The sequence below is a fragment of the Clarias gariepinus genome, chromosome 17 (assembly GCF_024256425.1).
Source record: "Clarias gariepinus isolate MV-2021 ecotype Netherlands chromosome 17, CGAR_prim_01v2, whole genome shotgun sequence".
NCBI classification, from domain to species: domain Eukaryota; kingdom Metazoa; phylum Chordata; class Actinopteri; order Siluriformes; family Clariidae; genus Clarias; species Clarias gariepinus.
This window is the reverse complement of record NC_071116.1, coordinates 24,418,013-24,490,101: the sequence shown is the minus strand read 5'-3', so window position 1 is coordinate 24,490,101 and position 72,089 is coordinate 24,418,013. Positions and strand designations below refer to the sequence as shown.

Here is a 72,089-nt window from a genome sequence, read left to right as displayed (position 1 = left end):
TATGATTGATTGCTGTTTTTTTTATGTATTTAAAAGTTTTATTGTGCCATTGTGATGTCTAAAATGTTTTTCAGAGCACTTGGAAAACTGGTGGAGGAAAGATAAAACACATGGGATGAGTACTTGGATGCCGTGATGTTCGGCATAGGTAACCCAGGCCACCTCCCCTTATTTTTTAATGTTTGGGAGAGAGGCTCAGTACCCCTCTGAAGTGCCACAGGATTATTTGGTTAGTAAAGGGATGTGTGCATGTGTGTGTGCAGGTATTATTGACGTTTGACGTATAAAGACTTTTACTCTATTATTTACAAATTGAAAGTAGCATGGAAGCAGTCATTGCTGACGAAGCTGTCTGTGAGGACATAAAAAGACTCGACTCGGTTAAACAAATTGTACAGGCAAATGTAAAAAAACAACAGGAGCATGTACAGCGGAGAGTCAGATCTGGTGCACCCATTGTAGACTTTAAGGTTGGGGACCAGGGACCTCATGTACAAAGACTTGCGTTGAATTCATACCAAAACATTGCGTACGGACAAAGCTGTAAATGTGCTGTAACACTGCGCACGCGGAATCCCACGCATATTCCCTTTGTACATCCGAATTAACATGAAATTGAGCGCACGTGCATGAGCGCAAAACCCCTCCCTGCCTCCTCCCCCGTATAAATATGGTAATGACTCCACTTTGGCAGAACCAATCCAAAAAAGAAATGGCAAAAGATAGCAAAAAAAATTTTAAAATATCTTTAAATACCTCACTTACCAAGAAGCCACCCATCTCACACCCTGCTACCTTGGAGCCTCATCCCAACCATGCTGTTTGTGAGGATGAATGAATCATAGGTTGACCCAGGCCACCTTATTTGTTAGGCGCATTTGAGCATAACATATTATTTAAACATTTATTTTTTACGTGAGTTCCCGATTCACGTATGCAAATTTCGTCTTCAGATGGCGTGCAGTCGATCGCTCCGATTACATTAGGAAAACCGGCGATCGCTGCAAATTATGCTTTAATGTTTGGCTGGTCAACTGCATGGTATGGAAACCTTATTTACCTGCTAGACATGCGGATGATCCCGTCTAATACAGCTGGCATTGCATGGCCTAAAGACGACTGGCTTAACCCCGAGCGGTCTGCCAGTTCCTTTTGGAAAGAACCAGTTGCCAGGAAACCAAGCGTTGTCAGCACCTGTAAGGGAACGGGTAATGCGTGGCTCCTCACTGTCTCTCTTTCCAAATTTGGACCCAACTCAGCACAGAGCTCCAAGAGGATAGCTCTTGGAAATCTGAAAAAGGCTAATAAGCCAGTCATCATCGTGGGCTTGAAAATCACTGTGATCCCTAAAAACGCGTTTCCTTCAGATTCAGCCATTGACAATGTCCTCTAATAAGGCCAACACTGCCATTGCCATAGACTAAGGGTTGTATACAGATGGAGCCACGCCAAATAGCCGCGGAAGTGTGAATTGCGTACGAATGGCGTACGGCTGCCCTATGCACGCCGTAATCCCCCCTCCTTTTTCTTCGAGAAAGGCGTGTCAAGATTCTCAATTAAACAATTTGTACAAGCAAATGTAAAAAAACAACAGGAGCACGTACAGCGGAGAGTCAGGTCTGGTGCACCCATTGTAGACTTTATTGTTGGGGACCAGGTGTGGAGGCAGAACAAGCGTAGTGAGCAAAGGAAGGGGGGCAAATTGGAGCCAAATTTTCTTGGTCCTTTGACAATTTTGTCCCTGGATGGAAAATGCGCAGAAATTCTTGGACAAAATGGCACTGTGCACAAAAAGGTTAACACAGATCATTTAAAACCTTTGATTAAAGGTGATTGCCGTGTTCCTTTGCAAATAAAAGTTAAGACATTGGCTAAAACAGCTGCTCCAATAACTACATGTGTAGGTGAACTCCCCTCTGTGCAATATCTAAGTAGAGTGTAACTGGAGCAGCCCCATACTCGTACAAGTGCCCCCATTTTCATACATCAACTCCCAAGCCATCTATTTTTTTTATGCACCTCCTGCCAAAACAGCATCACCACCACTAAAACATCCATCACCACCACTCGACCCTCAGGCACAATCATCACCACCACTAGACCCTCAGGGACAGTCATCACCACCACTGAACCATCCATCACCACCACTGAACCATCCATCACCACCACTGAACCATCAATCACCACCACTGGACCCTCAGGGACAGTCATCACCACCACTCGACCCTCAGGTACAGTCATCACCACCACTGAAACATCCATCACCACCACTCGACCCTCAGGCACAATCATCACCACCACTCGACCCTCAGGGACAGTTATCACCACCACTGAACCATCCATCACCACCACTGGACCCTCAGACACAGTCATCACCACCACTCAACCCTTAGGCACAGTCATCACCACCACTCGACCCTCAGGCACAATCATCACCACCACTGAAACATCCATCACCACCACTGGACCCTCAGGCACAGTCATCACCACCACTGGACCCTCAGGCACAGTCATCACCACCACTGGACCCTCAGGCACAGTCATCACCACCACTGGACCCTCAGGCACAGTCATCACCACCACTGGACCCTCCATCACCACCACTGGCCCCTTAGGCACAGTCATCACCACAACTCAACCCCCTGGCACAATCATCACCACCACTGGACCCTCAGGCACAGTCATCACCACAACTGGACCTCCAGACACGATCAGCGAGATACAATGCTTGTAATGCAACCACGGAAAAAGGTGACCAGGGTTAACTATTTTTCCTTTCAACTGCTGGTAACTGTTACAAGTAAATAGGGGACAATTTTAAGAGGATAAAATGTTAACATTGATCATGTTTAAACTTAAAACTAACATTACACAGTAAACTGTGACATTAACATTGTTTAATACTGTCACAGATCTGCAAGAATACCCATATTATCCTTTCAAAAGTGGGACCGTACAAGCTATATTATTGGGACATTGGACGAATAGGTCCTAAGATGCAATGGTATTATTGAACTTAAAATGTTTTAGTTCTCTGTAATATGTGAATTGTTAGGAGTAATTGTTAATGAATCACATTTAGCATTCCAAATGTTGTCCAACAATGCCACATTTGAAATATTGCACCCATGTTTCCTCTTATTTTTATTTACAGGTAATCAATGCATACTTTACAGTACTTGTGCAGGAGCACAATAAGGACAGCACAGTGCAGCATTATTGACTCCTTTGCCATGAAAGCAATATGGGATAGCAAAAATACCCCAAATCCGGGTACTTCATGCTACATGATTGAACATGAATGCTACATGATTAAAAGCATACCAATTTTTTTCTTAATGAGGGCAAAACTAATTATTTTTACTTATTTATTTTTTTAGCTGGACCCAATGTCATATGGTGTTGTTGTGGGTATTATAAATAAGAGCGGTCATTGGATTCTGAGTGTAAGTCTGTATGTATTGTTTTGTAAAAAGCTTGTAAATCATGCCCATAAAGACACACAAGCTGATCATTTAAAAGACATGCAGACTAGATTTCTTCTATATATTTGTTAGTAATTATTTACATTGAACAAAACCTTGGATAGCCTCCACGGTGTGTGTTTTGCTAAATCATTTACTATTTTTTAAGATAAACACTGCACTGAAATGATGGCAGTCTTTAACCCATTGTATTGTAGGAAGATAGCTTTATCCCAAACTCCTAAAAAACAGCTGATCAATGTTAATCGTTTAACATTCTTTGGTATTGGTGTTAAAAATACGTTTTAATATTTAAAGAGCTGTTTGTTAGTTAAATTGTAAATAAACATAAAGAGCTGCCTAAAGAATTTAAATCCATTTAGAGAGGTGTTTGTTAACTTTTAAGGTGTGTTTTTTGGTGTGTATTTAAGGGTATTTAAAGAGATGTTTGTAAATAAATTCAGCCATGTAAACACAGGGCATATACCAGTAAGTGCTGCGGGTTTGGTGTCTGTGAGCTTTTCCTAATCAGAGTTAGACAGGGGGGCATTTCGTGGCACAGCTGTTTACCATGAAATGCCCCTCTTCCTGGATGTTATACACTGTGTCCCAGCTCCATACAAATTCAGCCACATAAACACAGGGCCTACACCAGTAAGTGCTGCGGGTTTGGTGTTTGTGACCTTTTCCTTATCAGTTAGACGGGGGGGCACTTTGTGGCTGCTCCAGTTACACTCTACTTAGATTTTGCACAGAGGGGAGTTCATTTCTGTTCTCTTCATTCTAGCTTAATTTCATTTGAGGAAATAATAGTAAGCTTTTAAAGCAATTCCGTAATTGGGGGGGCGTTTTAGGGCATAACACCTGTTTGAAAACACGCAGATTTAGTAAGTTTTCTGCACGTTTGGAAGATGGCACGCGCTACACAGCCGATGAATTTCTTTAGAATATTTATCCTCGGAAAAAGACTGTGTGACTCTGATGAAAAACTGGAGCATTTTGAAGTTGCTATAACAATGGGTAAGTTATTAAGTTTTATATAACTCTTATTCTGGTATTTTAATATTCTGGTAAAATATTTTTCTTCAGCTAGATTTTGCAAGCTTATGTGACACATTGGCTTTCAGTGCCATTTACATAGTTTGGTGTAGCATGTAGATAACACTGCTAACATGCTGCCTTATGTAGCAAACGTTATTTTCCGATGGCTAAGCTAATGTCTAATGTTCTAATGTATTTCACCTCGTTTTGGATAGCTTTAGATTATGGTTGCTAATATATATATATATATTTGGCTCTGTTTTGGTTAGCTTATAACACTGCTATCAGTTATGTTAATTAGAACAAACATGTTAGCTCCAGTTGGCTAAAATACTGCCTTATGTAGCTAGGGGATGTTTATGGATTTATGTGGTGTAAATGTTCATAATGCCTTTTGTTTAGCTTGTATTCACAATGTCCAGTGCATGGTGTTTGTAAATGTCTCGGGTGTAAATGTTTGAGATGCACTACATGGTCTATGGCCCATCAACAAATATTTGTCCAGTCTATTGCCCATCAACAGACACAGAGGGGCACAAACATGTATACACACTTTCACAATTGTTATCTATGGCCTTTTTTAAAACTCAAATTGAATTATGGCAGCAGTGAGTAGCATTATCTTTCCTCTAAAAATGTCAGTTGTATCACCATCATTGATGCTGTAATGTGACCTACAGAAGAGAGGTGTATATTTACCATGTCGAAGTGTGGATGAATTTTTGGGCCTCTGTATATATTGTGCGTCCATATCTATTAATTGCACATTCATTTACGCTGAACAGTATAGGCTAACATTTTTTTTATTTGTTTGTGTTTTTAGGATTTAGGGTCTTTGTCTTCTCTGGTGTGAATTACAGCATTATTCATGATCATTCACACCTTCTCGCATATGGCCTTTCTAAACAAAAAGTGTCTGCATTCCTTATGCCTTCACCAGCACTTCACATCAGGACATGCAAGCGCTGTTCAGTTTTGAGCATAATTAAGAATCATACTGGGTAAGTGCACATATATGTGTATATATCTATATGATGATAATGTACATCAGTTTATTTTATTGTGTTATTAGCATGTTCATGACTTTTTTTTGTTCAGCCACCTGTCCCCCCAAAAAAGCAAAGGCAAACAAGATTGCAGACAATGTCATGGAAAACGCAGACTGATGATGACATGATTCCACGGACTCTGCAACGCCTGCTCACACTGGAACCTGGACCACAACTGCCGTCTGTGGTAAAGTTTTAGGCTCGAGGTACCATGTGTACATGAACAATTTCTACACAAGTTTGGTTCATGTGGGACTTACAGAGACAACAGGAAGGACTGCCCTCGGAATGCAGATAATTCACTCTCTATAAACTCTGCCAGGGGATGCGTCAGGTTGATTCGGGATGGACATCTTGTATTAAAAGTGGGTAAACACACGAGAAGTATCTGTCTGTTCTACCATCCATTCTGCTTATACAGGAGACACGGTAAAGATTAGGGTGAAATTACAAGGTACATGGACTACAAAGACATTTCCATGTCCTGCACCTGTGACTGCGTACAACCAGCACATGGGGCCGTTGATCTCTCTGATCAGCTGTTACAGTACTACACTGCACAGCACAAAACAATGAAGTGGTACAGAAAGATTTTTCTAAACTTCTTGGACATTGCTGCAACCAATGCTTTCATTGTGCATAAAGACCAGTTTTGGTCTTTCATTGACCATAAAAGATTGTGCATTTATGGTAACCTGTCCTAAAAAGAGTTAATGGTACAACTCATCAAAGAGCTTTGTAGTATCTCACAGGAAGTAGCACCAAAACGTACCAGTTCCAGGAGCTAAATTGACCTTGGATGCCAGAAAGTGGCACAGGGATGTGTGACTATACAAACCATACACCCATTTTATCCTGTACTGTTCCTGTTTGCACCATTTGCCTTTAAATGTCTGTCTTTTTTCAGTTTTTATTTTGCACTGTTCCTGTTGGGAGTTTTACTCTGCATGTATGTTTTTGCACAGTTTATATCCTACACTGTTTTTGGTTTGCACCATTTTACCATGAATGTTGTTTGCACTTTTTATTTATTTTGAACTGTTCCTGGAATTTTTGCAAGTAATTCTTAAGTTATTTTAAGTAGACCACAAAAAAAAAATTGTTTCTGTCCTCAAATTATTTTCCTGTAGCACTTTCCTCTGTCCCATACCTGACTGAGAGGGGTAATTATACTGCTCATTATGCGGGTCTTTGTCTTCTCTGGTCTGAATTACAGCATTATTCATGATCATTCACACCTCCTTGCATATGGCCTTTTTAAACAAAAAGTGTCTTAGAAAATTTAAATGAATGTATTGTTTTCTGTAAATGAGTGAGGGAGATGATTGTCACATCATTTTGAAATAAAACCTCTACACTACAAGATCCAGGTCACAAAAGTCTTGTACACAAATGAATGTGTTTTTCGGTCTTATTTTAGTGACTTATTTTTCTGTTGTTTTCAATAAACATGCATAACTGTTTTTTCTCCAATATACAAACTTGTACAAACATGCTGCTTATATACAATACTATTGTAGCCCAGTTTGTGTTGAATACATTAGACATTTATATGTTTATAAGTAACTGAAAAATACACAAATGTCAGGACATCGCAGAATCTCTTTAGAGCTCCAAAACACCCTCAGACTCCTAAGGGTTAAGCATATACGCAAAATGTATTCTACTTAAACTTTACAGATTAAAACAAGGAGACGTAGTAGACGTGTAGACGTGCTGAGCCCAAATTTTACGAATTCCCCCATTAGCGAAACCGGTTTGATAACTGTAAGGATTTCTTGAATTTTGGTAGACCTCCTTTTGTCTACTCAGTGCTCAGCCTGTATTCTGCTTGTCCCGCCTGGTACCAGGGAACCCCTCAATGATACACACAAGTCAGTGCTCAGTGAGACGTTCAAAGTTTATTGTGGGAGACAGGAGTATATATACGCACACACACAAAGAACCAAAGAAAAGGTGGATGCAGAAGTGTTTACATCCAGTCTGGAATGCTTTTAACAGATAAGGTAGGGAAGAACATAAATTTAGGAGTAGCTCTCAATTTACGAGCGTTTAACAGTTTTACGACCTTTGACATAAACTTCCATAGGATGTGTTTTTTGAAAGCACAGCTTATGTCGTGAGAACAGGACGAAAATCACTCTGTTCTCATGCACACAGAATACAATGAAACATACTAAAAATCAAATATTCCCTACAATAACTTTACACCTATCATAAATAAATGGTAAGAAGAGGGATTACATTAACTGGGGTTCTGTGGGTGTTTACCTTGGAGCGCTCTGTCGCGTTGTATTCAGCGAATAGACTAAAACAAAATCATCTTTGCTTCAGCAATGGAAACAATATTGTATTAGGCTAACTTTATTGAAGATTATTCACTTTTGCATTCTTTGTTGTACTTTTTGTACGGCATCTTTAAATTTGAACAGAAAATAATAGTAGGCTGGTAGGCATGTTATTTTTCATATAACTTAAACGGCTGAATGAAGTTAAATATACACAATAATATTTTAATAATTGCGTTTGCTTTACATTTGAGCACTTATATGTAAATAGCTTTTTCATTTTATATACTACACTCTTATATAGTATATATACACTATACTCTTGAGCAGTAGACGACTGGCCATCTGGAGCACCATGAAACATTAATTGAAATATAATTCTTATACACAAAAAAAAAATAACTACACAGCAAAAATATGTTGTTATATTATGACTTGAACAAATCAGCTTGCATCGGAGCGCGATTCTATATCTTTATCTAGCGGGTCTATATCTTTTGTGTTTGTTGTTGCAAGAAAAATTTAAAAGTTGTTGCTACTAATATCTGTAGGAACTGCAAATGTCTCAGTTGTTTTGTTCAATTTCTTTTATAGCTTTAAAAATAGTGTAAATGTCTGCGCCAATCACTATATATATATATATATATATATATATACACACAAACTACCGTTCAAAAGTTTGGGGTTACTTTCTAACTCCATGATCGTTCCTGATTTTTATTTCTTTCTACATTGTAAAAGAATGCTAAAGGCGTCCAAAAAAATGCATTAATCTCCTTTGAACAGTTAATGGTGAGATGTGTCTGCTACTTATGCTCTGGAAACGCCTATAATCTGAGGTGCTATAAAGCCTTTAATCAGAGGTGCTGTTAATTGGTCATTTTTCAGGCTGATAACTCTAAATGAACTTCTCGTCAGCGGAAAAGGTAGGTTTTGGTCTTGCCCTAATGGGATGGCCTTCATGAGAGCAAGTTTCATTATGGTGCTTGACGGATTTTGCAAATGCACTTGACAATACTGTTCCTTTTCAAAAGCTACACTCGATGCTGCGTGAAAATGTATATCTCCTTGGGTACTAAGCACTGTAGAGAGAGGCTACAGGAACCAGTTCTCACATCGCCCTCTGCGTTTTAACAGCGTGGTCTCCACTTTCGTGAAACCAGAAAGGTGCATCTGTTGACTTTGGAGTTACAGATGTTGCTGGAAAAAGAGACCATAAAACATGTTTCTTTACCAGACAAAGGGTGGATGACTTGGAACAGTATTCCAGAGTTGATGACCTTGTAGTCACAGGCCTAGACACTAGGCATCCAAGTTATGCCAGGGCTATAGGCCCATCTGGTGACCAACAAGGTGAGGATGCACCATCTGAGGAGCTTGAAACACTGGAGCAACAAGTGGTGCGCTTCATAAAGAGTAAAAACATTCCTCTGGACAGTCAGTTAGCATGTCACATTCTTCTAAGTAAGGATAAAAAAACTAAACCTAATCTCAAATCATTGTTAAGTTTGCGAGTAGAACTGAAACATGGATAAAAAAAAAGGCAAGGAGGTTAACCTAAAATTAAAGGGCTATGATTTATATGTCACTAACAGAGTCAATAGGATTGGAGGGGGAGTGGCCCTCTATATCAATAATGAATTGAAATGTAGACCAGTTAAAGGCATGACAACAGCTATTGATGATTTAATGGAAAGTGTAGCTGTAGAAATAGAATTAGAACGAAATAGGAATGTTGTTGTTGCATGTGTATATAGAAAACCAGGAAATATTTATGGATAAATTAGAAGAAATGATTCATGGTCTAAATAACAAAAGAAAATTGGTAATTTGTGGAGATTATAATATTGACCTTTTAAAGGTAGATTTACATATTCAAAACTCAGATTTTTTAGAGATATTATATAAAAATGGGTTGTATCCATTAATAACGAAGCCTAGTAGAATAACTACAACTAGTGCAACTTTAATAGATAATATATTTACAAATGTTTTAGAGAATCACATTACTAGTGGGTTGGTAATAAATGATATAAGTGATCATCTGCCTATATTTGCAATATTTGACTATACTATAAGTTGTCTAAAAAAAACTGTATACCATCAAATATATAAAAGGAAAAAGGAGTGCTGATCATATTAATAAGTTAAGGAATGATTTATTAAAACAAGAGTGGAAAGTGGTGTATATATATGATTTAAACAATGCTTATAATTCTTTTCTTGAATGTTATCCATGTACAACCAAACAAAGGCAAAATAGTAAACCTTGGATAACAAAAGGATTAAAAATGCCTCTAAAAAGAAAAACAGACTTCATAAGGAGTTTTTTAAATCAAGAACAGAAAATGCAGAAAAATGCTATAAGAAATATAAAAATAAGTTGACTGATATATTGAGACAAGCAAAAGAGGATTACAATAATGAAATGTTGTATGAAAATAAAAATAATATAAAGGCTACATGGATTATTCTAAACAATGTAATTGGAAATAAGACTGGACGAATGGAACTACCTAAATATTTTGAAAAGGACAATAGGGTGATTGAAAATAAGGATGAAATGGTCCATGAATTAAATCAATTCTTTGTAAATGTAGGACCTAGTTTAGCAAACCAAATACCAATACCTAGTGATCAGCTAGGGGGAGTCTGGAAAAGGAAAAATAGGATTATGCAGTCGATGTATCTAGGTGAGGTGACTAAAAATAAAATATTATTAGTAGTTTATAAGTTGAAAAACAAGACCTCAATGGATAGTGATGGTATTGATATGAAAATAATAAAAAACACAATTGATTGCATTATTAAACCATTACATTATATAATTAATTATTCTTTTACCGAAGGAGTTTTCCCAGATAGTATGAAAATTGCTAAGGTAATACCGTTTTTTAAAACTGGAGACAAACATATTTTTAACAATTATAGACCAGTATCTCTCCTATCTTAATTTTCTAAAGTGTTCGAAAAACTTTTTGTTATTAAGTTAGATAACTATATTGAAAAACATGAATTATTAAATGAAAACCAGTATGGATTTAGGTCAAATAGGTGTACAAGTTTGGCTATCATGAAAATTATTGAAGACATTACAAATGCAATAGATAGCAATAAATACACAATAGGAGTGTTTATTGATTTAAAGAAGTTATTTGACACTATAGATTATCAAATTCTTATTTCTAAATTATATGCTTATGGAATTAGAGGAGTTGTACTGAAATGGTTAACTAGCTATTTACAACAACGACAACAATATGTTGAGTTTGATGGTTATAAGTCAGAATGTATGAATATTGAATGTGGACTTCCACAAGGCTCAATTTTAGGCCCTAAACTTTTTATTTTATATATAGTGGTGTGAAAAACTATTTGCCCCCTTCCTGATTTCTTATTCATTTGCATGTTTGTCACACAAAATGTTTCTGATCATCAAACACATTTAACTATTAGTCAAAGATAACACAAGTAAACACAAAATGCAGTTTCTAAATGATGTTTTTTATTATTTAGGGAGAAAAAAAAATCCAAACCTACATGGCCCTGTGTGAAAAAGTAATTGCCCCCTGAACCTAATAACTGGTTGGGCCACCCTTAGCAGCAATAACTGCAATCAAGCGTTTGCGATAACTTGCAATGAGTCTTTTACAGCGCTCTGGAGGAATTTTGGCCCACTCATCTTTGCAGAATTGTTGTAATTCAGCTTTATTTGAGGGTTTTCTAGCATGAACCGCCTTTTTAAGGTCATGCCACAACATCTCAATAGGATTCAGGTCAGGACTTTGACTAGGCCACTCCAAAGTCTTCATTTTGTTTTTCTTCAGCCATTCAGAGGTGGATTTGCTGGTGTGTTTTGGGTCACTGCTGCAGCACCCAAGATTACTTCAGCTTGAGTTGACGAACAGATGGCCGGACATTTTCCTTCAGGATTTTTTGGTAGACAGTAGAATTCATGGTTCCATCTATCACAGCAAGCCTTCCAGGTCCTAAAGCAGCAAAACAACCCCAGACCATCACACTACCACCATATTTTACTGTTGGTATGATGTTCTTTTTTTGAAATGCTGTGCCAGAAACTTTTATGCCAGATGTAACGGGACACGCACCTTCCAAAAAGTTCAACTTTTGTCTTGTCTGTCCACAAGGTATTTTCCCAAAAGTCTTGGCAATCATTGAGATGTTTTTTAGTAAAATTGAGACGAACCTTAATGTTCTTTTTGCTTAAAAGTGGTTTGCGCCTTTAAAATCTGCCATGCAGGCCGTTTTCGCCCAGTCTTTTTCTTATGGTGGAGTAGTGAACACTGACCTTAATTGAGGCAAGTGAGGCCTGCAGTTCTTTAGATGTTGTCCTGGGGTCTTTTGTGGCCTCTCGGATGAGTTGTCTCTGCGCTCTTGGGGTAATTTTGGTCGGCCAGCCACTTCTGGGAAGGTTCACCACTGTTCCCTGTTTTTGCCATTTGTGGATAATGGCTCTTACTGTGGTTCGCTGGAGTCCCAAAGCTTTAGAAATGGCTTTATAACCTTTACCAGACTAATAGATCTCAATTACTTTTGTTCTCATTTGTTCCTGAATTACTTTGGATCTTGGCATGATGTCTAGCTTTTGAGGTGCTTTTGGTCTACTTCTCTGTGTCAGGTAGCTCCTATTTAAGTGATTTCTTGATTAAAACAGGTGTGGCAGTAATCAGGCCTGGGGTGACTACAGAAATTTAACTCAGGTGTGATAAACCACAGTTAAGTTATTTTTTAACAAGGGGGGCAATCACTTTTTCACACAGGGCCATGTAGATTTGGAGTTTTTTTTTCTCCCTTAATATCATAAACCTTCATTTAAAAACTGCATTTGTGATCAATTATGTTATTGTTGACTAATAGTTAACGGTTTTTGATGAGCAGAAACATTTAAGTGTGACAAACATGCAAAAGAATAAAAAATCAGGAAGGGGGCAAATAGTTTTTCACACCACTGTATAAATGATATTTGTGAGGTTTCAAAAACGCTACACTATGTATTATTTGCGGATGATACAAATTTGTATAGTTCAGGAAATGATTTAAAAACTTTAGCTAATAATATTAAAGTTAACACGTTTAAACTAAAATTGTGGTTTGATGTAAATAAATTATCTTTCAATTTGAATAAGACAAAGTTTATGATATTTAGTAATAAAAGAAAAGAGGAAGTCAGCTTATCTATAAACAATGTAAACATTGACAAGGTGGCTGAAATTAGATTTCTAGGAGTCACCTAATGTTAAAATGCTCTTCATCGACTACAGCTCTGCATTTAATACCATAATTCCCTCCACACTCACCACCAAGCTGGAGCACCTGGGACTTAGCTCATCAATGTGTCAGTGGATCTCCAATTTTCTGACTGGCGGACCACAGGCAGTATGGATGGGTGGACATGTCTCAGCCTTATTCACTCTCAGCACTAAAGCCCCCCAGGGTTGTGTTCTGAGCCCCCTGCTGTACTCTTTGTACACCCACGACTGCGTGGCCACTACCAACTCCACCGCCATCATCAAGTTTGCTGACGACACTGCCGTGGTGGGCCTGATCACCAACAATGATGAGTCGGCCTACCTAGAGGGGATTGTAAATCTGAAGAACTGTTGCCAGAGGAACAATCTCCTCCTGAACGTCAGCAAGACAAAGGAGCTGATAGTGGACTTCAGTACAAAGCAGGAGAGGAACTACCAGACCCCATCATCAATAGGAGCCCAGTGGAGAAAGTGGACAGCTTCCGATAACTCGGTATTCACATCACGCAGGACCTGTCATGGTCCTGTCACATCAACACCGTGATTGAAAAAGGCCCGGCAGCATCTCTACCACCTCAGACGCTTGAGAGACTTAAGACTGTCCTCTAAGGGGCTCAGGAATTTTTACTCCTGTACCATAGAGAGCATCCTGACAAGAAACATTACGACCTGGTTTGGAAACAGCACCATGCAGGACAGACGAGCTCTACAGAGGGTGGTGCGATCAGCTGAGCGCATCATCCACACTGAGCTCCCTGACCTGCACTTGATCTACAGCAAGTGGTGCTGGACCAAGGCCAGGAAGATCGTAAAGGACCTCAGCCATCCAAACAATGGACTGTTTTCTCTGTTGCGGTCTGGGAAGCGATTCCGCTCCCTGAAGGCCAACACAGAGAGACTGAGGAGGAGCTTCTTCCCGCAGGCAATAAGGTCTCTCAATCACATCACACCACACAGGAGTAATATCTTTTAAACATTGACACTGACTGGACAATCAAGGACACATTCATGCAATACATATTTACATATCTGAAGCCATTGCACATGTCACTTTCATAAGTCACTTTATACAATACATGTTTATCTGCTATTGCACATGACACTTTGACACTTTGCCACTTTAAAACATTTTAATGCCAATTTAAAACATTTAAATTTATATATATATTTATATATATATATATATAGATGTCCTTTTTCCACGGCAGTGAGCGCAACGGTAATAGCCATTCTGGTTGTCTACACACTGTATTAACTAAAATAAATGACCATAAAATTAAAACATTGTCAGGACGTTCTACTGCGTCAGCAGATGTCATTCTTGTGTTTTAGCGTTACTATAAAAATTAAATGCAATAGGCTGTTATAATCATCATAATTTTCTTTAATAGTAAATAATGACCCCTGTTGCTCTGCACCACTGCTGGCAAAACCTTATGAAATACAAGTTAAATATTAAATGAATTTACAATTACAGTACTAAAATTACAGTACAGATTTAAAATTTAAATATAGGCATTTCTTATTTGCATTAAATTTAAGCAAAGTAAATGTATACCTTTATATCTAGCCTTTAGATTATATCATGTGCATCAGAAAAAGTTTGCCAGATTAATGTTCCCAAAACGGTATAATAAAATGATTTAAGCTCTTTAAGCCTTTATAAGACTCCACTTTTATTTAGGCGCTCTTACAATTGCGTAAAAATGTTATGATTTTGTAAAATAATGAAAGCAAACCAGTATTAATCTGTATTGTTTTCAGTGAACTTGAACGTTTTAGAAAATGAACCGAAACTCTGTGTATACTTGCCTCACAGATGTGAAAAATATATACTTGTAGAAAGTGAAATGTCTGCTTTTATATAAACTAATGGAAAACAATTTTAGATGTCTAAATTTAGGTGCGTCCACTGCTGCGGAGACAATAAGATGACATGATCATCTTCACAGTCGAAACCAAAGAAATCACTAATTTATCAATGAATTATTGAAATAGTCAGATTCAGTCTCAGCTGTTTTCCAGATGCATTTATAATTATTAGTCTACTTCTCCCTGTGTGCTCTGGAAAAGTTTATGCGTGTGCTTTAAAAAGAGGCCAGAATCACTGCAGGTCCTCAGAAGAGCCTCAGATCCAAGAGGCTCTTAAAGTGGGGAGGGGTGAATTTCAGTTTCTCTGAATGTATAGGTTAGAACAGCTAATTTACACCTGGGGAGGGGAGAATTATTTGAATTTGAATGTTTTCAGACATTGTAAAGCACACACAGTACAACTAAAATAACCAACAACCCAGGATTAATAGGAATAAGAGGCCCTGATTATACTTTACAATTATTATTCAGTACAACAAAATTTCTCGCGCTCTGGAAAACTTTGTGTGCGATTGAGCACTGATTAGACTTTGTAGGAAATTAAAGAGAAGCAAGTAATAGTCAACGTTTAGAAAATGCCAGCTGCCACTTTTTAGTTAGAAGTTTTCAGTATAAATATTATAATGCCCACATGACATCAAACATTCTCCTTGTTAATATTTTAACTATTTAAACCATTGAACTATTTATTTGAATATTTTAGTTATTACTGTTTCATTTACTTCAAAATAACATTTAAAACAAGAACAATAAAACTTTTTTAAATATTGCTGATTACATTTGGGCTGAAAAAACTGTTGTCCTAAAAATGTAACAGTTGAGGACTCATGTCCATCAATCTGAAAAAAACTGGTGGGAAGACACTGCTTTGTGTAGTTTAGAAACAAGAAAACCTTTAAAACAAACATCAACAGTCCCCATCAAAGAGTCTGGAACGCAGAGTACAGGATGCGTCACACAGCCGCAATATATTATACTATAACGTATTATACCAAAGTACACCAGTTAGAAATACCCCAAATAAAATACCTCCACTGTTTTAAGCATTACAGAGGCATCACAGAGAGTGGTATTTTTCAGGTGAGGCTACATTGGGCCGATGTTATGCATAGAGTGTCTGAGAATTTTCTTAAGCTCAAATTATAAAAAATATATAAGAATTTAATGCAGTTGGCTTTTATGATCATTATGATTTTCCTTAATAAATAACAAAAACATTTTAACAAATTACATTTTTACATCCCATTAGCACCCCTGTTGAGCTGTACCACTGCCGCAAAACCTTATAAAATACAAGTGAAACATCAAACGAATTTACAATCATAGTACTAAAATTACAGTACAGATTTAAAATAAAAATTAAATATGACTTTCTTATTTGCATCGAATTTAGGCAAAGTAAATGTATACCTTTATATCTAGCCTTTCAGAAAACTCTGGGTGTGCATTAAAAAAAGTTTTACAGATTAATGTGCAAAAACTATATAATAAAACTTAAGACTACAGAGAAATAAGACTACATAGCCTTTATAACACTTATTTAAGCGCACCCTACTGTATCTGCACACGCGTTTATCAGCCTTTTGATCTAAAAGTGCGACTGCGCAACTTACTTTCACTTTGCAAAAGGCAAAAGTGTTTATTGTTTGATGTATATTCAAAGAGCATATGACAATAAAACAATTGGCTAACTTTAGGCTAACTTATCTGTTTTAGGCTAACTTATCATACATTTTGGAATTCTTTGTTGTACTTTGTCTTTTTGCACACGTGCGGGTGTGTTACAATAAGAATAATAACAATAATAATAAATTCGGAGCGCTACTAGTACTAATAGTAATAATACTAAATGGAAAAAGTGCAGTCAAGGAAGTATCATCATTAAAGGAGTCACTAAAGAATGAATAAATATCAGTATTTACAGTTTGAGCTTGACACGTTTATGAGCTTTGCTGTCGATGGGCGCCTAAGAGAGATAACACATTTTTAGCTTCAGCAGACACACAATAATTCAGATTAAAAAATGACTGCCCCCTACAGGTAGTGAACGGCGTTTTGACGCAGCAAGTCGCAAGATCCTTTTTCTCGAAACGTGCGTTCTTAATGGCCAGATCTGTACTATTGTCTTACAGTTAAGGGACATAATATTGTTTCATGCTTTAACATGAGGATTTCAATTTACATGAGCGTCTGGATTATGCTCATATAATTTTATCTGTCTGTTTGCATTAATAGAAAAACTTGCACTTTCAGAGTACTGTTTAAATGGACCTATTATCCCGACAGAATTTGGCAAAAACAAAATAAACAGAAGAAAGGCAGAGGCAGACAGCTCTATACTCTTACTATTCAAGTTGCCTAGGGACCTCTCAGATTACACAAGACCATGCTTTCACTTCGTGTAAAAGTATGTGTCAGTTTTGACAAAATTGATGAACGGATACAGCGGAACTATCCTTCTGTGCAAACCGATAATAAAAAAAAAAACAACAACAACAACACACATTTAAACTGAAACAACCTGGTCAACTTGCGTTCTCTTCTCTCAAATTATGATGTCAGTAAATAACAGTCACGTTTAGGCAATTTTCTAGTTTGGAGTGTATTGTATGTCTGTCTGTCTCTCTAACCTAGAAGTGTCCCAGCCTCTGGCAGCATCTTCTGTAGGAACCATATTAATTATTGTCTGAACTTTAATCAAAACATTTTGTTGAACAGAACAGAGCAGAGCAGAGAATCTAGTGTAAATAATAATTCATTTAATAAATGTATTTATTTAAAACACACCAATAGTAACAAAATCCCAAACCTAAACATTGAAAGGTTATGAATGGTTATTGATAAGGTCAAAGCATGAAGAAATACAACCAAACAAAATGTAATTTGAGACAAGAAAGTAAATACAAAAATGCAACACAAGGATCTTCACACACAGAGTTACACAATAGGGAATAACTCCTGAACCCTTTAGGTGTAGACATTTAGGTTTTTTAAATGTGTTGCTTAGAGGTGAAGGTGGGTGGTCTTTTGGTCTTAAGTCTAAGTAATATAATTGTGTTTCCAGAGGTGATCATAACAGAAAGTAATAAAAAAAATTGTGTTTAAGGCTGCTTTCGCGTTAGGCACAATTGAATTGTAAACTACCCAGATATGATTGCAGCCCTTCCTCACTCCCCTACTGGCCAGCTTTCACATTAGTAATATCGCTTCGTACCTGAATACAATTACATATTTCTGCTCTTTCCGAGCTGGCAGTATGCACCTAACTGTGAGTCAGACAGCAGTCATTCCCAATCTGTAGTGTGTGTGTGAAAGTCGTCCTACAAGCCCCGCCCCTGATAACCCGCCCCCCTGTTATTCCTGTTGTTAAACCCCTATCTTACCTATGCAGTTTAATTCGCGGTGAGAAGCAGTGCGAGTGACCACCCGGTGTTATGCAAAGTTCTGCAATGTCCCCCAGCTTCCACGAGGACAAACACATGAAAAGATGGAAATGTAATCACAGCGCCAAAACTGACATTGAATCATGATGAACCGTACTTCTGGCCACCGCTCGAAACTGCATAGGTAAGATAGGGATATTAGTAGTTAAGAGATTATGAGCCAAATTTCGCTGAGTGATGATGGTAGAATAATTATAAAGGTCTTGACTAAAACAACATGCATGAGGAATAACAAAGGAGTTTTTATTTTTTTCAATGAAAAAGTACTCTAACTAGTTACTTTTATCAAAAAGTACCTAACTAACGAATTATTTTTTTAAAGACCGTAATTTTGTAATGTAATTAGTTGTTTTAAAAAGTAACATCCCTCAACACTGGTCAAGAAAAAGGAGCTGGCACATGCTGCATGCACACAGATTTTAAAGGAGATAAACTGTTTTTTTGTTTGGTTGTAGTTAAGTGATTAATCAACATAAATTACAGTTGCCTTTAATGTAATTAAGTTTTAAGGAGGTCAACACACATAGTAAATCAGCAGTGAAACCAGATACCAAACAAAAGTTTTGGGGGCCAATATGGAATTAAACATCTCAATAAAGAAAGTGAATTTCTTATATTATGAAGATAAAAAGAGTCACAAAGTTTTAAAAATCATTTTGCTAATACCATTTTCCCAATAAGCGTGTGTGTGTGTGTGTGTGTGTGTGTGTGTGTGTAATAGTGTGGAACATAAAATTTCTTAACCTTTGTCCTTTGATATTACCCTTCCTGCATGATGCACATTTTAAGGATCTTTCAGGTATACAGACTAGAAGCAGGAAGGATTAAAATTGTTTTGGTGACTTGCCAATTTGATTTTTATTTACTTTATTATTTTCTTTTAGGTTAATGATAAACAATGTAAACCAATAAAAAGTTTTTCTTCTTGTTCATATAGTTAAGTAGATCCTTGTAAGATGGGCATACTACTTTGGCTGCGACCAGCTGTGTCTGAGTTGCTTGAAGACATAACACCAGCACTCGATACGTTGTATGCATCTGAAAAAGACCAAAATGTTGTCAGCGCACTAAAACCAAAACCTTAATGTAATCTTAGTGCTTAAAATAAGACCCAACTAAATATTAATTAAACTAAATTTAATGAATAATGAATTAAATTAATTAGTATAAATTAGAATTAAGTGAAAAGGACGAAAAAGAATATTAGTAGAGTATAAGTGTACTGTATATTTAAAGAACAAGAGATTAGTATGAGGCGCCGTATAGGGCTTAAATCAAACTTCACTCATGCACACACATTTGAAACACTTGCATACACATATACATACATATATACTACTAACTGCTCAAACAACTACATATGAAATGCACACACACACACACATACACACTTTCCACACACTCACATACATACTTTGCTCACACACACACATACATACTTTGCGCGCACACACACATAATTACTTTCCACACACACACATACAAACTTCTCAGGCATTTCAGTGTAACCGGAAGGCATTTCAGAGTAATTGGAAGTAAAAGAAAACTTTAAGCACGGAATCTGTGGCAAATATGATGGAAAGTATGCATGTGTGTGTGTGGAAAGTATGTATGTGTGTGTGCGTGCGCATTTCATATGTAGTTGTTTGAGCAGTTAGTAGTATATATGTATGTGTGAGTGTTTCATATATGTGTATGCAAATGTTTCATATGTGTGTGCATGAGTGAAGTTTGATTTAAGCCCTATACGGCGCCTCATAGATTAGTAATAGTCTATAGTGTTGTGTTATTAATTGCGGCAAGAACAAGGAAGATTACAAATCAATCATTTAAATTCTGCTCAGTAAACAGGTCCAAGTTTAGCAGGGATTCTGTTAAAATAAGTGTTTATTTTTCCCTGTGTCTCTGATACGGACATGAAACGGTACATGCAACACGTCTCTGGCATTTATTGTTTTATCGATGAAAAGCTAGCGTCAAGGTTAAATGAATGAAACGACCTGAGGTGAATCATAATCACGCTGTGATTTATTGTAAACACTCTGTTGTACTATTGTCTGATTTAAAATTCACACTAAATATTGAATTTTAAAAAGTGACTTTATAAAGAATGTGAAGATATATCACACATGTTGCATGATGGGACAAGGATGCCTTCTTCTGAGGTATGGCTTGCCTCCAATAAAAATATTAAGGTCTTGTTAGGTTTTAAGTATTGATGATATATCTATTTTACTAAAAAAAATGTATACAGATACATAAGTCTGTTTAATTTGTTTAACTTAAACATACCATTATTTATTTTGTTTAACTTACATAATACTGTATGTGCCAAAATATATGGTTCTGAAACTTGCACTCGAACATGCATTTCCGTTTGTTCACAGGACATAGCCCCAGCCGCAGTTATTCCCAGTAGTGAAAAGGAAGTTATTGGAAATTGGTCGCTTGATGGAGTAACAACTATTTATATTTTAGTATTATTTCCGCTTGTACGGAAGAACATTTCTGAGAGAAATTTAATAACACATTTATGCATATTATTGTTATAAAATTTCACTGTTTTAGTGATGTATTATGTCAAAATTATGCAAGCGATTCATCTCCTTTTGCAAGAGCCTGCAGAAACCTTTGCTTCGGTGTATGTTTGAGAATTTGTGTAAACGATATGAACACTGTCTACAACAAGGTGTGCACACACTTCGAACACTTATGTTACGTGTACCATATGTATGTTAGTTTCTTTCGGGAAAAATAAACTCCCAGATAAAAATACGGTAATATTGCTAGACTTTTCATTTCAGTACTGTACATTTTGGCGCATACAGTACTTGAGTAGAAATTCTGTCCTTAATTGAAATATGTTGATACATTTGGAAGCTTTTACCTGTATACCTGTTGTTGTTGTTTTTTTTCCTAAAAGTTGTTTAAGTCATTTGCAATATAATAGACAAGGGCTGAGATGGAGATGGGGAAAAAAGAAAGAAAAGCTAACCCATTGGGAGAAACTGAATCACCATGCTACAGAATGGTATTTGGACAAACTAATAACAAAAAATAATAAGCGTTAAATAATTTAGCCGTCCAAGACTGGATTAAAGACCGAGATGCACTTTTTTTTTTTTATACACAAACCCAGAAATAATAAATCATATGCTTTCTTGTTCAAAGTGTATACATTTTGCATGCGTTTAAACATTTTTGTAGTTACATTTTGGGTGCAAGATCTGCAACTCTACAAGCTGGCAAACTCAGAGAGCGCAGGGACATTAACATAAGACACTCCTCTATTTGGCCCAACTATTAAAAAAAAAAAACAGATCTTGTAAAAACATTCAGTAATGTGGTGGTGTTGTTCTTGTTGTTCTTGTTTTTACTGAGACATAGACATTGGATTTGATCAGTTACAATGATCAGTTAGTAATAATGATAAAGGTATAATCTTGGCCCTCTAGGATTAAAAGCAGGAAAACCTTATTCCTCATATGTAAAATTATTAAACAGTTCATTTTAAAAATATTTTACATTAAGAAATTATTCTACATTAAGAAGTTAAAATGTGAAAAGTTCCACAATCTGCATTAAGTAGTGTTTTGCTCTATACATTTATCCATTTATTTGTTTAAGTACAAACATGATAAAAGAGTTTAAGTATTATTTGGTAAATGGAATAAAATAAAGTCAAACACATTGTGTTAAAAATTTTTGATTGTGTTAAAACATTATTGATTAAAATATGCATAATGATGTTGAGTTAATTTGCTGTACGTACTTCTTTGCCGTAGTCTCTGAAAGAAAGGAAATCCACCAGAGGATGATGGTCCCCCACTTGTACTCTGTAATGTAGAAACATCAACCACAGTTGAATTAAAGTAAAAGTAAATTTTATTTTCCAAAGAATTAGCAGATGAAGCATGAACCATATTTACCCTGGTGCGATTAGAGATGAAGTTCCTCAGTGAAAACGTTCCTGCCAATGCTTCTCGGACCTGCGACCACAAAAAAGGCAATATCATAGAATTATCTATATATGGTTTTGTGTGTTAAGTCAAGAGTGATGAAATGGCCTTAGAGTTTTCATACCTTACTATCCAGTAATATTCCAAAGACCAAAATAAAGAAGCCCTGCAATGAGATAACAATGGTTTAACAGTTACGATATAAAACAACTTATTAAAGAAAATGTAAATGATTTCTAGAGTAATATTAATTAATGTCTGTGCATGTACATAATCATAAAAAAAAAATAATTTAGTACCTGCAGTGAATTTAGGAATGCAAACACTATGTGAATTCCACGGTTCGATGATACCAAGGTTCCAATGCCGAATCCCCATGTTAGACCAAAGAGAGGTGTTAGAATCGCCACACATCTAGCAATGACTACTAGAGGATGTTTCTCATCTTGCTGGGTGGAAGCATTAACTCCTCTTCTCAACATCTTTACCAGAACCACAATAAGCACCAGGAAGTTTATAGCTACAATAGTTAGAGCAGGAATCACAAATGCCAGGAGGGCCTTTGTTTGACTCCAGTTTAGCCAACAATTGTAATTTTTTTGAATGTATCCATGTTGTCCAGCTGTAGATGCCACAGTAACCACGGCTATGATTAATGGGGCTCCATAGCCAACACTAAAGGCTATGGCCATCATCGCACCTCTGGTCATTCTGGAAAAGACCATAAGGGTGCGGTAGAGGAGCAAGAGTGCTGACAACAACATCCAGAAGAAAAGGGCAAGATAAAAGAAGTGCATGAAGAATGTTGCTGTACTGCAGGGACCTTCGCCTCGGTTAACTACCGCTGCTCCAATGATAAAGCATATGTCCGCAATCAGTAAGGAGAGAGCAATGTTGACTATAGAGACATGCCGCATGTAGGACGTGTCATTTCTTGTCACTGATTTCCATATAATGATTTCAATTAGGAGACACAAAACCAAGCAGCCCAATGAAATAGCAACACCGATGTAAGTTATATAGTCTAAGATTATGGCTAAGTCTTTATCCGGAGCAAATGGTGACATCAAAATTGAAAAAGATGTTGTGTGGTTGCATTCACATGTAACTATTTCAGTTTCATTCTGTAATGACTTTAGTAGACATCCAGTCGAGTCCCATCCCCCAATGCCATTCAAAAGGTTAAAGTTCCAAAAGACACACTGAGGGTTTCCCAACGTCGTATTTTTGACGTCAAAAGAAAGGGAGATGCTCTTAATTTTTGTGCTTGTCTCAATCACAGCTACATCTCCATTGATGATGGTGCCAGTTTGATTGCTTTCATCGTAGGTCAGATTTCGAACAGGTAAGATATTATTAAAAGCTAAAGAAATGATGACTGTGAGAGCTGTCTGTGTACTCGCCACTGGAATATTTATTTGGGTTGTTGAATTTAGTCCAAATGTTCCAGAAAACGGGGCAGTGATGAAAGTTTTGTTGAGAGAACTAAAGTTTGTTGGTATTGAGAAGTTACCATCTGATAGTCTGGTTGCAATCCTCTCAGTCGATTTTAGAAGTTCAGAACTGACACTCTTTGTTGTACTGTTGCTGTTTATGAGCACCCATGTGCTTTGTGCACCATCTGATCCAATTACATCTGTTGTTTCTAGGAAATTCTTAAAAATTAAATGAAAAACAAGATATATAACATTATACAGAATATATATATTAATTTACAGTAGTTTATTAATAGCAATACATTGATCATTCATAACATTATAACACAAAACATTATGTCCAATATTGTGTAGGTTCTCATGGTGCCACAAGGGCGGCTCCACAAGACCTCCGAGGGTGTGCTCCGGTGTCTGGCACCAGGACATTAACGGCAGATCTTTTTGGGTGCTGTGGGTTGCAGGTGTGACCACTATGGATTAAAATTGATTGTCCAGTGCCATCGATCAGATAGGGATCCAAGGAGTTTTAAGGCTAGGATGGCAACTTTGGGTTCTTTGCCTGCCAGGTCCTGTGAGTGGTGGGCTATGTGTCTTTTTATCGTGGCAAGCATTAACTTTTTTGATGAGTTGCTGTGCATTGCCTTTTCTGAGGGATCAGACCTGTTGGGCTAACTTTTGCTCCCCACAGGCATAAATGATCCTGTCAACAGTTTACTGGTGTATAATTGATAATCAATGTTAATGTTATGTGGTGTTAATGTTATGGCTAATCAGTGTATTTAATTACTAAATATTTACAGAATAGATTCTTCTTGGCAAAAAGAAAATTTGGGGGTTGCAGAAGAATTTATAAGTGTAAATTGTTACCCTTTTACGCGTTTATGCGCGCAGGTGTGTGTGTGTACTCGCAAATTAATATTAATGTGTGGACATCGACCGGAATAAACCACCGGACCTAAAATCCCCTTTTTATTAACCACTGTAGCATGTATATCTCACTGAGCTGAACAGCCTCCCTTAATATATCTGTAGTCCCCAATATTAACATTTACACGTAACAAAGTGTGCGAGTGGCCGTAGACTGAAAAAAAAAAAAAAAAACTCGTTAGATTAGCCTAGCCGGTTGTGCTAGCTACCTGGCACGGACAGCTCAGGACGCTGAGTACTGTATGTGCCGTATTTATTCCTGTTTCTTAGTTTAAGCTGCGGACTCTAAATAAAGTTTTATCCTAAATGTGTAACAGCTTCTGTGTGATTTTAGTGACACTGCGCATCAGGGACGCAGCAGGTGTTAAAAATAAACTCATACTGCAGGTATGGATCACATCTCCACCTGGAGCAGAGCTATCTTTACACTCACTTTCATATACATGTTGATTATACAGCCCTGTTACACACACATGTCCTGATTCTTTAAACTAGCAGGTCTGTGTAAAGAGTCAACAATAATAATAAAAATAATAATAATAAAAATAAAGATGACAGTGTTACTAAATGAGTTAGTAACTGATGTATGGTTTCAGGTGAGACACTGTGGAAAGGCCTCTGGAGATCATCTCCACTGCACAGCTCTTCTTCCTGCACTCAGGTAAATACACTGCTTTAACCGCTGCTTTCTGATCTCACATACTGTGGAAAAGTCTTGAGCCTCCGAAATGAGACAGGCTCAAGACCTAGATAGATAGACTGATTTATTGCAGCATGTGTAACGTAGGACAGTGTGTACACAATACTGAAAACATTGCCTTCTAAACTGTTTACCGCGTTTTACGTTTACCTTTAGTGTTAATTCATTTTTATGAACACTGTAGCATCAGACCTAGATTTAGTTTTGGTTACGGCCAAAATTGCAGTTATTGTGCCAATTAGTAATAATGAGAAGTTTGGATTATTTTAGTGACTCAGTTCTTCGATTCTTGTTCATCAAAATGAACTAATCTTTTTTGTCATTTAATTAAAAATTAAATGTTACATTTTCAATAAACAGACCCCCAACACGTCTACAAACACAAACGTTGGCTATAGTTCCTGTAATCAAAATAAAGGAAACAGAATTGAGCAGTTCTTTTCATGAGTCTTCTTGCCCGAGTCGTTCGTTCTTTTGAATCTATTGCACTGTATATCGGGAGTCTATGGGAGTCACGTGACAAAAGAACAAACAACTCGGACTAGAAGACTCAAAGGTAACTCAGATCTGTTTCCTGTACATAACCTACGTTATTCTAAGTCACATTAAAGACTCCTTAAAAAAACCCTAATAATTCATTAACGACCCATGATTACCAGTTACGATTATGGCTTAACTATAAATTCTTGTCTCTGTACTGACAGTGTTCCATCATGCGTTTGTCTGTTGAAGTATGCTATGATGGAATTGGCAGTGTGTTTGCTATGGTTCCTTAAGACTAAGAAATACAAGAAAGTCTCACACATTGAAAGGAAAATGTGAAGGAATTAGGCAGGGCTCATGACTATTGCACAGCACTGAACCTCTGCTGTGACATTTATGCAGAGCTGCTGCTCCTTAAATTTGCCAGGAATATTCAGACCTCTTCTACTTTTCTCATGAGCACCATGCAAGCTTTTTCATATAAGATGTCTTCTATAAAATGTCTCTTAATCTATAAGATTTACTATCCACTTGACCTTCTGTCATGCAGACTGTGCTCATCCAACATGTCTGTTTTGTGCATTTCATATTGCTGGTGTTGTCTGCTGTATTATTATTATTTTTGTCAGAACCACCTCAGCAGTGCTAAAACATGTCATTATGTCTTTCCTACTCCGCAGCGACACCAATGTATTGCTTCAGCTTGTCTTGTTGTTTGTTTATTGATGTTTAATTACATTTACTCTAGCTACTTTTGGCATGTTCACGAATCAGGACATTCGCATAGTTAACACTATCAGATAGCCTACTATCAGGAAATTAAATTAATTTCAAGGCCATTTAAACCGAGACATTGCCATTTCTTTCACTGTTTTTCCCTGTTAAAACATTACAAAAACTATATAAGAAACGTATTAGGAATTTTAAAGCACGAATTTGGGCATCTCATTTTATCATTATAAAAATAATATGAAGCACATATACACACATTCATCATGAAATATCTGTTGTAAAACAAAATACAATTTATGTTTTCTTCAGCATTGAAAACAATATTGTTTTAGGGTAACTAATTATACACAATTCTTCGTTGTACAGTACTTGGTCCGGCTTTTAAATAAAGTCCTTCCATGCGCCATCTGGCGGATATTCAGTGAAGCACAACACATTTATTTAAATTCCTAAATGTTGCTTAATGTTGCACGCTAAATTGCTTCATCTGGCGGGAAAACATACTGTACGCAGTCTTAATGGCCACATCTGTACTTTTGGGGTTGGGGAAGGCTCTGATCTTGTCTGTTAGCCGCTGTACAAGTAGTGAACTTTGTAGTTTACTACACTCTGTTTTACATATGGTATTCCAATGTCCTGAATGCTCCTGCATGCTGTCTCATCACTTCTTAGGGCTACTAATACTACTCTTTATTTTTTTTAAAGTGTGTTAGTCAAAACATTGTTTATACAACTTTACATTGTTTAGCTTAGTTTTACTATGCCAGTGTTTTTACTTTTGGGCTCCTGAAGGATCCTTGACATTTCTGCACAGACATTCTTCCTTTTTTGCTCCTTCTGTCTCATAGTTGCTCTTCCACAGCTCCATTTCACTTTTGAGACAAATCCCTACTGTACCTGAATTATTCATGTCAAGCTCTTTCCCTGAGATCAGTGCCCTTTCCTGACTGGCCCAGTGCATGGACATAGATTCTGTAAATATAAAGTGTGATATTTTGTAAAATGCCCCCATCCTTTGCTATCGGGGTGTCCAGTATTGTATCTCTTGTTAGCAATGTAGACTTGTAACAATGTCAGCTTAAGCCTAATGCAGGATCCTAGAAAGCTCATTATTTACATTTTTTTTAATTTTGCAATATCTCCTATATTACAGTTTGTTGAATGTGTGGTTGAACTAGCGCTGAACAAATTAGTGACTGTTGTGCCCATTACAGGTGACCAAAAGTGGAACTGAAGCTGACTGTAATCATTTGGAGTCAGATGGAGCTTCTGGAGATGATCACCGCCTCACCCAACATTTACTACATGAGTCTACTCCTTGCAGCCAGGTATGAAACTGCCTTATTTGTGTATTGACCATTAAGTCCCCACAATATATAAGTTACACTGCCAGAGTTTACAAAGGAGTGATTTCAGTCGACCAGTAAAGTGGTTCATCAGGACAAAACTTAATTTTGAAACTGAAGCTGAGTCTTGCAATTGTCTGGAGACAGATCACCATCACACCCAACACTCAGTACATAAGACCACTCCTTGAAGCCAGGTCTGAAACTGCTTTTTTAGTGCTTTTTTTTTTTTTTTTTAAATGATAGACACCAGGTCCCCATAATATGTGCAGCATGTACATGTGTACTACCGAGTCCCCACACTGCATTTTAACCTAAAAGTTTACACAGGTCCCCACAAGATACTAACTTTTATTACTTATTTGTTTCTGAAAAAGTCTTCATGCATTGGGATGTATTAGCTTCAAAATTCTTTCTACAATTTTGCACTGTATAGCTTAGTCTTAGTATGCTAATATGATTAGGATTAATATAAGGCTGACTGTAATTATCTGGAATCAGATGGTGCCTTTGGTAATCCTCATCACTGCTCCCAACACTCACTACATGAGACCACTCCCTGCATCCAGGTATAAAACTGCTTTTATAAAGTATTTTTTAATAATTAAGTAACCAGGTCCCCACAATATACAATGTGAGATGTGTGTACTGCACATACTAGTCCCCACACTATGTTTTAACATGAAACTTTACACAGGTCCCCACAATATACCAATTCTAAATGTTTTGGGTTTTTTTTTTCTCTAAAACACCTTTTTTTACCTATTTTTTTTTCTAAAACTTTTCACTGTTCAGCTCAGTTCTAATTTGCCAATAGGCTTTTACTTTTAACATTATTAGTGACTGTTGTGCCCGTCACAGGTGACAAAGTGCCACCCAGAGCTCATTACGCCCAACACTCACTACATGAGTCTACAGTACGTATGGAAACTAGTTATGCAATTGTGTTATTTTTTAATTTTTCACATGGTAAATGTCAGGTCAGTGATGGTAAATGTCAGTGATTTCTACAAGCCATCTTTTAAGATGCACGAAGCATTAAAGTGACATACAAACCCCAATTTCAATCAAGTTGGAACATTATGTAAAATAATAAAAATATTAAATAAAAACAATATATTGACCTGCAAATACTTGTTGACCAATATTGAACAGAAAACACTAAAATATTCACTCAATTTGAATTTGATGTCTGCAATACATTGCAAGAGCTGGGAAAGAGGTATTTTCACCATTGTGTTACATCATCTTTTCTTTTAACAACATTTGGGAACTGAGGACACAATTGTTGAAGCCTTGTAAATGGAATTCTTTCCTATTTTTGCTTTAATGTATGACTACAGTTGCTCAAAAGCCTGGGTCTGCGTTGTCGTATTTTGCACATCATAACAGGGACAGGGTCTGGACTGCAAGCTGGCCAGTCTAGTACCATGGGCACTAACTTACCCCTATACTATCACAGATGCTAGCTTTTGAATTGTGCGCAGACAGCAACCTGGATGGTCCTTTCTTCTTTAGGTCGGATGATGCAACGTCCATGATTTCCAAAAACTTGTCAGATCACAGCACACGTTTTCACTTTGCTTCAGTCTTTGATCAAATCTCAGATGTGATCGGGTCCAGAAAAGCCAGTGGCATTTCTGGGTGTTGTTGATTATATGGCTTGCACTTTGCACGGTACAATTTTTAAATTGCATTTGTAGATGTTGTGACAAACTGTGTTAACTGACTATGGTTTTCCAAAGTGGTCCTGAGCCCACGTAGCAATATCCTTTACAGAATGATTTCTGTTTTTAAATGCAGTTGTAACATCTGTGCCACCTCAGTCCGGGGGAAAACTGGTTCACCGGATTACTGAGCCGTCGCTTTGTCACCCCCTAGTTTGTCTACGTGTGTACTTGTTCCCCAATATCTGTGTCATCACTAAAGCAAGTTCACCTGTGTCTACTCCTGTGTGTCTCTATATATACCAACCGAGCCCGTTGTCCGTTCACTGTTGTGCACCAGCGTGTTTGTTGTATGTTTGTATGTTTGACTCTGTTTCCCTCCCCCAGAAGTGAAAGGTGTCTGCAGGACCGGGCAGGTGAAATAGGGTTAGGTCGTGGTCAACGACACGATCATTTCAAGGACTAAAAAAGGACAGTGATTCGTCCCAGTCACAGCGCTATTGGGTGAGATGAAGTACATTACCTGTATGTTTACTGCCTGCCTGCAGACCCAGCCGGGGGAGACTCTAACCCTAAAAAGGGTAGCGCCATAGCCGGCGTTTTCTTTGTTTTCGTTTGTTGTGTTTACGTTTTTCAATAAATTCCCCTTGGTTATTTCCTGCATCTGCGTCTGCCATCTCTTAAGTATGATAGAAATGACAGCATTGCGATCAAAGGTCATGGCAATTCAGTGTTGGTTTTTGGCCTTACTGCTTATATGCAGAGATTTCTCTGGATTTTATGAATCTTCTGATATTATGATTTGATGGAAGACCTAAATTCTTTGCAATTGTACATTAAGGAACGTGGTTCCTAAACTGCACAAAGTGGTGACCCACACCCCATCCTTGCTTGTGAATGACTGAGCTGTTTAGGGATCCTCCTTTTGTACCCAATCATGATGTTCACCTGTTTCAAGTTAACAGGTGTTTTTGGAGCATTCGGCAACTTTCGCCCAGCTCTTTTGGAACGTGTTGCTGGTGTCAAATTCAAAATGAATGACTGCTTTGTCACAAATTGGCCAGGCAGTGTGTATGTGGTAGCACCATACATAAATGGTGCTATCAGGGCTTGTTACTGTTCAGTATAAGTATTCAAAAATAATGCATTTGGTTCGTGTTTACATAGGAGCACAAAACTTAAGACCATCTACAGTACACACCAGGACCCAGAAACCTCAGCAGAAAACGCAACAGAACCAACCAGTAGAACAATTTCCCTAAGGTGGTACAGTGGAACCTTGGATTACGAGTAATGCGGTTTACGAGTGTTCTGCAAGACGACCAAAAATTTGTAATAAAATTTTACTTTAAAAAACTAGCATTTTCTTGGTTTACGAGCACCGAGTATCATGTTTCACGCATGCACTTCTTGTTTAGACGCCGAGCGTCACGTGATCACAACTGAGCCAACAGTTTTTCTCTCTCTTGCGCTGCGGAATCGTCTCCCCTGCTGGGTCTATGTGCTTGTCTCTTACTGGTATAATCAACATCTGTGCACGCGTGTACTGTTTACTATAACACTGTGACTACGTGTGTGTGAAACATATTTTATTATGTGTTCGGAAGTGCGTGTGTAGAGCGCGTGTATTGTTTCTCATAACACACGTGTGTGCGCGCGAGTAAGACAAAAGAAATTCTCAATACAGAGGTTAAAAATCTATTTTCTTCCTCATCGCGGTGTGTGTGTGTGTGTGTGTGTGTGTGTGTGTGTGTGTGTGCGCGAGCGTAATTAGACACTATGCCGGCTGTGTGTGTGTGTGTGTGTGTGTGTGTGTGTGTGTGTGTGTGTGAAACCCTCATTCACAAACACACACGCGCGCACAGAAATAAAGGCAAGAGACATACAATCAGCTCTCCGGAGAAACTCTGTCGCAAATCTTTTCAGAGGTAAGGTGCTGGGTCATTTGTTTGTTTGTTTTACTTTACAGCAGTGATTGTCAGTTTGCGCTCACACGAGTGTCATTAGCGATGTTTATTGCTTTTTCTTTTAGATAAAACAGTGTAGCGGGAGAGAGACGTTGATTTATGACCTCTGTTTACGGAAGTGTTGTCCAGTGCGGGAGATGCATTGTGGGTAATGCTGTCCGATGTGTGTGAACGCGATTGTGAGATTTCATCTTCAGTAGTTTTTTTTAGTTGGATTTAAGTGCAGGATCCACCCGAAAGTTTGTAATATAACCTGACAATGCAGAAAATAAAAGAACGGGAATCGACGAGTTTGTCCATCTCATCATTACACGAGCATGATTAACGAGCTGTTACGCTGTCGTGAGCAACATAAAAAAGCGGAGAAGCTTTAATAATTTATAACAGAACAGCAGTCTTTCCGTTAATGTGTGTGTGAGTGTGTTTAAACGAGTGAAGAAAGTTTAAATGTAAAAGATGAGGAAAGGGAGGCAGGAGGGGCTGAAAGCAAGAGTCTCCACTTACTCTAGCCTCACACGCACACACACATACACAGCGCCTGCATGCACAAAGGGAAACGCTTATCTGCCGTGATTTATTTTTAACTTTTTTAAAGGTGCAGGTTAATTTGTTTTAGTTTTACTTAATATTTTGTATTTAATATTTTTATGTATTTATTTTTTTGGGCTGTAGAACGAATAATTTAAGTGTTCATTATTTCTTATGGGAATATTAAATTTGTTTTACGAGTGTTTTGGAATACGAGCCCACTTCCGGAACGAATTATGCTCGTAATCCAAGGTTCCACTGTATATGCTAAACAAGCCTGGTAAGCTTTTATGAAAATGAAGAAATTTTATGTTCTGACTAACATTGTTTTGCATTCATTCAGGTTTTAAGGTGCTTAAATTTAAAGAAATGAGAGACCAGAAAAGTAAAAGTGGTTGAAAACATCTGTAAACAAGGTTTAGGCTTGTTGTATTGAGGGTCAGTTGTTTTGTTAGTAGTCAGTCTCTGCTCTTTAAAGGAGGTTGTAACTGATAAAAATTCTGTACATTCATTTTTTCTACATAATTGTTTTTCTTTTCATTAATAAAGGTATGCCAGAAAAATCTTATTGTGCAATTGTTTCTGTACATTTAGTTATATATACTTATCAATTGCAATTGAAATTGAGTACTTTAATGTTAAGTATTAAGTTTCAAGAACATTTTTGAGAATGTGCAATAAATACTGAACTGCAAATTTTAAAAAGAAATAAATAAAGGGTGGTTGATTTTCATGTGACTTACTCAATTCCTGTCTTACAAATATGCATTTTAGCCACATCTTATTTATTTGTAAAAAATTGTCCCTATATTATTTACAAGTACCTACATTGTAGAAATACCAGAACATTGTGTGTGTGTGTGTGTGTGTGTATTAGCTAGTCTTCATAAGTTTGGTGTATCTGAAATTGTCCCCACATTGGATAGAAATGTCAGGTGGCTTTAACAATGTTTTTTTCAGCGACAGCTGCCTTCAAGGGCTTAATTTTAACAATGTCATCAATTTTAACAAAACATTAATCTGTTGTCCATTTGCTCCTAAACCATCTAGAAATATAAGTCCCGACATTATGAAAACCAGCGTATAGTCCCCAAAAACTGGGTGCACAATTGTGTGTGTGTATGTATGTATGTATGTATGTATGTATGTGTGTGTGTGGTGTGTGTGTGTGTGTGTGTTTGTTTATGTGTGTAAAGCCAAAGTAAGAGGAGAGGAGGAATCAGACCCACCCCTCTTCTTGTCTTACATAGTAACCATTCTTCCTCTCTTAATTGAGTTTTTCACACCCACCCACATTAATGGAAAGACTGTTTTATCAGTAAAATTAATAAGGAAAATTGCTTATAACATTTGCATACTAATGGAATCACTGCTGTAAAGTAAAAATAAAAATAAATTAACCTGCACTTTACCTTTGAAAAGAACCGCATACAAACACAAAATAAAAGATTTTTACACACACACACACACACACACACACACGTGGTCACAGTGTTATAGTAAACAGTACACGCGTGCACGGATCTTGGTTTTAACAGTAAGAGACACTAACACTAAGACCGAGCAGAGGAGATGATTACCCATAATTCCACAACGCGAGAGAGAGAAAAACCATTGGCTCAATTGTGATCACGTGACGCTCGGCGTCAAAACAAGAAACGCAGTTTGATACATGATACTCGGTACTTGTAAACCAAGAATTGTTTGTTTTCCAAGTCAATATTTATTAAAAATCTTTGCTTGTCTCACGGAACGCTTGCAATCCGCGTTACTCGCAATCCGAGGTTTCACTGTATATAGTCTTAGATTATGGCCAAGTGTTTATCTGGAGTAAATGGTGACATCAGAATTAAAAAAGAAAGTTGTGTAGTTGCATTCACATGTAACTATTTCAGTTTCATTCTGTAATGACTTTAGTAGACATCCAGTCGAGTCCCATCCCCCAATGCCATTCAAAAGGTTAAAGTTCCAAAAGACACACTGAGGGTTTCCCAACGTCGTATTTTTGACGTCAAAAGAAAGGGAACTGCTCTTAATTTTTGTGCTTGTCTCAATCACAGCTACATCTCCATTGATGATGGTGCCAGATGATTGCTGTCATCGTACGTCAGATTTCGATCAGGTACGATATTATTAAAAGCTGAAGAAATTATGACTGTGAGGAATGTATGTGCGATAGCCACTTGAATATTTATTTGGGCATAAAAAATAGTAAATTTTGGGGTTGCAGAATAGTTTATAAGTGTAAAATTAAAGCTACAGTGGTACCTTGGCATACAAATTTAAGAGCTTAGAGCAAAATTTTGCATTGCCAAACGCATTTTCTTAAAAAAATAATGTGCGGATAATTAATTCCAGCCACCAAAAAATATTACCAATATTACCAATTTTTAAAACTAAAGTCGTGCATAATGTGCGTACAAAACAATAAAAACATTTATAAAAATCTGAGATAATTATTAAACTGACATTGATATTAAACCTCATTTAACCTTAATGGGCACTGGGTGCTTTAAAAACAAAACTGAAAGTAGCTTTTTTTACTTCCTGGTGCTGTGCTTGCTAACTTTCTTGAGACCCATGATGTGTCTTCACTAAATCTTGCACAATATGCAAAAACCCACAAAGGATACCCTGCCTGTCTTTTCGCTGATGCAGAGAAGTTTTGAACAACTCCCGGTTTAACTTCACTGGTGTTTGGCTCGGTTTGGTCGCTTGTATGCTAAAGGCAAGAATTCTTAAGGCTTTAACTAAACATAATCTAATTATTTTAAAATGCACTTACCTTCATAACAGGTTGACTTATTAAAATTGTTTGTGAGAGATTGGAAATAGTGTTTAGTATGTCTACAATTGTTAATATTGTAGCTGTAGAGTCAGTGATGTTTTCACTTGCTAATAAAGCATTAGTGCTGAGGTTGACCATAAATTGGGGGATTTTGTCTGGCTGTAAAGTCTGCCATAAAAAAGGAATAAATAAATTAATTAAAAAACAAACAGTAGTCACATAATTGAATTTGTTATGGAAAAAAGAAAAAGTCAAATTGCCTTAGCTGTATCTTGTAAATTTTTAAAGATGGGAAGAACACAGGAGTTTTCTATGGGTTCCCAGAGGTTTGATGGATTACACTGAGCTACTTGATAGCCAACCATCTCTCCAATACAGTTACCAGAGCTTTTATCTCCCAGATTTCCAGCTCCAAATACATTATCAAAGCAGTCAAATGCTAAAAAAAAATGTTACAAAACATTATATATATGTGTGTGTGTAATTAGGATTTAATGAGGAAATGGTTGTCACAAATTTAAATAATATTGTTCTGTAAATATACTACAAGTAATGATAATTAATAATATAAATTTAGTTTATCTGTTTTTATTTAACAAAATGACTACTCTTTTATGACCACAATGTATATTTGATATTGCAAGTTTTGTTGTAGATGTTGAGGAAAATGTCAAATAATAAATAAATGGTTACTCACTTTTGTTAAGTATATTTAAGGTGATGCTCTTTGAGTTGTAACTCTGACTTGTACTTTCAGGTAGGGGATTTTGGAGTTGGCATGTCACCTGTGCTACTGCATTATTTATGCAGTCTGTTTGTTTAACTGAATAGTCGCATGATATGCAGCCTGTCACCGGGTCTGTGCAACACAAGTAAATGTCAAAATACATCAAAAATCAGGGACATTTTTCACCAGCCATTCACTGTATCTAAAATAATGAAGGCTTGCCAAAATATTTAGTAATTAAAGCAGTGTTAGTTGTTCTTCATTTCAAGTCTTACTTGTCGATGGTGAGTTGCAAGCATCCCATTTCACTTGGTAAACTGACTGAACACAGCACTGCAGTGGGACTGTGGTATCCTTACATTGTAAAAGTTTGTCACTGGTCACTTGGATAATGGGGTATGGCTCAATATTAATGCTTTGCCAGATCACATATGGAATTGAGTTTACTGTTGTTGTGCAGGCATATTGGCCTGGGAAAGCAGAGAGGAAATAAATAATATTATTAAAAATTATAATTGTGTAATGTAATTAAAAGATCTTGAAGCTGAGCCTGGACATCCATGATTATTAATATTTATGCAGTATGTCTTTTGTAGTCTTTAGCCAGATAAGTTTTAATACCAATATTGTAGTTTTAGTTGTAGTTGACATTAGGAAGTCCATACAAAACATTATATATTATTTCACACATTCTACTAAAAAAAGCTTCATATGTCAGGCAGCTGTAATCCTGAACGCAATGTATGTAATGTGATCTTGGGCAGCTTTTATGTCACTGACATCTGTCAGTCAATGCACATTTATATATTTTTCCACATTTACCTTATCTTGTGTATTAGCAGGTAAATAATAGCTTAGAAATTAACAAAATAAAACAACTGAACATTTTTCGAGCTTTTGAAAATATAAATCAATCTTTTGCACACCGTCTGGCCTTTAAGATGCATGCAATAGGGTAATTAAAATTTTGTTGTGGTGGTGGTGTATCTGTAACGTTCAAAAATCCAGATTACTCTCTTTCACTTTTGCTTACTCGCTTACTCGCTGAGTAGATGTATGTGCATGCATTGCACCTAGACATTTAAGGTATGGAATAAAGAAGACTTTGGTGTGCATTACAATATATAATCCTGTCAGTGCCTTTCTATGTAAGAAAGGAAGGAACATGTTATATAACAGGCATTTTCCTGACCAAAACAAGTCTGATCAATTTTACATGCAAAAGGAAAAGCAAATGCTATTCAGTGTTTTCCAAAGTGTGGGCCTACTGGTACAAAGTGTTTAATTTTGTAATCAAATAAAAAATATATATTAAATATTTCTGTTAATTTTCTTATTAAACAGTTAGAACTATTAAAAACAAAATCTTTAGATTTGAATTACACCCTATTCTTCATTTATCTTGATCTTATATGTTACTTAATTTATTTATTAATATTATGGAATATTATAAAATTCTAAATTAACAATAATTTGTTACTTACCAGTGTTACTTGGAGAAGCATTATTGAGCTCAAGGATATTGGCTGACTGAGGTAGTGGGCCCCCATTCAGAGTCCATGTTAGGCCATTATTAACTGGGGGATTGCAGGTCAATTTGAGATTCGTCCCAGGATATATATTGCCGCTGCTTGTATATAGTCCATCTTTCACTGCAATGAAGAGTACATCTTTATTTGTCTACCCTAAGTCCTTTTAACATTAATACTGGAGACTTTGAAATTTTTAAACAACCCTTACCACTTTGACTGAATGCATTGTTGCTCACATTAAATCCCTGAGTACGGAGATCATTAGCAACGTTTTCATTTGCTGATACCAAATCCAGGTTAACACTAGTTGTGCTAATACTAAAGTCTGCCAACACACTACCAGACCTGTTAAAACAAGAACAAGACCTTACCACTTGATCTGACTTTTAAGATATTATGTACAATCTTCCCAGATTTTCAATTTAAACAAAGTTTTTTTTCTTCTATATTTAAATAGTAATTTCATTTATTTAAATAACAGCAAAATTAGGATAGATTTGACCTATGCTATGGACTTATATACATTAAAAATGTATAACTATTATAATAAGAGTGCATTAAATAATATCACCTGAAGTTGGTCACTTTTGCAGTGCCTGCCATGTAACCAGTTACTCTTTTGTAGCTTAAATCAATCTGAAGTGAAAAATGCCCAGCATGTCTTATTTAGTTGTAAATTAGAGTGGAATTATATGCCACAACACTATACTTTTAATAATGACAACAACAATACTACTATTACTACTACTACTACTACTACTAATAATAATAATAATAATATACTGTGTAACACTTACTGAACTCTCAATTGCCTCTTTATATTGTTTGTATTTTGTACTGGTTTTGTCATTGAGTTGAGTGTCAAAAACTTCATTTATTGTAAATGTAAAGGTTAATACATGGGTGTCTGTAAAAACAACAAGAACAATTTACAAAATTAGGTCTAATAATTTATACAAAAATAATTTAACAAAAACAAGGACATCTAATGGTTCAGTCAAGCAGAGGCAAATCAAGTCCTTAATAAATAAAATATATACATAGACAAATATAAAAAATATTTATTATCAAAATACATACATTTCACACCATATGTTACTGTTAATATAAGCAAAATAATATAATAATGGGTTAAATAAAAGAGAAAAACAAGGATTAAAACCCTACCAGTAGTTGTAGTGATTGGTGAGGGCGTGTTGGTTGTAGATGGTGTGGATAAGATTGTAGCACTTGGGCTGGTGTCTGTAGTAGTTGGAGTTGAGTTGGTTTTGGTTGCAGTTGTTGTGCTCACTGCAGATTGTGTCATGGTACAACGCAAAAAAGGCATGTTAAGTTTAAAGGTTTTTAAAGAAGGCATCACATTCATCTGGATTACAAATTATACCTTCATACATACATAATTTCCAGGTCCTAAATTGCATTTAAAAAGTTAAAAGTCATGATCTGTCAGCAGATCTTTGAAAAAGAAAGGAGAATATTAATACTGCTTGCAGAAGTATTTACCTCTTTAGACTAGTAATTAGTGGAACCATCTTTTACTGTTTTAAGGCTGGTGAAAATAATTTTCTACCAACTTTGAACATTTTAATTGATTTTTACTGGTGAATTTGCTCTAGGTCATACAGCCTGTTTGCTTGGATGTTGTTTGCTTAGTGTGATGCAGGTTCCACTGGCTCAATATTGATCTCACAAAGCTTATGGTTATTTATAAAACCCTGTAATGTTTTTAAAACAGCCACAGCCCTCCAAGATCTAAAACCTAATTACCTTCTTAAAAATAATGCCCATTGTTATTCTTAAATTTACATTTTCATCATTTGGCAGACACTGCTTGTGCAAAGCAACTAACATAAGTGTTTAGATGTTCCCATTACTAAATACTGTATATCCTTACACAGGTTTAATAGGTTACCAACTGAAAGTACCATCAGTCAAAAAAAGGTTTTGTTTATGGTGGGCGTTAACCCAAATACACAAGAAACAGACAGGCCATTAGACTGTACTCCTGATGCTTCTAAGTTTTATTGAGAAGATCAGCATTAGAGCTCACTCACTGGGTTTGATGGGTAAGTCAATTTTTAATTATTTCATGATGCATTTTCAACTAGTATCAGAGGATTTAAAAATTAACCATAAGCTCTATGCATATTTTGATATATAATGGTTTAATGTTTTAAAGGTTATATACGTATAACCAGTCAAATTTATTCATTACAGTAAATTTGCATTAATGGAATTATGCGGTAAAGCAATGGTTTTTAATTCACATGTGTGCTTTAGACTATCAGACGCCTTGTGCATAGGAAGAGTGGGTAAAGAGTCAATCCAAAGAGTGAAAATCCATATTATGGCAAGAAACACACAGTTAGGTAAAGACAAAAGACAGTACATCATTACTTTAAGAATTGAAGGTCGGTCAATCTGAAAAATCTCAAGAACTTTAAATGTATCTCTAAGTGTCTTTGCCAAAACAAACTCTATGATACAACTGGCTCTATTAGACACCACATGCAAGTGCTTCAAGTGACAGTCATACAGTATGTCAACATCTACTGTTCAGAGAAGACTTGCTTGAACCGAGAAACACAAAAATGGATATTAGATCAGCGGAAAACTGTCCACTGGTCTAATGAAAATTTAAGATATTTAGATCTACCTGCCATGTCCTTGTTAAACATTGAGAGAGTGGACAGACAATTCCTGAATGTGTGGTTCCCACTGAGAAGCATGGAGGAGGAGATGTGATGTTGTGGGGGTGCTTGCTGGAAACACTGTTGGTTGTCAAAATTAAGGGCAAGTTGAATCAGTCCAGCTACCACAGCATTTGCAGTGACATGCTATCCAATCTGGTTTGCACATAGTGGCTCATAATTTGTTGTCCGACAGGAGAATGACCCCAAATGGATTTCTAGGTTATGTACGGTAAGAGCTATTTGTCCAAAAAGGAGAGTGATGGAATGCTGCATCAGATGACCTGGCCTTTCATCTAAATTCAGAAGGTTTCAGTTCAGTTGGTTTGGGATAAGTTGAATTGGACAGTGGAGTAAAATCAGGCAAGGATTTAAACCTCTCGAAACTTTCTCTTTGAGGTAGTCACCTGGAATAGATTGTTGTAAAACTATCCCAGGTGACTACCTCATAAGGCCGACACAGAGAATTCCAAGAGTGTGCAAAGCTGTCATCAGAGCACAAGGTAGTATCTTTGAAGAATTGAAACTAGAAAACATATTCTTGGTTAATAAACATGTAAACATGTTGGTTATTTAATATGTTTAGTTTGCCTTTAGTATTTATATACAATGTTGACAACAATAAAAATAAAATAAGAAAAACACTGAATAAAAAGTGTAAAACTGAAAAAAAAAAAAAAAACATAGACTGGTACTGTGTGTACAGGACACACACACACACACACTTGTACATCAGTGGCGATTTCTTTAAGACTGCAAGGGAAGCTCAGCTTATACCCTATAATGTCACAAAATTAATGGTCAAATTATGTACTATTGTATTAACATTTTATTGACTGAAAATGCGTTAGAAAACGTTCATCTCAAAGACGAGTTTGTTCAGAATTAGTTAGATATAGCAGGTCGGCTGACTTGATTTTCTCCTCATACATTCCTGTAGCGTCACAGTGCATTTCCCCGTTGAAGCCCAGCGTCCATTGACTTCAATGCGGCTGCTTTGAATGTTTTTTTTCAGTGCTTTGAAACTAGACGGTCATTGGATAAACGCTGCGATTATGTCCTGCCCACGGACGCTCAGCGTCTTTGAACTTGAATGAGGAGCAAATCAGGAGTGGGTTGGCCTGGACTCCGAGCTTCTGCATGATGATTGAAGGGTCTGTCGAAAGATTGCATCTCCTTTTGACTGACAGCGATTTTGTACTATAGGGAATCGCTGAAGCTATTCGCGCTCAGTCCCATCGCGGATTTCTCAAGGTCAGTCGAAATAAAAACTGCTTGATTTCTTTATATTTGCTTGGCGAAATTGCTTGATTTTCATTATACATTTCACACAATTATACACCACATTCCTTGTTTCACTTTTACAGAGTTTAATATTTTTTTTAGATCGTTCATTCATTCATATAGTAGGCTAGGCTAGCGTCGTGGGTGAAACTGCACACGATGGCAGACAGTGCCAATATTGTCGACCTGATTTTGGCAAAGCCACTTGAAAGTGTTCCTTACGAGTAAAAACTTAGAATTAAACAGCAGGGCAGATCAACACCTAAGATTGATTTAGTGCAAAAGATAGGGAAAAATAACAGGTCTTTTCAGCTCTCCTTGTATGACAAAGTTAGCTGGCTGACTGGAAGTGCTGTGACAAAAAAAAAAATTTACTGCTGGCCATGCCTCTTGATGAAACCATCTAACATGTGTTGTTTGGTCAAAGGTGGGGTTTGGAGATCTGTCTAACTTTGACAGGGCATATAAAAGACATGAAAAAAACAATGAACATGTGAGTGCATGTGCAAGATTAAGTTGCATGAGAAGGATCAGGGTTGAGCATGCAATAAATGGAGGTGCTCGCAATTAAGTGGCTAAACATAATGAAACATTCAAACAAAACAGGGCCTTCCTAAACCGCCTTATTGATGTGACATCCTTGCTAGGCCGGCAGGAGCTGTCATTTAGGGGACATGATAAGAGTAGTGAATCATCCAACAAGGGGAATTACAGGGAGTTCACAGAAACATTAGCTAAATATGACTCTGTCCTGTCCACACAATTCGAGTCCTCAACTGTGTTTTCTGGTATGTCCCATACTATTTAAAATGACTTGATCTCTGCTCTTGCAGCCACCATTTCTGTTTAGATCAGAGATGAAATTTAGAATGCTCCCTTTTTTGAATGGCAGGTCGATAAAACAACTGATATATCCTGCCGTGCCCAACTCTCTGTCATTTTTTGTGTATGTGGATCGTGCAGGTAAAATTCAGGAGCGCTTTATTGGATTTTTTTATGTTTCTGGGGGGCAAGATGCCAAGTCCGTTTTTGAAATATTAAATGAGAACATGCAGGGCTACAATTTTGGGATAAGCTTGTGGCACAGACCTATGATGGGGCTGCTGTCATGGCTTCAGATCTCAATGGTCTGCAGGCCAATGTGAAAGCAATAGCCCCCAGTGCAATGTTTGTGCATTGCTATGCACACAGACTGAATCTGGTGCTGTCACCGGGGGCTAAATGCTTGCCTGAGTGCAGAATCTTTTTTGCATCACTCTCTGGATTTGCCACATTTTTTTCAAAATCCACAAAGAGGACATCTTTTCTGGAGTCTGCAAGCTGTTCAAGGTTGCCCAGAAACGCTCCTACTTGATGGAATTTCACATCACGGATAGTGAGCACTGTGGCAAACAATTATAATGGCCTTCTACAGACATTTAAGAACATCATTGCAGATACAACAATGGATGATGATACACTGGATTGTGCCAAAGGATTTGTGAGGAAACTGGAGGATTTTGAGTTTGTGTTCATGTTGTACACATATGAACAAATCTTCTCTGAGACTGATGTGGTCTTTGATATTGTCCAGCAGAGGGCGATGGATGTTCTTTACTGCAAGAAAAGAATTGAATCTCTTCTTGCATTTGTCAAAGAGAAGAGGTCAGAGGGGGCTTTCCAAACCGTTTATGCCAAAACAGCAGATCTCACATCAGACCCACGAGATGAGCCCATGTGGAAGCACCGTCTGACCCAATTACAGGATCCCCCAGAGCGATACAGAAATCTGTACATGCCCATCCTTGATAACATCTTGGAGCAGATTCCTCGACGTTTTTCAAATTTGGAAAGCATGCCCTTCTTAGAATTAGCCAGTCCAGAGAAATTTGATGACATGAGACAAGTATTTCCAGAGGTGTCCTGAAAAGTTATGGCCATCACTTTGATTCAGGGAGACTGAGGTCAGAACTTCAAGTCCTGTATTCAGATCAGAACTTACAGGGTAACAGGGGAAAGCTTGGTGTTCCTTAAAGACATGGAGTTGGACAGTGCAATGCCTCAGCTTTACAAACTGTTCTCATTAGTGGCAACAATTGGAGCTACATCTGCAGGTGTAGAAAGGAGCTTCTCCTGTTTAAAGCGGCTCAAGTCCTACACCCGAAACACAATGGGCCAAGGCTGTTTAAGCAGCCTAGCTCTGCTGGCCATTGAGAGGACACTGGTCAAGTCACTGAAAAAGACGTCTAGTTGGTACAACAGGGTCACAGACCATTTTCTTGAAAAGGAACATAGGGAAGAATTTCCTTTTAAATAAATAGACAATTTTATGATGTAGGCCGAAAATGAGCTTCCCCTATTTGACAGACCATTAGCCGCCACTGTTGTAAATATATATTCATATATCATACCTGCAATTGTGGTGGTTGTAGTGGTGTTTTGTGTGGTAGTAGATGTGGTAGTTCCTGTGGACGTGGTAGTTTATTTTATTTATTTAATACATTTTATATTATAAAATATATTATTATATATTGTATATTGTATGTATGTGTATGGACATGTGTATATTACAAGGGTGAGTCAGAAATTATCCGCACTCTAACTTTAGAATTCTTTTTAATTCACTTTTAGAAAAGACAAATAATTTTCCAACATCAACTCCTTGCTTTCAAAACACTTTGTCTCTCTGTCAATAAGGTTCCATATTCTTCACTAAACCTTGCACAAAATTCATTCGATTCGATTGAATCAATTCGAAATTCTTGCAAAATGTAAAATTTTTAAGTTAAAATTCAAAGGGGAGGGCATTTGCATGCGCAGATCTTGCTGTATATTAATATAGATATTTAATATAACTGAAGTGTGGATAATTTTAGACTCACTTTCTTATATCTGGGATAATTTAACTGAGACTTTCAGACACCTAAATGCGATTTCACATTAATCATGATACAGTGAAATTTTAATGACATACTATGCCTCATAAATTAAATTAGATTAAATTAGATTAAATTACATTAGATTTAACTTTAGTAGACCAAGATGGCAGTGCATACAAGCGTGCAAGGCATAGTGTCTTTCCAAATATATACCTTAAACATTTATAAACTTTTTAAACTGAAAAACAAAAAAAGAAATCTAAAAAAAATGACGTATAGGGAATAGGTGAATAGTGATGGTGCTGTCTTTGTCAGGAAAAAAACAACAAATGACAAAACAAATACATCATAGAATTGTTAAAGATCAGTAAATAATTGTTGTCTTATTAAACCAAACCAAAGGTGCAAGTAGAATTTTACCTGTTGTTGGTTTAGGTGGACATTTAGAATTATCTATAAGTCAAAACAACAGAATGAATTACTATTAAAAAAGAAAGTAGTAAAAAAGAAATACTATAATTTTTTTTTTTTTTTTTTACCCATTCTAATTCGGAAGATTTTGCAATGAAAAATTACACTTTAAATTCGTTGAGTGTTGTACAAAATTAAACATTTTGAGCATATCCAATGTTTTTCTCATTCCTTATAGTTGAGACCTTTTGTAAATTGATTAAATTTTGCTTTGAATTTAGGATAACAAACTACCCCTCTTAGTCCAAAAAACTAAAAGTTGATAAAACCCATGCACTGTAAAGTCAATCTGGTTAATATTCACTAATAAAGTATTGAGACAGCATTTGTAAGACATAATCATTTTTGTATTACTTATACATACCAGTCAGCTCACTGATTGGCTGGCAGAAGTGTCCATCATTTGGAACAGCATTGATGCAGCCACACAAAGAATCAGCGATGTTATTACAAGAGCCATACTGTGTGCACTTTTCACACGGCCAGAAATACTGATCATTACATCTGCACTGATATTCAGTACCACTCAAAATGCACACTGTGGAAGAGAGGGAAGGTCTTGTTAGTTTTTTTTAATGGTTTAAATACAATATAATGACTGGTTCTTAGATATTGTGTAAACAGCCATGAATAAACAAAAAAGTGTACCATTGTATAAAAATTTAAAGTAAGTAAATATTTTGGGTCAAACTCTTTACATCAGGTATTACATGAAAGCAATCTCTGAAATGTTAGGACACTTTATGAAGCCACTTACCTGTAGTGATGTTTATGTCCACCGCACTGGTGTCACTATTTATTGAGGTTAAATTCTGTATGTTCAAATAATTCCTCAGTAGATTCAAGTCTGTTATATCTGTGCTGTCAATCTCAAACTCAATTACATAATCATCTGTAAGGTGAAAAGAAATTACATGGAAGGTTACTGTATTATAATGTAAAAATAAAGTAATAAAATGAAATATGATATGAATTAAGTTATTGGGTTTGTTGGACTTTGTGATAAATGCTGAAGCCAATAAAATTGACAGTATGTTACAGTATGCTGACTGCCACTGATTTTACCCAAGCAAACATGGGCTATATACAGTATACTTTTGTTGTTTTCACACTCATTAAAATTCATCATTCTACACACAATACTTACAATACAATGACAAAGTAAAAACAGCTGTTTATATTTCTTTGTTAATTCATTTTTAAAATAAAAACTAAAATATCCATACTCCAATATTTACAAAAGGATTTAGACCGATCACTTTATACTTAGTATCACTCAGAAGAGCTCTTAACTTCTACAAACTCTCAGTGAGCTGTCCTTCTTATGTCTCTCCACAAGGGAACTTAGTTCACACTAGTGATTCTTAAGTACTTGGTTATCTTTCTGACTGAGGCCCTTTATCCCCGGTTACTCAGTTTTTTTGGTGGCCAGATCAGGAAAGACAGTTGGTTGTTCCAGATCTTTTCCATTCGAAAATGATTGAGACTACAGTATCATGCTTTTAGGTGCTTTTACTGATGGTGAATGTTTTCTTTGAATGTATCCTAGATCTGTGTCTTGACACAATCCTGTCTTGTAGGTCTACGGATAATTCTCTTGACTTCATGAATTTGATTTTTACTGTCAAAGGCGCCATTTAGTGTTAGACTTTATAAAGACAGGTGTGTACAGTACCATTCCTATCTATGTCCATTGAAGTCAATTAGGCACAGGTGGACTCGACTCAAGATGTAGAAGCATCTCAAGGACCACTTATAGTAGAAGGATGCACCAAAGCTTAATTGAAAGAGAATACTTTTGAAAACAGAATATTTTAATCTTTATTTTTTAGATAAAGTAAAAGTAAGTTAACGAAAAACTATAAACAACTTTTTATTTTATCACTGTGAAGTATTGAGCGTAGAATGATTAGAAAAAAATATTTGAGTACATTTTAAGATGAGTTCAAAACCTAAATTGTGGAAAAACCTGAAGAGTCTGAAAACCTTCTGTCACCACTGTAAATATATAATATTAATATTTAAACTGCATTTTTTACATTGCCACATAAACAAATGAACTGATGTAACACGTTCATAGCACAGACAGTGTTGATAATTTCATGGAGCCAACAGAAAATACAGCGAAACCCCAGCATACAAATTTAATTTGTTCTAGAGGCCAGTTCTTCAGGCAAATTTGTATTGTGAAACTTTTGTGAAAATGTATTTCCAATAGGACATAATGTTAATGCAGATAATCCATTTCACCCACCCAAAAATATTACAAAAATTACCCATTTCCAATACTACGATCATATTTAATCTTTTAAATATAGTATTTAAAATAATAATTAATTACAAATATAATATTAAATAATCATATATTTAATATTGAATATTAAAACAATCAACAATCTTTAGAAAAGACAGGTAAATATAATAAATTATTAAATAAATAGATGTTAAACATCACATAACCAAAATTTGGCACCGGCTGCTTTTTTAATGATTTCCTTTCTAATTTCCACTGGAAGTGGCTCCCTTCACTTCTTGCTAACGTCCTTGCTAACTTTTGGACCCATGGTGCTACAGTATGTCTTCACTAAACCTTCCATAAAATGCACCAAACACACACACACACACACACACACACACACAAAAAAAAAAAAAAAACATTTCTAAGCTCGCTTAACTTGGCTTTCCACTGACGCAAAAAAGTTTTGAACAAATCCTGAACAAATTTCTTGCAAAATTTAAAATTCTTAACTCGGCATTTGTATGCTCAGGTTTCATCGTATATAAATATAGATATCTAATATAACTTGAGTGTGGATAATTTTAGACATATCTGGGATATTTTTACAATTAAGAGTTACTATTAAAAGAGTTTATGTAACCCATTTCAGCCTGGAGAATTTTGTCACGAGAAATCTCACTTTAAATATGTTGAGTGCTGTACAGAATTAAACATTTTGAGCATATCCAGTGTTTTTCTCATTCGTCGCTGTTGAGGCTTCTGGTAAATTGATCAAATGTTGATTTGCTATCACGATACTAGTCCAACAAACTAAAAGTTAATAAATACCATGCAATATATGGTTAAACTGGTTAATGTTTACTAATGAAGTGTTGAAACCACATCCATCAAATATGAATTTTGTATTACATATTATACATACCAGTCAGCTCACTGATTGGCTGGCAGAAGTGTCCATCATTTGGAAAAGCATTGATGCAGCCACACATGGAATCATTAATGTTATTACAAGAGCCATACTGTGTGCAATTTTCATATGGCCAGAAATAGTAATTCTGACACCAGCATTGATATTTACCAGCATTTAAACTGCAAACTGTGAAATAGAAAACAGGTTGATTCTTATATCTATTGCAAAAATTTTGAGATTTTTAAAACTATTTTCATGAAAAAAATACTTATGGCATGTTATGGCTGTGTCAGTGAAGCAGACTTTATAAGCCTTAGCCCAAAGTCTTTTCACTTTGTTAGTATCATGAAAAAAATCTTTCTTCAATAAATCATATTAGGCTACATCATGTGTATACTATAAATAGTTTATGGATATGCTTTAACACTAAAATATTAGTGCACTTTGAAAACTGTATAGTTAATATTTCATATTTTATGCACAACTTAAATTTTACCTGTTGTAATGTTCACATATGTAATTTCTGCTGAATTACCAAATAAAAGTGGGGAAACCATTTCTCCAAGAAGGGTTCTTAATTCATTGATCACTATTTCGCTTGTAGTATTAATCAAATTCAAGAAGAAGAAAAGATATTCAGACAAAAACTAAAAAAGTGTGGATTAATTTTCTAAACCCACAGCTCTGACAATGGACCTGATTGAAATTTTAAATTATTAATCCACTTCTTCAAATATTTTATGGTTACCACAATAACAGCTCTTTTGCAGTTAATTTTTTCTGGGTAGCAGAATACATAATTTAATGCTAAAAATAACCAAATAATTTACTACTCAAAGTCTATCCTAGAACCAAGGTAAGCAAAGTATCATGATATCACTCACTCACTCTTCGTCTATACCACTTTATTCTGTATTCAGGGCCGCGGGGGGCCTCACCCCTGTCCCAGGAGGCTAAGGGCACAAGGCGGTGTACACCCTGCACAGGGTGCCAATCCATCGCACTCACTCGCACACTAGTAATCATGATATGACTTTTATAATTTTGTTTAGAGTAAATGGCAAAAAATAAAGTCAGTTACCTGTGGAGACGTTAATTTTAGTGAAATGAATAAAGAAAAATCTGGATGACTCCGGAAGGTTTATTAAAAACATGACTATAAAACCTGTTGTGCTAATCTCAACCTCAATCAGATATTGAGCTGTGAAAACAATGTTCAATAAATATTCTATCTTTTGTTTTGAGACTTCATTTGCACCTTGCACCAGACTAGACAAATTGTCATAATGACATTCACTTGCATCTAGTCTCGTTAATTTACTCAGAATTATTGACCTTTTGCAGACACGTGAGGCAATTGGGAAATAATTTAGAGCAATTTGGAACATATAAGCAGTTACAAAGGAAAGAAAGTGTTGTTTAAGATAACATAACATTATCACATGTTCTTTGCTGAAAGTGCCCCATTGAATGACGGAATCATTGGCACCGGCATCTTATAGTGCCAGTGCCAAAAAGTGGGCAAGACCAGGGCAGACAGATGTTGAGATGTTTCAGTTGATTTTTTATGAAGCAGCTATTTAGTTTATTGTTTGGTTTGGTTTGCTGCCTATATCTTGTGTTTTGTTCACTGCTCTGTCTGCTGTTGTTTTTTTTTATTAGCATTAGTATAAATCTCTGCCATAATCCCTAGCAAAAGTTGTAGTTTTTATGTTCCTGTTTGTATTTAGCATTTGTTTTCAAAATGTTGCAAAATCCACATCAGTAAACAGGCCTCTGTACATGCATCCGGCCTTAACTCCGTACATAAACATTTTCTTTTAAAAAACACTTTATGGATGTGTTAACAAACTTTAAAAGCATTAGCCACAAACACATTTTACTCTTTGTTTAATACAAAAAAACAACAACAACAAAACAAAAAACACTCATTATTTCATAATACTATTCTACACCACTTAAATGCTACTAATTAAAGGGCATTTTTCATTTGGAAGAGTGCATTGGATATTCCTCACTGCCTTTACATGACTATTTGGTCATATTTTTACACACAGCCTCTTACCTGTTGTCATGTCCACTTCTAAAATTTCTGCTACATGACCAAAGTAAAAAGGCAAATTGTTTCTTCCAAGTAAGTTTCTAATGTCATTGATCACTGTTGTGTTTGCACTATTAATCTCAAATTCAACCAGATAATAAAAGATTTGCAGTTCTGTTTTTAGGTTTCTATATAATAGCATATATACTTATATACAAATTTTCTCCTACCACTTTTTGGCATGCACATCTGTCCATCACTGGGAAGGGCATTGAGACACGTACATGCTCCATCGTATTGGTAACCACAGGAGCCATATGTAACACACTGAAGGATTTATTTCTAATTTTCCTTAATATTTTGTATGAATATGGCACTAATCATTAATGATGATCAGCGTGATCTTTATAAGTTCCTTGTTTACTTAATACATGTCCTTGTTTACCTAATAAGTGTCCTTGTTTACTTAGTTCTCACATGTTTTTAACCTTGATTGTATTTTTCTTCCTTTGTTTTTCCTTTCTTGGCCTTGGGTCGATGTTTACATCGTAGTATAAAATGGATGTTTTGCCATTTATGTTCGGATTTCATTGCCCAGGCTGACTGATTGACGCATGCATGCAAATTAAAACTATCTTCTCCAGCTGAACCCTGGCTCTGAGTCTCCTGATTCCTTAATCATCTAATGCTCTGGTCAGATCCAGAAGATTTTATTTTTCTATCAACTGACCAGAAATACTGATACTGACATACACACTGGTATTCAAAGCCATGTAGGTAACACACTAAGGAAGAGACAAATGATTAAAACTAAACCTGTATTTGGAGTTATACATACCGTATGTCAGATGTATAATTGTCTGTCAGCAGAGACCGCATTCCCCTGAGTTGTAGTCTAGTAATTCATAGTGTCTCCCTAAAGTGCTTGGCTTCATTGTAAAGTGTTACTAGGCTTAGCACCCATGTTAGTTTAGACCTCTGTGTTTACTGTGGTTTTACTCTTGTTTTAGCTTTAGATCATTCAGTAACTTTATTTGGATATTCATGTGTTTCTGTCTTTTACCATAACTATTATAACATAAATTCTTTTACTGTGTTAGAATTTCTTGAAAATGATCCTTCAAATGGATGATCAACTAATTCTGTGTTTATTGGATTACTTTTCTAAACCTAGAGCTCTGACAATGGCCCTAACAGGAAATTAAGGGATAATGTATGGGCTACTGTATTTTGTTGTTGTAACTCTTTTACAGGAAATTTTATGGCAGACAAATAACAGAAAGGCCACATCATTTAACAACAAACACATAATTTGAAATCCATAGCCTATCCAGAGACCATTAATATGATTTTCATGATTTTGTGTAAAGGAAATGGAAAAACTTAAAGTCAATTACCTGTAGTGATGTTCATTTCATTGATATTCATGAAGCGGAAGCTAAATGTCTTTAAAAGGTATGCCAGATAAAACACGTTGGATGAATATGATAAATATGGTTCTCTAATCTCAAACTCAATCAGATATTCAGCTGCGAGAAATAATGAACAGAAAATCAATATAATAAAATATAATAGAGCATTTTAGGCAACATTAAAAGTACTAGAACCCTGTAAAATTCACATCTTATGGTAGTTATTATTGTAATTTTACCTGTGACTGGATTGGGTGGACATGTAGAGTTATCTATAAAGGAAACAGGGTTATTTTAAAAAGGACTAATGAAACCTGCTCTAACTTAAACAACTTAAAATGAAAAATTTAGCATCAAATATGAGATACAATGAGATGAAGCTCTTTCCCCACTCTGTATTGGACTATTTGCATTGAGTTGTGTTGTTACTTCTAATTATACCTTTGCAAAATTCCACATTATGTCTTTTTTTAATCTTTTTTTGTATTGTTCTTGAATAGATTTGTTAATTTTTTATGTTTATTTGTTGTCTTGGCTAGTTAGCTAATTAGGGTTCATCATAGCCAGTTTAATTAATTTATGCTGTTAATTTATGTTGCATATACAGTGGTGTGAAAAACTATTTGCCCCTTCCTGATTTCTTATTCTTTTGCATGTTTGTCACACAAAATGTTTCTGATCATCAAACACATTTAACTAATAGTCAAAGATAACACAAGTAAACACAAAATGCAGTTTTTAAATGATGTTTTTTATTATTTAGGGAGAAAAAAAATCGTACATGGCCCTGTGTGAAAAAGTAATTGCCCCCTGAACCTAATAACTGGTTGGGCCACCGTTAGCAGCAATAACTGCAATCAAGCGTTTGCGATAACTTGCAACGAGTCTTTTACAGCGCTCTGGAGGAATTTTGGCCCACTCATCTTTGCAGAATTGTTGTACTGTAATTCAGCTTTATTTGAGGGTTTTTTAGCATGAACCGCCTTTTTAAGGTCATGCCACAACATCTCAATAGGATTCAGGTCAGGACTTTGACTAGGCCACTCCATACCATCATTGGTATGATGTTCTTTTTCTGAAATGCTGTGTTACTTTTACGCCAGATGTAACGGGACACGCACCTTCCAAAAAGTTCAACTTTTGTCTCGTCGGTCCACAAGGTATTTTCCCAAAAGTCTTGGCAATCATTGAGATGTTTTTTAGCAAAATTGAGACAAGCCTTAATGTTCTTTTTGCTTAAAAGTGGTTTGCGCCTTGGAAATCTGCCATGCAGGCCGTTTTTGCCCAGTCTCTTTCTTATGGTGGAGTCGTGAACACTGACCTTAATTGAGGCAAGTGAGGCCTGCAGTTCTTTAGATGTTGTCCTGGGGTCTTTTGTGGCCTCTCGGATGAGTTGTCTCTGCGCTCTTGGGGTAATTTTGGTCGGCCGGCCACTCCTGGGAAGGTTTACCACTGTTCCATGTTTTTGCCATTTGTGGATAATGGCTCTCACTGTGGTTCGCTGGAGTCCTAAAGCTTTGGAAATGGCTCTATAACCTTTACCAGACTGATAGATCTCAATTACTTTTGTTCTCATTTGTTCCTGAATTTCTTTGGATCTTGGCATGATGTCTAGCTTTTGAGGTGCTTTTGGTCTACTTCTCTGTGTCAGGTAGCTCCTATTTAAGTGATTTCTTGATTTAAAAACTGCATTTTGTGTTCAATTATGTTATTTTTGACTAATAGTTAACGGTTTTTGATAAGCAGAAACATTTAAGTGTGACAAACATGCAAAAGAATAAGAAATCATGAAGGGGGCAAATAGTTTTTCACACCACTTGATCCTGGAGGAACATAGTTTTGTTTCACTGTGTACTGAACTGTAAATGACAATAAAAGGCTATTTGACTTGGCTTGATTGGACTTGAGCTTCTATCTATGTGATTTATCACTTGATCTAAAAAAAAAACAAAACAAAGAGCTTCTACCCGGCATGATTATTTTTTATTTTACTTTTCATACATACAGGTCAGCTCATTGGCTGGCTGGCAAAAGTGTCCATCATTTGGAAGCGCGTTGATGCAGCCACATGAAGTGTTGGTGACGTTGTCACAAGGTCCATACAGTGTGCACTTTTCACACGGCCATAAATACTGACCCTGACACCAGCATTGATATTTAGCACCATTCAAACTGCACACTGTGGAATTAAAGTAGATTAATATTCTCATTATCATTAGCTACTTGAGCAGCTAAAAAAAAAAAAAAATTATGTTTGCGTTCTATAATATTCTTATACTAAAACTTGTTTCAGACTCCATTTTCTAGCTTGCACCTGAATAGACACATGGTCATAATGACATTCACCTGCCCCTATTCCTGTCTAATGACTCCGTTTAGATATTGACCTTTTGCAGACACGTAACAACCATGACAACAGTCACAACAGTGAAGGGCAGAAGCACTGTTAGTGGACATTAGGAAACTATGTATTTTTTTTAATAATTACATTTGAGATGTACAGTTGCACTCAAAATTATTCAAGCCCTGTAGCTTGCAGCAGTTTGTAATAAATCAGTGAAACAACAGCAATCTACAGCTCAACCCAACTAATATAACAAGTGAATTCTCCAAATTGACCATAAATGGACCCTTTTAATGGTTATTACAGTTTCAGGATTATTCAACTCCCTGAATAAAATCCCTCATTAGAGCACAAATTTGTAAATCAGGTGTTTCTCATGGAAAGACCAGATACCTCAGGTATACTTGATTTCGAACAGAAAAGTGAAAGGCGTTGTCCATAAAGTTAATAAAAAAGATCATTGCCTTGCACAAACAAGGACAAAGATATAAAAATACACTAGAATTAAAGTAGGTTTAAAGTTAAAGGAACAGCGGCTATACTACTTGATTGTGGCAGAAAGTGTCACCTGTCCCCTGTTGCTTCTTTCTTGCTAAAGAGCGGACAGAGGAATTTCCTGATCCGGCGAGGGCGCGAGAGAAAGGAGGGGAATCCATCTCTCGCACATCTGGCAGATTCACGCGTAAGCCCCAGAAATAAGCCCTCTTAAGGAACGCAAGCTGCGCGCGAAGCACTTTAATTGAAACAGTAAGTGTCGAGATCGCCCTCCGATATGGATTTATCACACACGGAGGGGCACATCTCCCTTAAAACTCAGCCATATAGGTGAGTTAGGCCTTGTGCACACGGGCGTTAAAATCAAGCGTTTTTTTTGCATTCGTAGCGTCCGGTGATCGCGGATCAAGCGCAGTGTGTTTTCTACACATAGGAGTCAATGAGAGTGTTCACACAGGCTTTGGTGACGTGCGTTTGTCCGGCTGCACGTTCATACAGCATCAAAAAACGTTGCATGCAGCTTTTTCTTGGCGTTCAAATCCCAACGAACACAAGGAAACCGCTTCTAGTGCGTTTTCTTCACGTTCATTTTACGCTTTGGAGGACCGGATATATCCCATGATCCTACATGCTATACATAGGGAAATGCAGAAAAAGGCAAAATAAAATAAAATAAATTGTTGAAAAACGTATGCGGAAATTTTCGCATTTCTTTATAAACCACAAAAAAACTTCCTTTAATCCGACGTTATGCAGTCAGAGGATGAACCCAGTAGCAGCGGGCTTTCATATCCAGTTCCCGACACTGCCTCCACAGGTTAACACACAAACCAATTTGGGCCGCAGGCTGATGTTAGACAGAGACAAACGAACGCCGGTGTAGAAGTCAATTGATCGCCACTCCAAAACACAACATAAATGTCCAGAACGTTCGTTTATCCAAAAATGTATTGCCCGTGTGACCAAGGCCTTAAACACTTTCTTATTTTTGCTGGTTTACAGCAAACACAACGAAGCAGTTCTGAAGACAAAAAGATCTGAAAAATGTTTCCGGGTCACTCATATTTAAAACCTGCAGGTGCACTTCAACAGATGACGTTTTGACGTAATATTTGGCGTGTTTGATACACACATGCTTCACAACTGGCAACACAGAAAGATGTTCCCATAGCGTTTTCACACGGCATTGAGTGTAGCTTTTGAAAGGGAACTCCCTTTATTAAGCTGTAATCTAGTAAATCCTCTTGTCTCCCTATAGAGCTTGGCCTCACTGTAAGGTCTTAACAGGAAATGGCAGGCAGACCAAATAACTTAATGCTAGTAATAAACAGATATTTTAATATTCAAAGCCCACCCCAGGTCCCTTGATATGTTTTCCATGATTTTGTGTTGAGGAATTTCTACCTAAAGTCAGTTACCTGTAGTGATGTTAATTTCAAGTATATTCATGAAGCGGAAACTGGGAGTTTTCAAATCCCTTATCAGATAATTCACAAATTCCAAATATGCTGCGCCAATCTCAAACTCAAACAGATATTCAGCTGTGAGAAAAGTGAACAAAAAATTCTTATAATAAATTATAATTAATAATTAAAGTCAACATTAAAAGGACAGGAACATCAGTGAAATTCTGCACATCTTATGGTAGTTATTATTACAATTTTACCTGTGACTGGATTGGGTGGACATGTAGAGTTATCTATAAAGAAAATAGGGTAATTTTATGAAGGACTAATGAAACACGCTCCAAAGTAAACAACTTAAAATGAGAAATTTAACTTTTGTTTGTACATTTGCAAAAGTGCACTTAATGTTGTCTTTTTGTATTGTTCTTAGATAGTTTTGGTAATTTTTTATGTTAATTTGTTGTCTTGGCTAGTTAGTTAATTAGGTATTGTCTTAGATAGTTTTGTTAATTTATACTGTTAATTCATGTTGCATGATCCTGGAGGAACGTAGTTTCGTTTCACTGTGTACTAAACACAATATGGTTGAAATGACAATAAAAGTCTTTTGACTTGATTTGATATGACTTGCACTTATATCTTTCTGTGGTGAATAAGTGATTCACCATGTGATCATTTTATGTAAAAAACTTTATGGCATGATTACTTTTCATGTTACTTTTCATACATACAGGTCAGCTCATTGGCTGGCTGGCAGAAGTGTCCATCATTTGGAAGAGCGTTGATGCAGCCACATGAAGTGTTGGTGACGTTATCACAAGGTCCATATAGTGTGCACTTTTCACATGGCCAGAAATACTGATTCTCACACCAGCAGTGATATTCAGCACCAATTAGACTGCACTCTGTGGAATTAAAGTAGATTCATCATCATGATCATTGCCTACTTAAGCAGCCGAAAAATATTAATTTTTTTTTTTAAGTTTTATATGACACTAAAATGATCCTGACACCAGCATTGATATTTACCAGCATTTAAACTGCACACTGTAAAATAGAAAACAGGCTTGATTTCTATTTCTTATATCTGTTGCAACGATTTTGAGATTTTTAAACTAAAAATTTCATTTAATATGAAAATACTTATGGCATGTTATGGCTGTGTCAGTGACGCAGACTTTACAAGCCTTAACCCCAAAGTCTTTTCACTTTGTTGATATTATGAAAAAAAAAAAACTTATTTCAGTTAACTATGTCAGGCTACATGATCTGTATACTGTTCTTTAGGGTTTATTTTCAATTTAAAAAATGGATATGCTTCAACACTAAAATATTAGTTCAACCTGAAATGGTGAACTGTATAGTTAATATGGCATATTTAAAATTTTACCTGTTGTTCACATACGTAATTTTTGCATAACCAAATAAAAGTGGGAAACCGATTTCTTCAAGGAGGGTTTTCAATGCATTCATCACTATTTTGTGTGTAGTCTTCATCAAATTCAAACAGAAACTGAAAAAGTGTGGTTAATTTTCTAAACCGACAGCTCTGACAATGGACCTGACTGAAATATAAATCATTAATCCACTTGTTCAAATATTTTGTGTTTACCACAAAAATAGTCTTTTGCAGTATATTTTATGGGTAGCAGAACGTCTGAAAAGGCGGAAACGTGATGCTGCATAAAAACGCTATGGGAACATCTTTTTGTGTTGCCGGTTGTGAAGCATGTGTGTGTCAAACACGCCAAATTTAGGCATATATAACCTCGGTCAGGTGACGTCATTTGATGAAGCGCACCTGCAGGTTATAAATAGGAGTAAACCGGAAACATTCCTCAGATCAATTTTGTCTGAAAAGGACGTCCAGTCACGCAGGCAGTGCGGCATTGGAGCGCAGCATCTCGTTTCCGCCTTTTCAGAGAACAGGGTTACAGCAAAGTAACCCGAGACATTCCCTTTCAGTGGCTACAATTGATGCTGCATGAAAACGCTATGGGAACGAGAATACCAATGCCGCCGCACTGCAAGTGTCTGGACCCCAAGGTTGTGAAGCGTGTGCGCACAAAGGCCAAAGAGGTCTCAGAACAATCTCTGGGAGGCTGACTCGAGGACCTGTGAGCCCGGAGTGGCATGAACATCCAGACTATAGAATCTTACAAATGTGTGCAGAAAGGACCAACCTGCCGCATGACACACTTGCTGCAGGGGAAACCCTCTTGCCAGCGCAATAGATGAGGCAATCCCCCTGGTTGGATAAGCCCTGATTCCTCGAGGCGAAGTGAGACCACGCACCTCATAGGCTAGGGCAATAGCATCTTTCCCTGATGTGATGAAAAAGGCTGCTCTGACTTACGCCACTAGCTAGTGCGGTGCATGTAAATCTGAAGAGTGCGTACTGAAGATAGTAGGTAAAACCTATCCTGCTCCGGAGCTGTAAGAGGCGGAGGACAGAAGGCTTCGAGGAAACTGGGTGCATGGTCAAGAATGAAAATAGTTCGGGTGAGGATGCTGAATAGTTCTGACTAGCCCAGGGGCAAAGTCTAGGCAGGAAGACTGCAGATCTCCAAAAGTGATAAGAAAAACCATCTTGAGGGTCAGAAGCCAGACAGGCGCTGACTTTAGTGGTTTGGGAGGGGTGTCAGCCAGTCCCCATTCGTCAGAACAAGACAAGCCGAAATAGTGGCTATGACATTCCGAGGTATAAGCCCGAGTAACTTCTTGCTGAAACAATTTGGCAGTAGACTGGGTCTACATGTTCCGCCATGCACTACTTTTAAATACCCTCTACTTGAGGGCATACGTTCTTCTAGTGCGTTGAAGGTACCAGGGCTCCCAACTCCATATGCCCTAAAGTGCAAATCGTCTTAAGGGACAGAAACTCGTCCTGTGCCCAAAGCAGAAACTGGTGCGCTAGCTTATTGAAGCGGCGCAGCACAGTGCGCTCTGGCGATTATGTATGATACTACCGTAGTGTTGTCCACCCGCACTAGAACATGGTAGCCTCAACTGCTGGAGGAGGTGTTTCAGGGCCAAATAAAGCCATCATTCGGGGCAATTGATGTGCCACGTGAGAAGATGGCCTCTTCAGCTTCCTTCGGGCTGGACAGTCATTCAAGACCGCAACCCAGCCCGTGAGGGAAAACGTCTGTCTTTAGCATCTGCGACGACAAAAAGACGCACGTAGAGTGAGACGCAAAGTCAAAAACCGGGGTCTAAACCACATAGAAAGGGTACGAAGCCCTTGGCGCGTAACCCTTATTTGCCTCTGGGGAATGGCCCTGAGTACAATCCCCTTGCTTTTAGCCACAACTGAAACAATCTCATGTGCAAAGGCCCAAAGGTTTCACCGTGGACACAGCTGCCACGAGACCTAAAAATATCTGAAAGTGATGAACAGTCACTTTCTGGCCTAGCTTGGTTTCCTTCAGGGTGTTGGAATGGATTTGATATGCGCAGGAGACCCCTGTGCCCGCATTGTGATCGCATCCTAGGTGACACCCAAAATGTTGTGTTCAACAGAGGAACAGAGCTGAGCTAGGACGACATCCCGATGTCGAAGCGCTAGCTCCTGAGACTGAGCCAGCATAGCTAGTCGTGCGGGTTAGCTAGACCAAATGGAAGGACCCGATACTGGTAAGCTTTGCCCCCGAAAGCGAAATATATGTGAAATATATGCGTCCTTCAGATCAATTGTCACAGCCAATCCCTTGGTTGGATTGAGAGCAATCACTTTGACAGTCAACATTTTGAACCTGTCTTATTTTGGATAGCGGTTCAGCCCGCAAAGATCCAAAATCGCCGCCCCCCCCCTTTCTTTTGGGAACCAAGAAAAAATTGACTGTAGTAGCCTGACTCTCTGCCTGGTAGGGGAATTAGCTGTACGGCATCCTGAACATGGCAAGGAAAAAACGAAAAACTAACATTTCTTGGAGACCGGTGTTGTTCGAAACACCAGTGGTGGCGGAGCAGGAACACCGACCTCCTAAAAGGTGCCAGGGTGAACACTTTATCCCTGAAAGGAATTCTACGTGCCCCTCCCCGGGGGGAGCCACCCCCACGGTCCTGGAAGACCTCAGGACTTCTTCTTTGTGAAGTAGTCAGTACGTAGGTCCAACTTTTTCAAGGCTAATTGCAAAGCGTGGCGCGCCGCACCCAAGTCTTACGAGGGGGTGCCCGGCTCATAATGCTCTATTCCTGCACTTAGCGCCTCGTGAGAGTCAGACCCGGTCGGGGCTGGGTGGCCGACAGTCCCGACCCTTGAGCATGGCGGGGAAGGACTTTCCTGAAGGCTTGTTCATATGATTTCGCCTCCCGAACCTAGTGGCGACATTAACAGCATCGCCAAACAGACCAGAGGGCAAGATGGGGCATCAAGGAGGAATGCACGATCCTTATCCTTGATTCTCCCGTGAGATTTAGCCACAGGTAACTCTGCAGGGCACCATCGCAACCATAAACAGCCGATAGCATGGACCATCTGCTTTGTTGCACGAAAAGACAGTTCTGTGGCTCAGCGTAATTCCAGGAACAACGTTGTAGAGCCCCGCCAGTGCTCAAGTCTTTCAGCAGGTCAGCCTGGTAAGCCTGCAAAACCGCCATGGTGTGCAGTAGAGCACCAGCCTGATCAGCTGCCTAAAGCTCTTCGCCACCAGGGAAGATGTTCGTCTACACGGCTTGGTGGGGAGTGTATGCCTCTTTTCAGGGAGGATAATGTCCCAGGAGAAATAGCCCAAGCGTCTCTTCTAACTCGGACATTATCATATAACCACGCCTTCGCATCAACAACATTTGAATAATTTGAAGATGATAGCACGAAAACACGGGATGAATAAGGCTATTCCATGAAAGAGTTAACTCGTCATGAAGGTTGCCAAGAAAAAAGGGAGAGAGAGAGCGCCGTTTATCCGAGGCTCCTCCCCCCCCATCCCCCCCGGCCACCCGACAGCAATCTGTCGTCTTTTTTTTTTTCAGCGCTTGGGGAAATCCTGCTTCCGCGGCCAAATACGAAACGCGATCGCTTGATCGCATGCGTTACTTACCTGCGGAAGCGAGAGTAAGTCTTTCCTATCCATTCACAAAAAGCGCCGGAGTGCGCTTGAGAAGTAGACAGGAAACTTCCAGATCCGGCGAGGACGTGAGAGAAAGGGGGATTCCTGTCTCATGCACATCTGCCAGATTGCACTGTTTAACCCAGGAATGTGCCGAAACAACGGTGTGTAAATCATTCTCTGGAAGCATGGATCTCCTAACAAACTTCACCATATCGGTGAGTTAATACTTTTAAATTCGCTTGCACACATCACACACAAACACAATATTCGGTCCTTTGAAGACAAAAAGATCTGAGGAATGTTTCCGGTTCACTCCTATTTATAACCTGCAGGTGCGCTTCATCAGATGACGTCACCTGACCGAGGTTATATATGCCAAAATTTGTTTGACACACACATGCTTCACAACCGGCAACACAAAAAGATGTTCCCAAAGCGTTTTCACGCAGCATCGAGTGTAGCCTTTGAAAGGGAACACATAATTTACTGCTAAAAATAACTAGATAATATACTACTTAAAGCCTATCCTATGATGAAGGTGGGCAAAGAGAATGCATATTAATCATGATATGATTTTTATAATTTTGTTTAGAGTAAATATCAAAAAATGAAGTTAGTTACAGTGGAACCTCGGATTGCGAGTTTGCGAGTGTTCCGCAAGACGAGCAAAACTTTCATACATTTTTACTTAAAAAACGAGCAAGTCTTGGTTTAAAAGTACCGAGTATCATGTATCACACATGCGCTTCTTGTGATCATGTGACGCCAAGTGTCACATGATCACAACTGAGGCAATGTTTTTTCTCCCTCTTGCACTTCGGAATTGTGGGTGTACACACGTGTACTGTTTACTATAACGCTGTAATGACGTGTGTGCGCGTAAAACATATATGGTTGTATGTGTGTGTGTACTTTTCATTATAACACACGTTTGTGCTATAAAGCAAAAGTATGTCTCATTAGAGAGGTAGAGATTTTAAGGCAGTGTTTCCATTATGGTGTGTGTGTGTGTGAAAGTTGTCCCACACAGTAGTCTTCCCCTCTCTTAAATAAGAGGTGATGAAGGATTACTGTGTAAGACTAGAGGAGAGACAGGGGAGGGAGTCATTTCTCCTCTCTTCTTACTTTAGCTTCACACACGTGCAGACATACACAGTGCGTGCGCGCACAAACAAACACATACAGCATGTCATCGCACAAACACTAACGGAAACATTTATCTGTCAGTATTTATTTTTACTTTTTTTTAAGGTAAAGACTAGGTTAAAGAAGGTTAATTTGTTTTATTTTTACTGTATATTTTGTACTAATAATTTTTATGTTTTAATTTTTTTGGGTTGTGGATTGAATAGTCTAAATTTTCATTATTTCTGAAGGGGAAATCCTTTTATTTTTACAAGTATTTTGATATACAAGTACACTTCCATAACAAATTATGCTCGTAATCCAAGGTTCCACTGTACCTGTAGAGGCATTAATTTTAGTGAAATGAACGAAGGAAAATCTGGATGACTCCAGAAGTTTTTGCTAATTTCAACCTCAATCAGATATTCAGCTGTGAAAAAAGTGTTCAATGAATATTCTATCTTTTGTTATGAGAATTCCTTTACAGCTTGCACCGGATTAGACAGATTGTTATAATAATATTCATATGCATCTAGTCTTTTTTATTTACTCTGTCAAATTATTGACTTTTGCAGACACATGAGGCAATTGGGAAATAATTCAGAGCAATTTGGAACATATAAGCAGTTACAAAGGAAAGAAAGTGTTGTTTAAGAAAACATAACATTATTACATGTGCTTTGCTCACAGTACCTCCGTGAATGGTCTTGGCATCTTGTAGTGCCAGTGCCAAAAAGTGGGCAAGACCAGTGCAGACAGATGTTGAAATGTTTTTTGGTAAGCATGTGTTTGTTACCCGTTTGTGGTAAGCATGTGTTTTCAATTTGTTGCCTTTGTACATGCATCCTGCCCTAACTTCCTACATAAACATTTTCATAAAAAAAAAACACTCTATGGATGTGTTATGAACTTTAACCAGAAACACATTTTATCCATGGTTTTAAAGAAAAAAAAACTACTAACTACGAAAAAAACCTGAATATGGAGTTATACAGTACATACTGTATGTCAAATGTATAATTGTCAGCAGAGACCTTGCTCCCCTGACTTGAAATCTAGTTATTTTATAATGTCAAATTCAAATTTTATTTGTCACATACACAGTCATACACAGTAGACTATAGATATGCAGTAGATATGCAGTGAAATGCTCACACGATCGCCAGTAACCTTAAAAGTAAAAGCTTATTTATAAGAAATAAATATGAATAAAAAAGAAATACAGTAGAAAATAAAATTGAAAATACCATTTACCCAGGTAAAAAGAGATTTAAAAATATTTCTGTACAAATTGAAAAAAATATTCTGTGCGAGAAATATATATAAAAAATGAAAAATGACTGGGTGTGTGCAAATAAGCATGAAAGTGACTTATTAATAAAGTGGCTTGTGTGCATGATTTTAGAATAAAAAATAATGAAGTGTGCATGAATGTGTCCATAAGTGTCCTTAAGTGTCTAGGATAAGTGTAAGAGCCAATGTCGTGATTGTGGATGTTTTGAAAATGATATTAGCTTAGCACCCATGTTACTTTATGCACCAATGGCTTAGCACCCATGTTAGTTTAGACCTCTGTGTTTACTATGTTTTCATCCTTGTCTTAGCTTTAGATCATTCAGTAGGCCTAACTTTATTTGGATATTCATGGATCATAACTCTTACAACATTGAGTATTAAACTGTGTTTGATTTTTTTGAAAATGTTCCTTCAAATGGATGATCAACTAATTCTGTGTTTAATGGTTTAATTTTCCAAACCTAGAGCTTTGACAATGGACCTGACTGGAACATAAATTAATAGATAATCTATTCGTCTACTGTATTTTGTGATTAGTACAATAAGAACTCTTTTACATGACATTTGATGGCAGACAAATAACAGAAAGGCCACATCATTTAACAGTAAACAAATAATAATTTAACATTCAAAGTCTATCCCAGGGCCATTGATATGATTTTCATGATTTTGTGTAGAGGAAATGGAAAAAAAACCTCATTTACCTGTAGTGATGTTAATTTCATGGATATTCATGTAGAGGAAACTGGGTGTATCCAGAAGGTATCTCAGATAATACACGTATGATGAATATGGTGAGTATGGTGCTCTAATCTCAAATTCAATCAGATATTCCACTATGAGAAATAGTGAACAGGAACATTTTAGGCAACATTAAAAGCACTAGAACTTAGTAAAATTCACATCTTATGTTAGTTATTATTATTATTTTACCTGTGACTGGATTGGGTGGACATGTAGAGTTATCTATAAAGAAAATAGGGTTATTTTAACTAATCAAAACTGCTCTAACTTAAACAACTTGACATGAAAAATTTAGCTTCAAATATGAGAAACATTAAGATGAAGCTCTAGAGGAGCTCTGTTATTTCTTTCTCTACTCTGTATTGAACAAGTACTAACTATTAGCAAGTTAGCTAATTAAGATTTGCCTTAGATAGTTTTATTAAACTATGCTATTAATTTATGTTGCATGTAGCACATTGGTCCTGGAGGAACATGGTTTTGTGTACTGAACTACATACAGTGAAGCACTACTATTGACAATAAAAGGCTACTTGAATTGATTTGAGTTTATATCTTTCTGTGTTAAAGAAGTAATTTAACACTTCAACATTTAATGTAAAAAAAGAGTAAAGAGCTTCTATCCAGCGTGATTATTTTTCATGTAACTTTTCATACATACAGGTCAGATCATTGGCTGGCTGGCAGAAGTGTCCATCATTTGGAAGAGCGTTGATGCAGCCACATGAAGTGTTGGTGACATTATCACAAGGTCCATACAGTGTGCACTTTTCACACGGCCATAAATACTGACCCTGGCACCAGCATTGATATTTAGCACCATTCAGACTGCACACTGTGGAATTAAAGTAGATTAGTTTTCTTATTATCATGATCATTGTCTACTTGAGCAACTGAAAAAAAAAAAAGTTTTTGATGTTTTTGTTCAATAAGATTCTTATATTAAAACTTGTTTAAGACTCAGACACATGGTTATAATAACCACTTGCCCCTAGTCCTGTCTAATGACTCTGTTTAGATATTGACCTTTGGCAGAAATGTGACAACCATGACATCAGTCACAACAGCGAAGGGCAGAAGCACTGTTAACAAACATTAGGGAACTATGCATTTTCCTTGATAATTACTACACAAACAACAAGAATATAAAAAACATCCTAGAATTACTGGAGGAAAACCTGTCGCATGTGGAGGGCAAGATGGATTCGATCAAGTATCCTTGAAGAAAATGTCGGAGCATCTGTGAGGAAGCTGAAACTTTAATAGCATACTTCAAAGTATGCTTTACCAAGCATACTTCAAAGTAAACCATGCCCTGGTTTTAGATAAAGTCCTGGAAGGTTATAGAGTGGCCATTACAGCCTGACTTGAAACCAATGGGGGAAAAATCGAAAAACATATTTGCACCACACAAACCCAAGAATCTAACTAGAGGTCATTGCCTATAAGGAATGGGATAAGATCCCTTAGAAACACTGCCAGAAGCTAGTGTCTGGCTATACATCATGTTTGCAACAGGTCATAATAGATAAAGGGAGTTCTACTGCAAGTACTGTAATGAAGATGTTTCTCATTAAGAGGTTCAATAATTCAGAAACTGCAGTAATCATTAAAACTAGAAGCGCCGAGCAGCGGTCATTTGACCGCAAGGGGGTAAAAAAAAAATAATACTTCACACTCGTTCAATTTCCAGGATCCTCCTTCCATGACTTTTCCTAGATCTGTGAGCTTAATCACCCTGTATGCTTAAATTTTCAAAATCGCACCAGTAAAAGCCAGTATAAAGCTATTTTGCTCTTATTTACGTGAAATCGCTGACAGCTGCGCGCCGGTCATGCCGTTTCCTGCCTTTTCCAACCTGCGATTCTCATTTCTCTCAGCAGATGGCGCAAGGAATCGCGCATACTATCTATGCGTCATTCAGTGTGTAACTGTCTCAGGTTTCATTCCATATATGCAGTTTATTTATATATATATATATATATATATATATATATATTATATATATATTTTTTTTTATCCGTTAAATATTGACAATTCGCCATTCATTCTGACGTTGATAATCAGCGATATTTTATAAGGAGATTTAGAGGATTTAGCTTTACTTTATTTTATAACGTTTCGAGAAAATTCATTAGTTTGTTCATTCTGTTTAAAAATTTCTGTTGCAATTATCTCTAAAAAATGCAATGACCCATCCTGAGGATATAAAGCTTTATTAATGTGTTTGAATAAATCAGATCTACCACAGCAGATAATAAACTATGTCATAACGAATCAAACACCACGAATATGCCTCATTTCGTTCGTCGGGAACGTGGTTCACTTGGCCGCGGTGTATTATAAACCTGCGGAATGTTTCACTGTTTATGCCCACATAAGATTCATGTAATAAAAGCGAGTGAAATGTGGAAGTGGCCACTCAATGAGAACTAAATCAAAGATTTCGGTAACTACACTGAGTGTATAGTGATACTAAACAGCTGAACAACTTTATCGTTTACCTCTGAGAAAAAAAGCTGTATTTTGTTTGTTTATATTTAGAATTTTTATAACAGTACAAGCAGACACACACACACACACACACACACCTCCCCTGAGCCCTCGGTAAACATCCAATCACCGTCGGTATGCAAATGAGTCAAGACGTAGCCTAACGTGGTGTCGTGTCTGATTTCAGCGGTCACGGAGAGGAAAGACTTTGAAACACGTTGTTTCACTGGTTATGACATAGTGACACTAAACAGCTGAACAACTTCACTTTTTTGAGAAAAATAGCTGTATTTTGTTTGTTTATATGTAGAATTGAATAAATAAATGAATAACACCTTCATATCCCCTCTCAAGAGAGTGCCATAGTCTATTGTTAGTTTTAATGATTTGGCTGAAACTAATTATCACTACATAAGTACCCCAACACCATTGATCATGAGTTTCAGCTGAAACTAATTCATATGTGTGTGTAATATGTGTGTGTGTGTGAGTAATCGAGGCCGGCTCTACGCAGGGCATGAGGGGCAGCGCACCCTCAAATATATTTGTCTGCACATGTTAATATATTCCTAAAATTTATATATTAAAGAAGCGTCCACGGAGTGGACCAGTTTATATATTAATCTTAATATTAATATATTAATCTAAGCTTGAACTTATCATCATTGTTTCGTTCAGATTCCGCTTCAGTGTGTTTCTTAATCTTTCCCCACATTTTTGTGTCAAACTATTATACACATATTATATATATGTGTATTTATATATATATATATATTATATAACAAATAAAATCCGTATTACTTGACCCTGAAGTTTAGTTTAGCACACAAAAAAACAGAAACGTCCTTTCTGGTAAATCAACTGCATATGTGTTTTATTTACAGCAATTCTTTAAAAATGAATATACATTGTACAGTACAAGGTAAACACGAGGAAGATTACAAAATGAAAAAACAAACAGTATGTCTACTTTATAAACAGCTTAGTATATTGTGCGTCGAGATGCTAAAATCCCTTGCATGTTGCCCCTATATTTTGTGCTTCAATTCCAAGTGAAGAGATATTTGACCGGCAGCCTAGAAACAAAAGAACTGTAAGTGTGATCACAACCCCCTCCGAACGACCGTGCCATCAATCACTGACCACCTCAGAAGTTCCATCCAATGTATGCAAATCTCCTCCTGCTTATGGTCACATTCATGCACTGTTTATATAGAATATGTGCATTAATTGCCGCCAGGTCTAGGAGGTTGTAAAACACAGCCACGGGCCAGCGCCGGGTGCCTGCCTTTACTGAATACAGCCGAGCCATTTGATCCATAACATCAACGCCAACTTTAGTGCTGTTGTAGTAGGAAATTGTTTCAGGCAGTTTTTTTTCGCCATTATCAGTTGAAACTGCCTGATGCATTGTGCTCAGAACGCATACATTTTTTTTTCGTTTTGCCTGATAAATCGTGAGCGTGGCCTTTCCAGCCTTCAACAACCTGGTCGAATATCGTTCAGACTGTGCCTGTGTACAAGGGGGCAATTCTCGTCTGATTTTATTCATTGTGCCAACAATAGTGGTTTTATTCGCCAAAAGATAAATAGATAGAACATAAATAAATAGAACAAAATAAAATGAAATATCCTCAATTCAGATACTATTTTATTAAGCAACGACATAACATTTATCTTAGCTGGATGTTCTAATTCTTAAAAACGTTGAACCTAAAGTAAGACTTATCACACTGTAACTAGAATATTTACAAAACTCAAAGGTTGTCTTATGAATACTAAAAAAAACTAAATTTTCAGTTTACATATACATTACATTTTAAGCAGATGGGCCATAAAACTGATCATATGTTTATATATATATATATATATATATATATATATATATATATAAAGAGTCAAATTCAGGCTTTTACTATAGTGGATTCCAAGGACTTGTAACTTAAAATGTAACGTTTAGCTTAGATTTGGTTTATATTGGTTTATAATCTTATAGTAGAAAACACGAGGTAAATTTGACTATATTCATTTACTTAGGTTAAATGAATTGTAAGCCTTTGAATGGTGCTAAAAAAAAATTGCAAAACATCAGAATACATTGGAGGGAACTTCTGAGGTGATCAGTGATTGATGGCACGGTCGTTCGGAGGGGGTTGTGATCACACCTACAGTTCTTTTGTTTCTAGGCTGCCGGTCAAATATCTCTTCACTTGGAATGGAAGCACAAAATTGAGGGGCAACATGCAAGGGATTTCAGCATCTCGACGCACAATATACTAAGCTGTGTATAAAGTAGACACTGTTTGTTTTTTCATTTTGTAATCTTTCTCGTGTTTACCTTGTACTGTACAATGTATATTCATTTTTTAAAGAATTGCTGTAAATAAAACACATATGCAGTTGATTTACAAGAAACGTTTCTGTTTTTTGTGTGCACACTTAAGCGGAATCTGGACGAAACAATGCTGATAAGTTCAAGCTTAGATTAATATATAAACTGGTCCACTCCGTGACCGCTGAAATCCGACAGACGGTAATTGGATGTTTACCAAGGGCTCAGGAGAGGTGTGTGTGCGCGCGCGTGCGTGCACGTGCGCTGCAGCCTGTCCCTTTTTCAGCGGATTTTTCCGCTACTGCAGGTCAGTTTAGCAACTTTATATCAACAATATATTTAATATATAAATTTTAGGAATATATTAACATGTGCAGACATATATTTGAGGGTGCGCTGCCCCTCATGCCCTGCGTAGAGCCGGCCTCGATTACTCACACACACACATATTACACACACATATGAATTAGTTTCAGCTAAAATTTGATCAATGGTGTTGGGGTACTTATGTAGTGATAATTAGTTTCAGCCAAATCATTAAAACTAACAATAGACTATGGCACTCTCTTGAGAGGGGATATGAAGGTGTTATTCATTTATTTATTCAATTCTACATATAAACAAACAAAATACAGCTATTTTTCTCAAAAAAGTGAAGTTGTTCAGCTGTTTAGTGTCACTATGTCATAACCAGTGAAACAACGTGTTTCAAAGTCTTTCCTCTCCGTGACCGCTGAAATCAGACACGACACCACGTTAGGCTACGTCTTGACTCATTTGCATACCGACGGTGATTGGATGTTTACCGAGGGCTCAGGGGAGGTGTGTGTGTGTGTGTGTCTGCTTGTACTGTTATAAAAATTCTAAATATAAACAAACAAAATACAGCTTTTTTTCTCAGAGGTAAACGATAAAGTTGTTCAGCTGTTTAGTATCACTATACACTCAGTGTAGTTACCGAAATCTTTGATTTAGTTCTCATTGAGTGGCCACTTCCACATTTCACTCGCTTTTATTACATGAATCTTATGTGGGCATAAACAGTGAAACATTCCGCAGGTTTATAATACACCGCGGCCAAGTGAACCACGTTCCCGACGAACGAAATGAGGCATATTCGTGGTGTTTGATTCGTTATGACATAGCATAGTTTATTATCTGCTGTGGTAGATCTGATTTATTCAAACACATTATTGTTTTAGCGATAATTTCACGGAAGCGAGTTCAGAACTAAATCGCTGCTCCTGCTCCATCCAAGACGTTCAGAAGTTTCAAATAGAATGAAAAAACGAATAATTGTTCTCCATACGATATAAAATTAAGTAGAGCTTTTCTCAGTTGAATATGAAAAAAGATACCGCTGATTATCAACGCGGGAATGAATGGCGCATTGTCCAAGTGCAAGTTGATCTTGGAGCTAAACTATTTGCTTTGTGTGAAAGCGCCATCTAGCGATCATTGTGTGTCAGCAACAGCTTCCCATTCAAAACAATAGGCGGTCAAAAGACCGCTGAACCGCGCTTTTAGTAGGTGACACTGGCGCGGCGCTTCTAGTGTTAAAAGTCTCATTTTGTGTTAATTTTGAAGAAATCACATTTTTATATTAGTTTGTTGAGCTATTCAAATTATTCTTTTACTGATTTATTACAAACAACTGAAAGTTAGTAATTTTACCCCAAAAAATCTAACTGAATAATTTATAATAATTGAATAATATTATAAATTAATATTAGTCGGTTGTATTTTCTTCGAAGGCTCAGGTCTTTTAACGTCTGTAACACCATTCTGCGGATGTTCTATGAAACCGTTGTGGCGAGTGTCATTTTTTATGCTGTGGTCTGTTGGGGTGGTAATATTAGGGTGTCTGATAAGAACAAACTGGACAAGTCAATTAAAAAGGCCGGATCGGTGCTAGGCATGGAGCTTGACTCTGTGGATGTAGTGGCAAAGAGGAGGATTCTATCCAAAGTACAATCCATTTTGAACAATCCTTCTCACCCGCTACACAGTGTCTTTGCTGAACAGAGGAGCAGTTTCAGCCAGAGACTGATTACTATCAAGTGTTCCACAGAGCGCCACAGAAGATCCTTTCTCCCAACAGCCATAAAAATTTACAACTCCTCCCTGTAACTCATACACACATGTATGTGGATTTTTCACTAACCGTTTCACAACAGGACATTATCACATACCATATTAAAAATACAACTACTGCAATACTACTTCCCGAGAAAATATGTAATACAAGATCTCACACAATAATACAATATTACATAAACAATACTAGATTACTGTGCAATACTTACAAGTGGCCCTGAGTCATATTCTTATGGTACTTACTGTTTTAAGAGTTTTTAAAAAAAATTTTTTTTTAAGATTATTATTATTATTATTTATTACCTTTATTCTTTATTACCTTTCTTAGTTAACAACTGTGAGCACCTGTAACCGAGCATAAGCAATTTCCCTCTGGGATTAATAAAGTTATTTGAATCTTGAATCTTGAATAAGTTAAATAATTTTGAATGCAACTTTATTTTGGAGCCAAAGAAACAAAAATAAACACTGAAAGATTACCTGATAATTACCTAATTACCCATCTGATTACTTGATATCTTGACACAGATTTAAAAGTAAAGTAGCAATTAATAAATTCTGTCCTGCTGATTGTTTTTATATGCAGTATGTTGTGGTGAAATTAATAAATTGTTTTAAAGAGAAACAAGTGTGTGAAAACAGGCAAAGAAGGTTAATTCGCAACAGTTAGAATTTGTTATAAGTTGATAAATATTGATTTTGATCAGGGTTTAGAGCATTTTGCACATGTTTTTTCATGTTATAAGCATTAAAATAAGCCTTAGTCATAGTTATACCCAAAGCTATATACACACAGGAGCCATATATAAGACAATTATCAGGTGACCAGAAATACTGATTTTCACACACACTGGTATTCAAAGCCATGTAGGTAAGAGAGAAATATTGTATGAAAATGATTGAAACTAAAACTGAATATGGATTTGTCACGACCCGCCAAGCCACAGCTCCACCATGATTTCATAAACACTCCTGTCCCACGTTCCCAACCTCTCCTTACATCTCACCACCTCACGTTCCGCCTTCCACACACCTGTGTGCCATCTGTAATCATTCCCCTTACGTATTTAAACCACACACTAACACCACCTTATCGCCAGATTATTGTGTGCCTTCCATAGCCCAATTCTCCAGCGTTTATTTCATGCCTTGACTCTTTGCTACCGACCACGCTTTGTTTTTTCTCGACCTCGCCATTGTCTCATGTTTTTGATTCCCACGCTCACGGATTTTGTTATTGACCATTGGATTTGTTTCAACGACTACGAACTCGGATCACGAACTTTTCCTCGTCTCTCTGGCACCGAACTCTGCCGGCCCCCGACCACGAGAAAGCTTAACGAAATCAGCCACCAACCTGTGCGACGTCTCCATTCACTCGCCGGCTCTCCACGCCTCCGCATCCCTGCACGAGTCACGCTGCACGCAAAGCCCTGTCGCCGGCTCTCCGCACTTCCGCATTCCTGTGCAGGACACACATAGCGCTCTCGCCGGCTCACGGCGCTTCCGCATTCTCGCGCCTCTCTCTCCCTTTCTCTGCACACGCAGCTCCCCAACACAGCGCAGCAAGCGCTCCAGC

General features: G+C 37.0%; 1 protein-coding gene across 1 annotated transcript; it reads right to left on the bottom strand.

The window, feature by feature from the left end:
* Positions 1 to 18,343: 18,343 nt before the first annotated feature.
* LOC128545505 (adhesion G-protein coupled receptor F1-like) lies at positions 18,344 to 46,802 on the bottom strand. Its single transcript, XM_053515816.1, has 19 exons — positions 46,799 to 46,802; positions 45,280 to 45,414; positions 44,887 to 45,060; positions 44,472 to 44,504; positions 43,584 to 43,637; positions 38,387 to 38,509; positions 38,017 to 38,126; positions 37,791 to 37,855; positions 37,428 to 37,564; positions 37,172 to 37,339; positions 35,963 to 36,157; positions 35,658 to 35,819; positions 35,221 to 35,399; positions 34,958 to 35,128; positions 22,686 to 24,041; positions 22,511 to 22,552; positions 22,357 to 22,416; positions 22,200 to 22,263; positions 18,344 to 19,465 (listed from the first exon to the last, which is right to left on the bottom strand). The coding sequence occupies exons 1-19, from the start codon at positions 46,800 to 46,802 to the stop codon at positions 19,365 to 19,367; spliced, it is 3,333 nt and encodes a 1,110-aa protein (XP_053371791.1). The 3' UTR covers positions 18,344 to 19,364.
* Positions 46,803 to 72,089: the final 25,287 nt, after the last annotated feature.

Coding starts and splice junctions, on each gene's coding strand:
- LOC128545505 (XM_053515816.1), bottom strand. Junction 44,505..44,886: donor GCCAATCAGTGAGCTGACTG/GTATGTATAAGT, acceptor TTTGACTTATAG/ATAATTCTAAATGTCCACCT. Junction 38,127..38,386: donor ACCAATCACTACAACTACTG/GTAGGGTTTTAA, acceptor TTGTTTTTACAG/ACACCCATGTATTAACCTTT.